Here is a 72,089-nt window from a genome sequence, read left to right on the forward strand (position 1 = left end):
AGGGAACAGACCCTGCTAAAGGAGGAACACATTAAGAGGCTTAGCCCAAAGGAACATATGTTTACTTTGTCAATGAATCAAATATATAAAAACTAATGTGACACATGGTCAAAATGCACAATTAATATTGTATTGTAGACATTTAGAATGGTGATTAATCAGTGACAATATATACATCATGAACACAATATTTTATGATTAACTTCTGTTTACATCAGCTCCTAGTATCTAATTTTAATATCAGTGTTCACTCTCTTCCTTAAAGTAATGTGTTATTTGGCTTATTTACACATACAGGATTCCAGATTCCATTCCCCATCAGGTAACCTTTCTTCTACTATCATTTTCTTCTATTCAAGACTCCCAGGTTTTTTCCCATTCCCCTCCCAAACTAGAGATTTTTGTTGTTTGTTTTTGTTTTGTTTTGTTTCCTAAAAAAGAAAAACAAGTAAAAAAAAATTATCTGCACGACCTCAGACTCAGGCCTTTCTGCTATTCAGTTAGAGAATATCAATTGAACAAAAACTGTTCAATATTACCCAGCTTTATTAGGACATGGGATTGGGGGAAGATCCAGCCAAATGGCGGAGGACACTCTGGACAGACGCTTTGGATCTCCTCAGTAAAAAAAAGAAGAGTGAGTTTTGTAAAGGGTGTTGATCCTGCTTATGGTCTTCCATATGAGGAGAAGTAAAGAGATATAGGTGGAACTCTGTGCAGGGTGCCAGCTGGTAGAAGTGGTGCATTTCAAGAAAATAGGCCTGGAGTTTTTCTGGGAGAAGCCACAGAAATTCAGGCAGTTTGTGACTTTCACAGTTTCTTGTAAGAAGAGAATTCCAAGGGAGATAAAGCAATATTTTATCAGGAAGAAGTGCCCAAGAAATGGAAGTCTTAGAACAATCCTTTCTGATACCCTGTAGGTATATATTTTAAGTTTCCTGCATATTATAATGTTTTGGCATCTTAAAAACCTTTCTAACTGCTGGAGGACTGTCCCTTCCAGGGCTAGCCAAATCTTGAGAGAGAGTGAACAGCTGAGTAGAGGCATGTTTTTGATACGAAAATTTACTAATCCAGACCCAGACCTCCTCTATCTGGCATGTGCACCTTAGAGAAAATATTTCTCTATCTTAATCATTTCAGCACTAGGTACCAAGCAATTAGAGACCACAGTAAAGCCAGACAAAATTATCTAAAGTAGCCAACTCTAACCTGTTTCCCCTACCTTGCCTTATCTTTCCAGCAGAAACCCCCCAAAAAGCTATGGCCTAATGCTTTCTCCTTACTCTTGCCATCTGCCTTCTGACTACCTTGGTAATTTTCCCATTTGGCCCTTGGTGTTGTGCCATGCTTTCTGTCTCTAAGACCTGTAAATAAAATACACTTTTTTTTTTAACTGAGCTTGGCCTCTGTCTCTTCTTGTGGCTTTTCCTGGCTGACATTTAACATATCTCAGTTTCCTCCCAAGCATGCAAAAAACCTTCAACCACATCTACCTACATATAAAGAGGGCAATCCTTGTCTTAAAAAATATTCAGAGGGAAATCCATGCTTCTCCCTGTGTAACTTATATTTGACACCTACCCATTAATGTCTAAAAATTCCTCATAATGAATACTAAGTACTCTCTTTCAACAAATCATCTCTTAAAAGCCCTTTTCCTCTTCAGTAAATCCACTCATGTTCTTCCAAACTATACCAGATTCCCCTTAGTTTCCCATATTTTAAGCTAGAATATCCCTTTCCCAATAATCTAGCTGCCAAAAAGTGAATGCATAAATGCATCATTTTTAATCTTGAAGAGACTTTCTAATAGTCACAGAGTGATTCCTAAAGAATACATCCCACTCTCTGCAGAATGTTTTATCTTGTTTCCATGAAAATCTAAGATCCTACCTCAGAGCAGCTGAGTCCAAGGCTGAGTAGGATGGCAGTGGAAGAGCAGACTTCTTAAATACTTGAATATGGAGGTGGGGCTAGTTCAAAATATTTTTCATTAATAATGGATTTCAGCATCTTGCAGGAGGAATCCCCAGGTTAGCAATTAATCTAAATTTATAAGGTTTACCTTGTGCATTATAGGAAAGTCAACCAAAGCCTGTCTCTCTTACTGGAGTGTACATTCTTTTCCAAATAAAAGTTTGTAAGTATTCCTTGAAATTTTCATCATTGAACTACTTACTTAATCCTGGCATCATTCTAGATTAATAAAAAAGGAAAGAAAGAAAAAGAAAGAAAGAAAGAAAGAAAGAAAGAAAGAAAGAAAGAAAGAAAGAAAGAAAAGAAAGAAAAAGTTAAATGTGGCCTAGGAGTAAAAGTAAGGCTCACCTAAATTTAAAATTAAAACTTAATATATCTAAAAGAAGCTGCACCAAACTAAAAATTTCTCTCTCCCATGGCACTAGCCTATTTTGTTGAATGCAATTATATTTAAAATATGTATTTGACACCAAGATTAAGTGTTTTTCATAATTAGTTATTTAGCGATTAGTGAAGAAGGAATTCAAATTCAGTATGAAATCAAGGAGACATGATAAAGAGAAAAGAAAATAGAAGAGAAGAATGTATTAAAGGAAGAAAAGAAGGAAGGGGAAGGAGAAAGAAAGAAAAATAAGAGATAAAGTAAAACAGAAGTCATACATTTTCTAAAAGTTACTTTGCATAAATATATTAATAGATTTAAACAGGATAAATTGAACTTTTAAAAAATGAAATTAATTTTATTTCTCTAGAGAGTAAATAAAAAGGAAGTGGTCTTGTTTGTGGAGGTGAACAATGTAAGTTCTACTAATAAAATAATAGCAATAATAATAATAATAATAAAACAGCATGATAAAATGTTTCTCATACACTATACCTGGTGATGGGTACGTTCTTTACATGATTTCTAATCTTCACAAATTTATTAGACCTAGAACTTAAATCCCACACCCTCTACATTACAGATGAAAACACACACATGTTTCCAACCATTTAGGATACTATTTAAAAACTAATTATTCCTGAAGAATACTTTATATGTCTCAAATAAATATAAAATTTCCTCAATTAGGTGCACAATTGATTTGAATAGAATCTTCCCTTCATTCTGATGTGGCTTACTACAGAGCCACCAATGGGTTACAGCTACATATTGACCCTCTCAGTTCTGGATTGGTCTGTAGCACCCAAGCTGACTACAGCCATCAGGGAGTTGATCTGGTTGTTAACAGCCACCTCAGTTTACCCAGTTTGCCATATGACTAGCATTTGTTTATTTATTTATTTACTTACTTACTTATTTTTGAAGATTTATTTATTTATAGGGGGAGGGGCAGAGGGAGAGAGAGAGAGAAAATCTCAAGCAAACTCCCCACTGACTGTAGAGCCCAATGAGGGGCTCCATCTCAAGACCCCAAGATCATGACCTGAGCCAAAATCAAGAGTTGGACACTTAACCAACTGAGCCACCTAGGTGCCCCAATTATCATTTATTTTGATATCTATGTCATGATAATGATTGAGAAGTGCTAACATAACAATTAAGTCAGGCTTTTATTATTATTATCTAATTTGATAAGGAAAGTAGCACAGACAGTGAACATCACAACTTTTCACCTGGTGTTGAATTCAGTTATCTTGTAAAAATACAAGAGTCCAAATTATTTATATATGATAGATATTTTGTGACTTCTCAATCTTGCTTTTCATGTTTCTTGCTCATTTTTGTTTTTTTCTAGCTCTCCTTCTCCTCCTCTTCCACACTTTCAGGCCTTTCCAGTAATATGCCTTGCACAGAGGTAGAAATAGACATGGTCCCTCTATTCCAAAACAGCAATTCTCAAAATCTGGATGTTTACATTTCCAGTGTTTGATTTGAGTTCAAATAATTTTGTCCACTCACACCATTACAAAGTGCTACCTGACATTTACAGTGAATTCTTTTTGATTAAAACTCTGCCATTTCTTATGATAAGACCTACATTAATATAGTTTTTAGAATATCCTTCCTAAATTTCTAAAGATTTTAGCTCTGTCCTTGTCCCTGAAAGACAAAGACACATATCAAAGTTCCCCTAAATGGAGATTCAGACAAGGAAGAATCAAGCAGACAGACACTCAGAAAACTGGAAGAAGGAAAATTTCACAGCTGGTAGGATATTAGATCTTAGCAATGACTCAGAAATTATATAAGTCAACCATATCCTCTGAGAAACGATTGAATTAAAAGGCTCAAAAGAAATGCTAATGATTCCTGGACTTGGGATAAGGATACTGGGGCTGCAGCTAAAGTTCTGTCATTTCCTGTGTGTAGTTTGTCATGGAATTCCATTCTCAGAAGTGTTTGGGGTTTTGTTGTTGTTGTTGACTTCTTTAAAAAAAAATGTTGGCACTTCTATCAGCAAGGTTACTTCAAAGTTCCAATGTTCCATGATACGGTATTTCAAGGATGTTTTCTTGTTTTGTTTTAACCCTTATTGTTTTATGATTTTTACTCCCTCTACAATAATCTTATAACTATCACCAAAGTCAAATTAATGTATTCATTTCCTACAAATAACTATGTGAAAACAATCATATTCAGAGCATTTCTTCTGAGATTATTGAAGGTACTCTGGGATATCTTTAAACCAAACTGGGAATCACTACTATTGAAGCCTACATTCTAAGCCAAAATATGTTGATGTAAACAGCAAAGAAGAAGTCATAAGCAGATGAAAGAGCCAAAGCAGAGCACTCATGAAGGATCTGACACCCAAGAAAAAGAGAATGCACAGTTGCGGGCTGAGAATCAGGATTCTTCCCAGAGTAGGGAACAAAATTCTCTATAGTTATCTCTTGCTATGGAGCAGTAGATTCTGCACTATTGGGGATTTTCATCTATTTTAGACTAAAAATTATTTATATGGACACATCAGAACCAAAGAAGACTACTGAGCATACTATAAAAGGAACAGATATAGAGTTGCTTATGTTTTATTTTATATAAGTCTCTGGCTACAAGTAAGTGCATCTAGCCAAGACAAGTGCATATGTGTTAAATATGTTTCCATTACAAATTTCTCTACATTAGCTACATCACCTTTCCCCTTCACATCATTGCCAATGCACTTTAGAAGCCCATTTCAAAAGACCATGAAATTTCCTTATCCCTGGATATCTTGCTAATCTAGGCTAATTAAAACCCCATCCACCACTACAAAAGTGCAATATCACTTCAGACAGCAGTGGGTGCCAGAGTATAGTCAAAATAGTGGGGAAAGTATTTTCCATAGTGGCTGTACCAACTTGCATTCCCACCAACAGTGTAAGAGGGATCCCCTTTCTCCACATCCTCTGCAACAATTTCTGTTTCCTGCCTTGTCAATTTTTGCCATTGTAACTGGTATCTCAGTGTGGTTTTGATTTGAATGTCCCTGATGGCTAATGATTTTGAACATTTTTTCATGTGTCTGTTAGCCATTTGTATGTCTTCATTGGAAAAGTGTCTGTTCATATCTTCTGCCCATTTTTTGATTTGTTTATTTGTTTCTTGTGTATTGAGTTTGAGAAGTTCTTTGTAGATCTTGGATACCAGTCTTTTGTCTGTAGTGTCATTTGAAAATATATATTCTCCCATTCCATGGGCTGCCTCTTAGTTTTTTTGACTATTTCCTTGGCTGTGCAGAAGATTTTATCTTGATGAAGTCCCACAAGTTCATTTTCTCTTTTGTTTCTTTTGCCTTTGGAGATGTGTCATGAAAAAAGTTGCTGTGACCGATATCAAAGAGGTTGCAGGCTATGTTCTCCTCTAGGATTTTGATGGATTCCTGACTCACATCTAGGTCTTTCATCCATTTGGATTTTATCTTTGTGTATGGTGTGAGAGAGTGGTCAAGTTTCATTCTTTTGCATATAACTGTCCAATTTTCCCAGCACCATTTGTTGAAGAGACTGTCTTTTTTCCACTGGATGTTTTTTCCTGCTTTGTCAAAGATTAGTTGACCAAAGAGCTGAGGGTCCATTTCTGGGTTCTCTATTCTGTTCCATTGATCTATGTGTCTGTTTTTGTTCCAGTACCATGCTGTCTTTGTGATCACAGCTTTGTAGTATAGCTTGAAATCCAGCAATGTGATGCCCCCAAACAGTGTGGAGGTCCCTTAAAAAGTTAAAAATTGAGCTACCCTATGACCCAGCCATTGCACTACTGGGTATTTACCTCAAAGATACAGAGGTAGTGAATAGAAGGGCCATATGCACCCCAATGTTCATAGCAGCATTGTCCACAATAGCTAAATTGTGGAAGGAGACAAGATGCCCTTCAACAGATGACTGGATTAAGAAGATATGGTCCATATATACAATGGAATATTACGCAGCCATCAGAAAGAACGATTACCCAACATTTGCAGCAACATGGACGGGACTGGAGGAGATTATGCTAAGTGAAATAATTCAAGCAGAGATACACAATTATCATATGGTTTCACTCATTTATGAAACATAAGAAATAGGAAGATTGGTAGGAGAAGGAAGGGAAGAAGGAAGGGGGGTAAACAGAGGATGGAATGAACCACAAGACACTGTGCACTCTGGGAAACAAACTGAAGGCTTCATAGGGGAGCGGGGTGGCAGATTGGGATAGGCCAGTGATGGGTATTAAGGAGGTCATGTATTGCATGGTGCACTGGGTGTTATATGCAAATAATGAATCATGGAACATTACATCAAAAACTAATGATGCACTGTATGGTGACTAACATAACATAATAAAAAATTATTATTAAAAATAGTGGAAAAAGTAGAAATGGACAAAGTGCAAGAGTAAAAGTAAGAAAAAGAAAAGTGAAATAAAAAGTTAGGAGGTAGGGTGTGTGATGAGCACTGGGTGTTATACACAACTAATGAATCATTGAACACTACATCAAAAACTAATGATGTACTATATATTGGCTAACTGAACATAATAATTTTTTTTAAAGAGAAGTCTCAGAGTTACCTCTGGAAAACAGTATGGAGGTTCCTCAAAAAGTTAAAAACAGGACTACCCTACAATCCCCAATTGCCCTACTGGGTAGTTACCCAAAGAAAACAAAACTACTAATTCAAAGGGATACATGCACTCTGATGTTTATAGCAGCATTATATACAACAGCTAAATTATGGAAAAAGCCCAAATGTCTGTTGTCTGATGAATGGATCTAGAAGATGTGGTGTGTATATGGATATTACTTAGCCATAAAAAGAATGAAATCTTTCCATTTACAATGACATGGATGGAGCTAGAGAGTATTATGGTAAGCAAAATAAGAGAAAAACAAGCACCATATAATTTCACTCACTTGTGGAATTTAAAAAACAAATCAGAGGGTCATAGGGGAATAAAAGAGAGAGACAAACCAAGAAACAGACTCTTAATTGTAGAGAACAAACTGATGGTTACCAGAGGGAGGTGGGTGGGGGGATGGGTTAAATAGATGATGTAGATTAAGGAGTGCACTTCTCCTGATGAGCACTGGGGTGTTGTGTCTAAGTGCTGAATCACTTAAATGTACACCTGCAACTAATATTACACTGTATGTTAACTACATGGAATTTAAATAATTTAAGTGGAATTTAAATAAAAGCTTTAAAAAAAGAAAAAAAGGAGGTAGTGCATGTTAGGAATGGAAGATAGAGGGATGTAAATCAGGGAAGAGAAGAATCGGTATAAGAAAGAGGGAGGGGAAAAAAGACTTCAATTGGGGGAAAGGCAGAGCCCTCTAATGACAAATATGCTATGAATGTGCTCATACTACTCTAGAAAGGAGAGAATGGACTGATGTTGGAAAGGAACTGTATTATAGAACATTTGACATTTATTTCATTCATTCTTTTTTTTTGCATTTTTATCATGTTCAGTTAGCCAACATATACTACATCAGAAACTAATGACATACTATATTTCATTCAATTTATATAATTTGAGTGCCAACTTTATGTCCAAAACTAAATTGGAAAAACAAAAAACAAACAAACAAAAAAAAACACAAAACGAACAAACATACATGAGAGATAAGCCTGGAAGCATGCAGCCATTTTGATTCACTAGGTTGAGAAAGTAAGGAGTCAAGTTGGTTGAGTGGGAGGTGGGGGGGGGGGAAGAAACTATCTTCATTTTGAGGAGTTTTGCCTATATTTTTTAATTTCTGAGGTTAGGTGAAAATCAATGTGAAGGGACCTTATGACACTCAGCCCCTCAAGATATATTAGAGACAATCACTTATTCTACCAGAAGTATGTGTGATGGCCAGTCAGACTAATAGCAGTCCTTAAAACATTTACTGTATGTTTTATTAAAGGTCTTATGTTGGAGTTAGAGGCATTGATCACCTCTGTAACCTCATCTCTGCAAGAAAGAATTTTGCTTTAAATGCAGTGTCCAGAGACAAGACTGGAATAGAAGTGGATGCGAGAAGCAGGTTTCACTATTTCTGCTCTATAGTGATGAGTTAATCATAATAATACATCATAGCATATAGCACCTTCCAAAGCTAAAATCGCTTTGCACCGGTAATCACATATTCTCTTAGAATTATTGTTCTGAGGTAAGAAATAGGTTAGAATATCCTAATTTAATAATTCAGAAGTAGGAGTTCAAGAAATTAATTTGTTCAATTTTACATAGTAAACATATCTATACTTAGAATTTTACAAGAGTTACAATGGCAAAATTTGTCTATAATGAGATTATAATTTTACTAATCTCTCTATATCTTTCCTACAAGAATCCACTTATAAATCATATGCACTATTTCCAAGTCAGAAAATGCACTAAGTTGGCTAGTCCTGGTCTAAGTCATTCTCTGCATGACACAAGTATTAGAAAATGAAGTTCAGGGGCGCCTGGGTGGCACAGCGGTTAAGCGTCTGCCTTCGGCTCAGGGCGTGATCCCGGCGTTATGGGATCGAGCCCCACATCAGGCTCCTCCGCTATGAGCCTGCTTCTTCCTCTCCCACTCCCCCTGCTTGTGTTCCCTCTCTCGCTGGCTGTCTTTCTCTGTCAAATAAATAAATAAAATCTTTAAAAAATAAAAAAAAAAAAAAATAAAATAAAAAAAAAAAAAAAGAAAATGAAGTTCAAAGAGAGTGAAGGGTTGGAGTGAGGAATCCTAGGATATCAAAATATAGTGGCAAAATCTAAAGGGTAACTCCAGATTCTGTTTCCAATTTGAGTGTTATTAATGAAAATATAAGACAGATGCCCACATTTAAGGGTAAGAAACAATACCACCACCCAACTGTCATCTGTGGAAATGCAAGACAGAAAAATAAGTTGTCTTTTAAAGCTCTATAATGAGATGTTTCTCCTTTTCTTTTTCATAGTATAAAAGCACTGGATTTTTGGAAACATGTCAACTCCCTGTGGACTAGTCTATACACATTTAAACCACCCTAATGCTTTCAGATTTTTTAAATGAGCTTTTATATAATCACAAGTTGTTCTTTGTGTTGCAAAATATTTTCTTTATAGATAATGAAATATAAGATAAGTAAACTCTAAGATATGAAAGCAGGAAGTTGGAAAGGCAGATAACTTAGAATGAGATTTGTCAAGTAAGGAAAAGAATGAAAAAGAGATACAAATAATTTTCTCTACCTCAGAAGAATACTGGTTAATGTACAATTATTAAAATAATTAAATAAGTTAGACTAAATTTAAAAAAAATATAAAAATGCAAAAAGTGAGTAACAATAATTGAATAATAAGTATATTAATTTCCAAAAGAATAAATCAACCTTTAGCTCTCAAGAGAAACTCATTCTTTTGTATAAGAATTGTTAAAAATAAAATGTTAGGCCATCACACAACTTAAATACAGTAAGAAAGATGGTATTTCCAACTGCCCTGGTTATTCCTTTTAAATGATATCATTAAGAGTTTGAGGTAAGGGGGCACCTGGGTGGTTCAGTCATTAGGTTGCTACCTCAGGCTCAGGTCATGATCACAGGCTTCCTGGATTGAGTCCCACATCTGGTGGAGCTCCCTGCCACTCCCCCTGGCTCATGCTCTCTCCCTCCTTCCCTCTCTCTCTCTCTCTGTCATATAAATAGATACAATCTTAAAACAAAAAAAGAGTTTGGGGTAAGGAGGGATAGAAAATGTAGGAGCAATCCATGTTTGCCAACGTCTCAAAACCACACTTTTTTTTAACATTTAATTCATTGTTCTGGGATGATTTTAATAAAACTTTAAGGGGAGGAAAATAAAGTTTCTGGCCTCCTCTAAAATTCGATTTGTGCCATTGTGTTTATAAGGCATTTTGATGAGATTCAGTTGAGAAAATTAATTACATAAAGTCAAGCCATTTTTTTCCGACAATGATGCAAATATTGGTTTCATTGAATTAAATATGGAGTAACAAAAACATGATTTGTAGAGATTGAAATAACATTTGAAATACAATCAAAACAATATTTGGACAGTTGGTTTCTTTGAAGTGGTCAATTTGTAAAGTTTCTAAGAGACAAACTGTGGTGGAGAAGTCAGAGGAATAGCTGAAGATGAGCATTTCCTTTGCCACAACTGACCATTGCAAGAAATGGACAAATGCATGGTTTCCAATGGCATCCATGCTTCGTGGAAAGCAGAGAAGTGACTACTGAAAATCCAACTTTATTCCCACTCCATCTCAAACCATCCACTGTTCAGAATAATTATACTTTTCAAAAAAATGGCCAAGTTCTCAAAATCCCACAGTCAGCTTTCTAAATCCCAAAAGTACCCCACCTTTGTTTGCTAGCATGTGAATGACTTGTTAAGTTTCCAATATGTAAATCCTAAGGTAATGATAAAGTTTTTTATTCTTTTCTTCAAATCTCAAGAGGTAAATGCAGTTTCTTTAGAAAGTGGATACACTTCCTGAGGACAAACACATGCCCAGAGCTTTCTTTAGAGCCCCCGTAACATCTTTGTTCCTGAGGCTATAGATGAGTGGGTTGAGCAAGGGAGTGAGGATAGTATAGAAGGCAGACACAGCCTTGTCCTTCTCAGGGGTATGGTAAGAATGAGGCAGCACATAGGAGTACATGGCAGCACCATAGAAGAGGCTGACAACCATCATATGTGAAGAACAAGTGGCCACTGCCTTTCGCCTCCCCTCTGCTTCACTCATCCTATAAACAGTGATGAGAATCCTTGTGTAAGAGGCTGAGATGACAGAGAAAGGGATGAGGAGCATCATGATGCAGCAGACATACATGGCTGTCTCATAGGCTGATGTGTCAGTACAGGAGAGCTTCAAAAGGGCAGGGACCTCACAGAAGAAGTGGTTTATTTCTCGAGAGGCACAGAAAGGGAACTGCATGGTCACTGGAGTAAGCAGGAAGCCATCTATGGACCCTCCCAGCCAGGCTGCCACCACAATCAACAACCAGACTTTTCGGCTCATGAGGACAGGATAGCGCAAGGGGTTGCAGATGGCTACATAGCGGTCATAGGACATGAGTCCTAGGAGGAAAAACTCAGCCCCTGCCAAGGTCAAGTAAATGAAGTGCTGGGCAGTGCATCCTGCAAATGATATGGCCCTCTGGCCCACCATCTGGTCAACCAGCATCTTTGGCACAATGGTAGAAATGTACAGGATATCCATGAGGGAGAGTTGGCTGAGCAAGTAGTACATGGGGGTGTGGAGGCGGGAGTCCATGTGGATGAGAATGATCATGATGGTGTTGCTGGCTATGGAGATGACAAAGACCAAAAGGATGAGGGCAAAGAGAAGCCAGGGAAAACGGGTGTTGCTGAACAAGCCCAGGAGAACAAAGTCGGCATACATGGAATAATTGCCCCACTCCATAGCTCTGTAGGTTACGCTAAAAATACATAGATATGAGAGGGAAATTTGGACACAAAACATAAATAGTTGGTTTGCTTAAAACATTATGATGCAGCCATGGACAAAATCAAGACAAATGAATCTCATCTCATGATGTAATTTCCCCCTTTTTCTAATGTTTCCTAGGATTATAAGTTGCTTTGAGAAATTAGTCTTTACCTTTGGGCCCTAAGGATGACCCACCTCCTTCATGAATCTCAAAAATTTCAACTTCCTGGAAGGACATCCTTAGAAGATTTATGTATGCCACACCATACAGTCACTCACTGAAGGATGACATACTTGATTTGCTATTACTTTTAAACTTAGAGGTCATAGTGAAAACATTTTATGTCATTTGCTCAACAATATTTATTTTATTTATTTATTTATTCATTCATTTATTTAAGAAAAATAATTTTGTCTTTACTTAAAATTACAAAAAATAATTTTGTCCTTACTACAGTGAGGAAAATACACATAAAAGAGAAAAATTAAAACTTGTCTGATTTAATAGGGATAGAACAGTCGGTAAAGAAGGAGCAAAATACCCACTTTATATTTCTCCCCTACAAGGGGCTCTAGTTCTTTTTGAAAACCATTGATAAAGAGAATGTATTTTGCCTATGAAAGGATAACTACTTTTATTTACACTACTCTTTTTTTTTTATTCTAATTCCAATATAATGACTATATAGTGTTATATTACTTTCAGGTGTACAATATAGTAATTCAATAATTCCATATATCACTCAGTACTTGTCACAACAAGTTCACTTCTTAATCCACGTCATCTATTTAACCATCCCCCACCAACTTCCCCTTTGGTAGCCATCAGTTTGTTCTCCATAGTTAAGAGTCTGTTTCTAGGTTTGTCTCCCCTTTTCTCTCTCTCTCTTTTATTTTTCTTTGTTCTCTTTTTTTTCTTTGCTCATTTTTCCCTTAAATTCCACATATGAGTGAAATTATATTGTATTTGTCTTTCTCTGACTGACTTATTTTGCTTAGTATTATACTCTGTAGCCCCAACCATGTCATTACAAATGACAAGATTTCATTCTTTTTTATGGCTGAAACTATTCCAGTGTGTGTGTGTGTGTGTGTGTGTGTGTGTGTGTTTGTCTGTGTGTGTGTGTGTATCTCACATCTTCTTTATCCATTCATTTATGGATAGATACTTGGGCTGGTTTCATAATTTGACTATTATAAATAATGTTGTTATAAACACTATACTACACTTGACACATTTGTACATTGCAAATTTAGGGGCTTAGCTGATATTTATTAGGGTTTGGATATATACAAATAATGAATCTATGTTGAAATAAAAAAAATGCTCTGAGAAACAATCTAAGAATTTTTAGAAAAAGAGATAATCAAGGAGAAAATGTTTAGGGTCAAGTGGTGTTCATTTTCCTTCTTTTAACAGAAAACCACTGATTAATATCCCACAACTCATTAGCATGATTAGTGAGATGGTAGCAATAATTACTGAACAACTTTTTAATAGAAAAAAAGAAGAAAAAAAACCTGTTTTAAGTAATACTGGAGATCATTGTCTTCCAAAGAGTGACTTTTCTGCTCAACCCTGAAGTTTAATTATGTGTATATAGTTATTTCAGTTAAATAATAGTTTACCACATTTATGAACAGGTAGACTGTTTGGACATTTTCTATCAGCAGCATATAAATCTTCCCTGTCCAGGATGGTAGTCACAAGCAGCATGATGCTGTTGAGGACCTGCAACATGGGTGTTCTGGATGGAGATGTTCCAAGAGCAAAAATTACATTAAGAATTTGACTCATATTAAAAAAAAAAAGATATGCAATGTATCTCATTTTTTTTTACTGGTTATGTGCTGAAATGACAATATTTTGGATAAATTTAGTTAAATAGCATAGACTAAAATTTAATATCACCTGTTTCTTTTTACATTTTTGATGTGGCTACTAGAGAATTTAAAATTACCTCTGTGCTAGAAAGTATTTTTTATTTAATTTTTTATTATATGTTTGTCACCATATAATACATCATTAGCTTTTGAAGTAAGTGAGATAAGTCAGTCCGAGAAAGACAAATACCATTTGATTTCTCTCATACATGGAATTTAAGAAAGAAAACAAATGGAGGCGCCTGGGTGGCACAGCGGTTAAGCGTCTGCCTTCGGCTCAGGGCGTGACCCTGGCGTTATGGGATTGAGCCCCACATCAGGATCCTCCACTATGAGCCTGCTTCTTCCTCTCCCACTCCCCCTGCTTGTGTTCCCTCTCTCGCTGGCTGTCTCTCTCCTTGTCAAATAAATAAATAAAATCTTAAAAAAAAAAAGAAAGAAAGAAAACAAATGAGCAGAGGGGAAAAAAGAGAGAGAGGCAAATAAAGAAACAGACTCTTAACTGATGGTTATCAGAGGGAAGGAGGGTGGGGAAGATGGGTGAAATAGGTGATGGGGACTAATCTGATGAGCATCAGGTTTTGTATGGAAGTATTGAATCAGTAAACTCTACACCTGAAACTAATATTTCACAGTATGTTAACTAATGAACTTAATTTTTTTTTAAATTACCGATGGCTACTGTTAGATATCTACTGGAGAGTACTTCCCTTTTCCTGGAATATGGTGGCTCTAAATATCTTCATCTAATTGAGTCACCCAGAATTGAATACACCCCAAATTATAAACAGCTGAACAAAACATTAAATGTAAGAGTAAATTAGATTTTTTAAAAAAAGTGATGTTATCTCTATATTCATTCATCTGTAAATAGCAGTAAGAACACATTAACAGTGTTTTCTGCTTAGAGATTCATATATATTGTTTAACTAATGTATTCAACAACCCTATGAAACTCTACTGATGAAAAAAGAGTGAGACTTGAGGTTAAGAGACCTTCTCAGGAACACATGACTCTAGTTTACCAGTGGCAGAATAATTGCTTTATGCTGGTTTTCAATAAGCCTAAGTAGAGATCAACTTTTTCATTTAAAAAAAAATATTTCTTCTGAAGCACACTGGGTGAGTAAAAGTTTTAAATTCTGAAAGGACCTAAAGGTTGTGCAAGTCTCCTGCCTTCAAGGAGACTAGAACTGAAGCATAGTAAGAACCCTTACAATATGTATGACTGTAGGTGCACTTTAAGAATGGTTTTGATTAAAGCCTCTGGGGTTTTGACTTCTCCCTGCCTGGTGTATATTGGAAATTATGAAAAAAGCAGGGAAGAGGACAATGGGACCTAAAGTCTACTGGCTGATTGATGAGAAATTCATATCAGGTCTCTATGTATATTTCACCAAAACTGTCACAACAGATAGATCTGTAACTATGAAAAGTAAATTTTTGGCTAGACTTTTACTAATGAGGTTCACATTATATCCTTACAGATTTTTGCTTTCTCATTCTTGAAATATTGCTAGCTTTACATCAAGGCTTTCACCAATTGTTTCCTAATGTGAGTCCTTGTTCTGTTTCTGTCTTTATTTTTGTTTCCACTGTGTTAAAACACTAGGGAAATTAAAAGAAAATATTCAGAGGCAATCCAGAAGATGGAGAGAGAAGGAAATGCCCACTCAGCCCTACCCATCAGTTCAATAAGAACAAGCTCCTTAGAGGGCTCTGCTCATTATTTCAACATAAATTCAGAGGTTGGTAGATGGTTAATAGAAACCAAGAACAGTGACTAGTATTGTTCCAAGGGGAACATCAAAGCCCAAGGGAGACCAATTGTCCCAAAAATCTCCCTTTCATGACACAGGTGTCCCCCACCCTGACCATGAATATTCCTGGTGCTGAAACCCACTAACAAGGCCCTAGAGAACTCCCAGCACTCCACACAAAGGGAAAGGGAGATTTCAGCAGCCCTATAGATCTTCAGATCTTAAAAGCATCTTACTCTCATTCTGTCAGTGTTGACTCATGACCTGAATTTTAAAAATTATAAAACAGTTAAACAACATTAAAGAATACTGGGAAAATAAGAAGACGGAAAGGAGTTATCTGGAATACTCCATCTCCCCAGATAATAACTATTTATACGTCTATGCATTTTTTTTATCTTAGTATACTTTCAATTTTGTTTATATATGTAATAGCGTTAAATGCCTCTTACACATAAAAGTGTGCCTTTTCTATGTAAATGTGCAGTCTTTACACAGAATATCATTATGGTTGAATGATGTAACATGAATTTACTTATTCATTACTTGGTTGACATTCACATTGCATCTAAGTTTGCTTACAGTGTATAATCCTGTGGTTAATTTTATGGGAGAGACTACTGAAGATGGCTTATAAGGCTTTTGAAGTCCAATGCCACATTGACATACAAAGTTGGTGACTAGTGATGCTAAAAGAACAAAAACCGAACACCCTTGGGGTATGGTTCTCTAGCATTTGCTTTAATGAGACTTTCTTTGAATAGTAAGAAATCTGAAAAAAATATACATATAATTTTGGGATTTCATTGTCATGATCCTTGCCCTTTTCTATTTTGGGGATTTTTCATGAATTAGCGTTTTTCACTATAGGATAAGGACATTGTTTTATGTATAATATTCATTGCAATGATTTTACCTGAGGTATTACTTGCAATTATAACTTTATTTTATATTCAGGCAAACAGTTTACACTATTATGTGTTACAATACTTATTTTGTCCCTTTGAACTCTGAATTTGATTTGGAAATTATTCCTCATACAGGTCTGTGATTAATGTGTAATTCTATTTTAATCCAGCTATCATAATTTTAAATGTGTCATAATTAAATAAGTATAAAATATATTTTGCTTTTTGTTGAAAACTTTCTATGATTTCTATTTATTCAAATAAACAAATCCAAAGGTGAATAAATAATAGGGATGACCTCCCTGAGGTCCACTACTTCTTTCTGTTGAAACAGACAGAGAACACATCATCATAGGTGAAATGAAATTTCACACATGTTGCATGTGGAAATAATGGTATGAAAAATGGATACTGAAAAACAGAGGGTTTTATGTTAGTCCTGAGTCCTCCAATAGCAGTGACAATTAAATTTTTGAATCTTAGCCTGTGCTTTCCATATCTATTCTTCCCAAGAATAGCAGATCCAATAGAGGGTAGCTAGCTTTTTTTCCTTTTTTTTTTTTTTTTTGTCACTCTGCTTTCAAATGCAACTCTGTATCAAAGGCTGGCACAATGCTTACTTACCACCTAATTCAGTTGTTTGAGAATGCAAAAAGGATTGGCCAGACAGGATGTAGGATAAGTGGCATAAATGGGAAGTGACCTAGATAAACAGGGAAAAAGATGACCCTTACTATGTAAGTCATTTATTTTTTATTAATATTTTAATTTTAATTCCAGTATAGTTAATATACAATGTTATTTTAGTTTCAAGTGTACAGTATATTGATTCAATAATTCCATACATTACTCAGTGTTCATAATAATAAGTGTACTCTTAATCCCCTTCATGTATTTTGCCCATTTCCCTACCCATCTCCTTGTCTGGTCATCATCAGCCTTTTCTTTTTTTTTTTTTTAATAATAATTTTTATTTTGTTATGTTAGTCACCATACAGTATATCCTTAGTTTTTGATGTAATGTTCCATGATTCATTATTTGCGTATAACACCCAGTGCACCATGCAATACGTGCCCTCCTTACTACCCATCACCAGCCTATCCCAATCCCCCACCCTCCTCCCCTCTGAAGCCCTGAGTTTGTTTCCCAGAGTCCATTCTCATGGTTCTCTCATGGTTCATTCCCCCTTCTGTTTACCCCCCTTCATAGGATTAAATGTAAGTCATTTAATCCTATGTTTAATCTAGTCCATTATGTTTCTTCCCCAGCAGGCTTTTCTTATAAAGCCTCACTTCTAATTTTGGAATAAAATATTTTTTCTAAATAAGTGATGGGGATTAAGGATTATACTTGTTGTGATGAATATTGGGGACTATATATAAGTGTTGAATCACTAAATTGTACACCTGAAACTAATATTACACTAATGTTAAGTAAATGGAATTTAAATAAAAACTTAAAAAATAAATAATTTGGGGAATCTTTATTCAGAAGGGTAAAAAACATATATATTGGCAAAATCAAAGGTCCAGCCTTCCTTCTAAAAACAGACTAAAGGCATGATAACCTTCTCAGCTAAATCTCAAGAACAGTTCCACTGAGGTCTTCTCCTATTTCCACTCTTGAAACCCATTTTCCTTAGCATTTGGGATGGAATGCTGGAACACTAAACAATATTTGGAATCAGAAACCAGTTTTCACATTCTATCTTCATCATTTATGAGCTTCTGGATATCTGGCAAGCCACTCATATTTTCTGTCTTATCTGCCTTCTACAATTTCTAAATATAAAATAAGAAAGTGTGGTGGACTAACATAACATAATAAAAAAAAAATTATTTGAGGGGCGCCTGGGTGGCTCAGTCGTTAAGCATCTGCCTTTGGCTCAGGGCGTGATCCCAGGGTCCCGGGATCGAGCCCTGCATAGGGCTCCCTGCTCTTCCTCTTCCCACTTCCCCTGCTGTGTTCTCTCTCTTGCTGGCTGTCTCTCTCTCTCTCTCTCTGTCAAATAAATTAATAAAATCTTTAAAAAAATTATTATTTGAAAAAAAAGGTGGTGGAGCAGTTTTTTAGAGCAGGATATGTAGGATCTTCCTAGCTAAATCTTCTTTAAAGAAATTCATGAATTACTTGAGGAGATGGAATCCTATAAACAAATTAGATAAATTCCTACCCCTATAAACACTTCAAAATTATATAAATGAATGCACTTTTTCAATAGTGAAAACTTTGTTGAATATTGACATTGAAATAAATCCATAAAGAAATGTTCTGGTCAGAAAAATCACGAACATTCTGATATACATAATAGAAAACTGAATTTATTATATTGGTTAAGAGAATAAATGAAATCAAAGGTTATAAAATTTACATGAATAACATGTGAACATGATCCATAATACCTATATTTAGAATGCTGAGGGTTCTAAACCTCAATATTCCTTAATATATCCCTGGTTAGAACTAGCTTTCCAAAAACTAAGTCCAGAATCAAATATTTCAAACATCCAACAATTGATTGACAAGAAAGTCCTCAAAATTACTTACCTGACACAGTAGTCTCCCCTAAATTGTATGGTTTAAACTGAAGGTCAGATATCTACTGGCCAAAGAAAAATCTTACTGAACTGAAACAAAAACAAAAACAACAAATGGAATTTCTCATTTTTTTTTTCTGTTAAGTGTGGGTAATGAAGAGGCATGAATCAGATCTTTCAAACTGAGAATTTGTAAAGGAAAACAAAGCAAAGAGGACAGAAGAGAAGCAGAAAAAAGGAATGAAGGCAGGGAATGGTTATGGATTCAAAGAATGAAATATTTCTGTGTCTTGAGCATGGAATTACATTTTGTTGACTTAAAGATAAGGGTCAGTCTCCAACCATTGTGAAAGGCTTTAAAACAGGAAAGAATAGGCAAATAGATTGAAGACATAGAGATGGATCAGCCTGTGTCCTTAAATGCTTAATAAAGATGTGCAAGGAGAGTTGTCACTAGCTACATTATGTAGGCTGCTAAAAACAGAGGTCATCAACTTAAATAAGAAAGGTTGAATCATCAGTGTAGACCAATACTTTGATCTGGAAGAGTAATTGACATCAGAATATTAGTCCCTGTGGTACATCGTCCCTAGCTTACAATTACACAGTTAATATAGATGTGATAATCTCATTCACCTTTTTTTTTAATTCTTGAAAATGTAACCTTTCAATCTACAAAGAATTACAATAATTAAACTCCCCATATAAATCGAGTTGTGAGACACTACACTAAAATTAATTATTATGATGATTATTTCACTTTTTTTTTCATGGAATTATTTGGAAGTTTCTTTCACTTTTAACATTTCCCACAAAGATTTTATTTATTTATTTGACAGAGAGAGACAGGCAGTGAGAGAAGAAATAAGCAGGGGGAAAGGGAAAGGAAGAAGCTGCCTCCCAGTGGAGGAACCTGATGCGGGGCTCGATCCCAGAACACTGGGATCGCACCCTGAGCTGAAGGCAGACGCTTAATGACTGAGCCACCCAGGCGCCCCCGTAATATATATTTTTTGCACACTGTCACTAAAGTATCCACTTAATGTGTAACGATTTTGTGTTTCTAATAACTTCTAATGAGTTGTAAGGAGTTATAACAAAACTATCAGCATTGGAAAACATTTGAAATATATGTTGTGATGAGCACTGGGTATTATACACAACTAATGAATCATTTAACATGACATCAAAAACTAATGATGTACTATATGTTGGCTAACTGAACATAATAAAAAAAAGAAAAAAAGGAAAAATATATAGTGAAATAATGAAAAGAAATAAAAAATTGAAATCTTTGAGTTATCTGAAGAGCAATAAAATCATTTTTCATCTATTTTCCAGTATTCTGACAAGTGCTCACTCTACTCTGGGGTGGGGGGACTCCTAGGTCATAGGGCTTTGTGGTGCTGCTATCTCCTTCTTGTCTCTTTATCATACAACTCACATTTACCTCTCCCTGTTGTGTGCATAAATGAGGGTTGAATTTTAAGTTTTCTTTTTTTTTTTAAAGAATTTATTTATTTATTTGACAGAGATAGAGACAGCCAGTGAGAGAGGGAACACAAGCAGGGGGAGTGGGAGAGGAAGAAGCAGGCTCATAGTGGAGGAGCCTGATGTGGGGCTCGATCCCATAACGCCAGGATCACGCCCTGAGCCGAAGGCAGATGCTTAGCTTAACCGCTGTGCCACCCAGGCGCCCCAAATTTTAAGTTTTCTGATCCTAAAGTTTACATGATTTGGAAGTCTTCCTTAAGAAAAAGTTTACAAAATCACTCTTACATTACTAGATACAGATAAATATTTTCTTCAGGTGAAAAAAGAAATCCCTTCAGATTGCACATTTAAAACACAGATAAATATCTAAAAGGAATCCAGAAAAACACTAACTTAATTTTGTTATCATTTAACTGCTTAACACACCACTTTAACTGGTTTTTTTTTCAAAAATTTTGAGCTTCATATTCTGTAATTGACCTTTATAAGACAATGCCATTTTCTATAGAAAGAAAAGAAAAATAATACAATTTTCCTAGTATGGTCATCTGAGGATTTTTTTTTAATTACTATTCTGATACTTTAGAAAAGTTTCTTTCAGTGTCTCCTACTTGTTAAGAATTGGGGTTCAATTTTGATAATTGTTATTAAATTACTTTCATATATGACATGCCTAGCCTAAGCTTCCCAGAAAAATTGATCTTGGGAAATAAATACAGAATTGCAAGTATTTTCCTGAGGAATGTGATCCAGGAAACCAAAGAGAAAGCCAGGGAAGAGTGGAGGTTGAAACAGGGGGGAAAAAAAAGAGAGAGAGAGTCTCTGACAAGATAATGTTTTGTGAAAGCAGCCACCAAGGCTGTCGACATTATGAGTTTTATCTTATCTACTTACATATCAGTATTATGTGTCAGATAGATAGGTAGAGATTTTTTTTCTCAAAAAATGTATTGCTAATATATTCATGTGTGTATGTGTGTGTGTGTAGTCATGTTGGTATATTTTATGATCACTCGATGAATCCATATCAATATATCCTATCCAATTACTTCTCTAAATGAATTGTAAAACTCCAAAATGTTATTTTTACTAAAATATGTCTTTTCCAATTATGACATGTTGTAAATATATTTTATTATTATTTCTCTAATAGCAGAATACTTTATATAGATACTTAGTAACTCATAATTACTTTTAATTAATAATCCATTAGTTTGTGCTTAAATGTCCTTTTTGTTATTAAATAATTTAAAATATTTTTATTGTGATAAAATATACAGAACATAAAATTTATCATTTTAATGATTTTTGGGTGTACAATGTAGAAGTATTAAATACATTCCCAATGTTTTGTAATTATCACAACCATCAACGTCAAGAACTTTTTCATCATCCCAAATAAAACTTCTATATCCATTAGAAAATAACTCATCATCCCCTTGCTCCAAGACCCTGTTAATGTTTAGTTTCTGTCTCTCTGAATTTGTCTATTCTAGGTACCTCATAAGAATTGAATCATGCCATATATTTAAGCTTATTTCACTTAGCACAATGTTTTCAATGTTCACCCATATTGTGGCCTATATCAGAAATGTATTCATTTTTAAGGCTGAATAACATCACATTGTTTTAAATATCACATTTTAAAAAATCTATTCATCTGTTGATGGATGTTTGGGTTGTTTCCACCTTTTAGTTATTGTTAATAATGCTATGAACATTGGTTGACTGAGTCCTTGCTTTTATTTTCTTTGGATGTATAACTAGAAGTGGAATTGCTGGATCACAGATTAATTCTATGTTTAACTTTTTGAGGAACTGCCAAGCTATTCTCAAAAGTGGTTGCAGCTCTATAAATAACAACCACAATGAGATACCACCTCACACCCATCAGAATGGCTGAAATTAACAACTCAGAAAACAACAGATGTTGGCGAGGATGCTGAGAAAGTGGAACACTGTTACACTGTTGGTGGGAATGCAAACTGGTGCAGCTACTCTGAATAGCAGTAGGGAGGCTCCTCAAAACGTTAAAAATAGAACTACCCTATGACCCAGCAATAACACTACTATGTATTTACCCAAAGGATGCAAACATAGCGATTTGAAGGGGCACATGCATCCCGATATTTACAGCAGCAATGTCCACAATAGCCAAAATATTGAAAGAGCCCAGATGTCCATCAACAGATGAATGGATAAAGAACTGGTAGATATATACAGTGGAATAATACTCAGCCATCAAAAAGAATGAAAACTTGCCATTTACCACAATGTGGATGGAACTAGAGGATATTATGCTAAGCAAAATAAGTAAGTCAGAGAAAGACAAATGCCATATGATTTCACTCATATGTTGAATTTAAGAAACAAAACAGATGAACACAGGGGAAGGGAAAGAATAACAAAATAAGATGAAAATTGAGAAGGAAGCAAACCATAAGCAAACCCTGGGAAACAAACAGGGTTGCTGGAGGCAAGGTGGGTGTGGGAAAGGGACAATTGGGTGATAAGCATTAAGGACACTTGATGTAATGAGCACTGGGTGTTATATTCAACTGAAGAATCATTAAATTCTACTTCTGAAGTTTAAAAAAAAAATAAAAAGAGCAGCTGCAGTATTTTATATTCCCACCAGCAAAGCACAAGGGTTCCAATTTTTCCACATTTTTGCCAACATTTATTCTCTTTTTTTCCATTTCAATGAATACAAATTAGTATCTAATTGTGGTAACAATGTACATTTTGTTAAAAGCTAATAATGTTACACGTCTTTTCATACGCTTATTGGCCATCTGTATATATTCTTTGGAGAAATCTCTTTCTTTTTAATTGAGTTATTATATTTATTTGTCTTGTAGTTGTTGAGTTTTAGGAGATCTTTATGTATTCTAGATATTAATCCTTTATCAGATGTATGATTTGCTTATATTTTCTCCCATTTTGTGAGTTAGCTCTATCTTCTTGATAGTGTCCTTTGACAAACACAAATTTTTAAATTTGATTTAGCCCAACTTACCTATTTTTTTTTCTTTTGCTGTGTTTGAAGTTGGTGTCATATTCAAGAAAACATTGCCAAAACCAATATAATAACAATTTCCTCCAGTTTTCTTAAGTTTTAAAGTTTCAGCTCTTACATTTATACCTTTGATTGATTTTGAGTTAAAATGAAGAGTGTGTGTTCTCTAAATTTGATTTTAATTTTCAAAAATTTTTAGGCTATTTGGGTTCCCTTGAGATTAGAAATAAATTTTAAGGTGCTCCATATATGCAATGGAATATTACTCAGCTATCAAAACGAACGATTTCTCAACATTTGCTGCAACATGGATGGCACTGGAGGAGATAATGCTAAGTGAAATAAGTCAAGCAGAGAAATACAATTATCATATGGTTTCTCTCATCTATGGAACATAAGAACTAGGAAGATCAGTAGGAGAAGAAAGGGATAAAGAAAGGGGGGGTGATCAGAAGGGGGAGTGAAGCATGAAAGACTATGGACTCTGAGAAACAAACTGAGGGCTTCAGAGGGGAGGGTGGGGGGGGAATGAGATAGACTGGTGATGGGTAGTAAGGAGGGCACGTATTGCATGGTGCACTGAGTGTTATATGCAACTAATGAATCATCGAACTTTACATCAAAAACCAGGGATGTACTGTATGGTGACTAACATAATATAATAAAAATATTATTATAATAAAAAATTTTTAAAGTGCTTGAAATATCAGATCTACAAAATAGTCTATGAGTCACTATTCCAGTGATCAGATATGCAAAATACAAATGGAGTTAGTCTATGGTAAAAATATCTTCCTTTGAGAAAATTTGCAAAAGAAAGCATGTCATATGTTGCAAAAACAAATGTCACTTGAACACATTTCCAGGGCTCCTCACAATGGTCTCTAAGTGATAATTGCAGGTACCTTTCCAACACTGGTAAAAGACAGCAGTATAAAAGATACCTAATAACTCCCTAGCAGGAAAAAAAAAAAAAAAGATAACCAGAAGTAGATTTCACAATGAAATTACAGAACAGCAAAGATAAACAAAAAAATTACAAAATGAGCTGCAGAATAAAGTGATTAAAGTAATGACAGTTAAATTAACTACTGGATTCTCAACATCAAACAAGGACATCAAAAGATAGAGAAACACTACTTTCAATAAACTGAGACATAAATATTTACACTGTGAACCACTGAGATTTGGTGTGTTGTATATGACAGTGCTTAGTGTAAGCAATGGTGAATGAACTATCCTTACTGTTTATGGAAGCATAATAATATATTGAGGAATACAATACAAAAAAAGTTGGTAATTTACCATAAGATATTTCAACATAATATGAATTGAGTTACAAATGAAATTGGTTAATTGAGATATTGATTAGATATAGATAGATATAGAGATTGGTGGAGTTAGATACATAGAAATAGAGGAAGAGATAAAGGCAGAAATAGAAATATAGATTCATTGCAGTCTCAAAAAATAATAACTATATATTTAATTTGAAAAACTGTTCTTTTAAAGATTAAAGGGCCAACAGCAGCAGGCAAGACAATGTTAAATAACAAGAACTCAGTTAAAATTGTCATACCAGAAATCCAGATTTATTTTAAACCTATCTGAGTAAAACAGTGTGAAATGGAAACCTTGTGAGAATAAAGAATTCAGAAGTGGGTCCATACATATGTGGACATTTTATGAGGCATTTATTTATGTGATAAATATTTACTGAGTTTTTACCATGCACAATCATTTCTTGAGACTATTGGGATATATTAGTGTGCAAAATAGGCAAAAGACCCTGCTCCCTTGGATCCCCCATTTTAGCAGAGAGGCAAACATTAGAATTGACTAGCATAACAAAGTTGACTACATAATCCAGCAAACACAGTCAATTTTTAAAGAAAAAGAGAAAAATATAGTAAAGATAGGAATTGATGAAGATGAGGTAGTGTTTGTTACTTTTTACAATATCATTAACAGCACAGATCATTTGCGAAGGATGACGTGAGCAAATTCTTAAAGAGAAAAAGAATTTAGCATGAAGAAAGCTGGAGGAAAAGGAATCCCAAACAGGAAAAAAGAAATCCAGTAGGATGATTCTTAGGTGTGTTAATTTTAAAACTTCCAGATACCAGCAAACCCAACAAAAATGGGTTTATTTGGGAAGGGCAGAGAATTGTTATTTGGGATTTCTGAGCCAAGGTAAAACCATGGCAAGTTTGGAAAACAAAAGAGAGAAAAGTTAATTTATATAGGAAAAGGCACAGTTGTCAGAAGCTTTTATAAACAAAAAGCTGGCGTGCCTGTGTGACTCAGTTGGTTAAGCATCTACCTCTGGCTCAGGTCATGATCTCAGGGTTCTGGAATCAGCCCAGCATTGGGCTCCATGCTCTGCAAGGAACCTGCTTCTCCCTCTCTCTGCCTGCCACTCCCCCTGCTTGTTCTAGCTCCCTCTGTTTCTCTCTCAAATAAATAAATTTAAAAAAAAAGTCTATTGGAGTAAACTAGAAATGTGAAGTATAGTGAGTTTTCAGTGGCTGAGTTGTAAATGTTTTTCATGGGCTGGGCTGTTGCAAGTGGACAAGAAAAGCTTTCCACATTATTCTGGGGTACTAAAGTAGTATCCACTTGCAAGAGATGTCTCTTACTGTTGGGTCTGCAATTGACAACAAATGGTAGGACATGAGAGCTCCCACTTTTGTCTCCTGAGCCCATTTTAATTTTTAAAATTTTATTATTTTTACATTTTTGTGGAAGTACATTTATCAGTGTTATATTAATTTCAGGTGTACAATATAATAATCCAATAAATCTATATATTTCTCAGTGTTTATCAAATAAGTGTACTCTTATTTATCCACTTTATTTATTTTACCTATCCTTCCACCTGTGTCCCCTCTGACAACCAACAGTTTGTTCTCTGTATTTTAGAGTCTTTTTTTTGTTGTTATTCGTGACTCTTTTTTCCTTTATTTGTTTGTTTCTTTCTTAAATTCCACATGAGTGAAATCATATGGCATTTGTCTTTTTCGTTACTTGTCTTTTTCAGACATTTAAATTAACATATACCCTCTAGGTCCATCCATATTGTTGTAAATGGCAAGTTTTTATTCATTTATGGCTGAATAATATTCCATACTATATATGTACCACATCTTCTTTACCATTTATCTATGGATGGACACTTAGGTTGCTTCTCTATTTGGGTATTGTAAATAATGCTTCAATGATCAGGGGTGGATATATCTCTTTGAATTAGTGTTTCCATTTCCTTTAGGTTAATACCCTGTAGTGTAACTACTGGATCATATGGTAATTGAATTTTTAATTTTTTGAGGTTATCCATAATGTGGATAACCTGTGTCCACAGTGGCTGCACTAATTTGCATTTCCACCAGCAGTGCACAAGGGTTCTTTTTTCTTCACATACTCACCAATACTTGTTATTTCTTGTGTTTTTTATTTAGCCATTGTGACAAGTGTAAAGTGATATCTCATTATGGTCTTAATTTACATTTCTCTGATTACAGTAGTCTGATGTTGAGTATCTTTTCACATGTTTATAAAACATCTATGTTCTCTGTCAATTTTTAAATCAAACTATTTGTGTGTGTTTCGTGTTGACTTGTATAAGTTCTCCATATATTTTGGATATGTTTTCTTCTAGGAATTTGATTGTTTCATATGTTGCACTTAGGTCTTTAACACAATTTCAGTTTATTTTTATGCATGGCACAATTAAGTGATCCAGCTTCATTCTTTTGTATGTAGTTGTTCAGTTTTCCCATCAATATTTGTTGAAGAGATTGTCTTTTCCTCCATTGTATACTTTTGGCTCTTTTGTCATAGATTAATTGACCATAAAAGTGTGTGTTTATTTCTGGAAGATGTATTCTGTTTCATTGATCTATGTGTTTATTTTTGTGCCTGTACCACACTGTTTTATTATAGCTTTGTAGCCTATCTTGGAATCTGGGATTGTGACATCTTCAGCTTTGTTCTTTTTCAAGAGTCAGCATATTTTGTGATTCCACAAAAACTTTAAGATTATTTGTTCTAGTTACATGAAAATGTTGGTATTTTGATAAGGATTGCATTGAATACATAGATTGCTTTGGATAGTTAAGACATTTTAACAATATTAGTTCTTCCAATCTATAAGCATAAAATACATTTCCATTTGTTTGTGTAATCCTCAACTTATTTTTATCAATGTTTTATAGTTTTTGGAGTGCAGATCTTTTACCGTTTTGGTTAAGTTTATTCTTAGGTATTTTATTCCTTTTGATACAACTGTAAAAGAGTTGTTCTCTTAATTCTTTTTTTGCTATTTTATTATCAGTGTATAGAAATGCAATAGATGTCTATATATTAATTTGTATCAAGTGACTTTATTGAATTCATTTATTAGGTCTAGTACTTTTTGATGGAGACTTTAAGGTTTTCTAAAGATAAAATCATGTCATCTGCAAAAAGTAAAAGTTCTACTTCTTACTTACAAATGTGGATGCCTTTTATTTCTTTTTCGTCTTTGATTGGTGTGGCTAGGACTTCCAGAACTATATTGAATGAAAGTGGTGAGTGGACATCCTAGTCTTATTCATGATATTAGAGGAAAGACTCTATTTCACCACTGAGTATGATGATTGTTGTGGAGTTTTCATATAGGGCCTTTATTATGTTGAGGTATGTTCCCTTCAAACCCTTTTGCTGAGAGTTTTATTATGAATTCATGTCACGCTTCACCAAATATGGTTTTGTTTTGCATCTATTGAGATGATCATATGTTGTTTTTAAAAATCTTTATCTTATTATTTTTTATTATAATAATGTTTTTTATTATATTATGTTAGTCACCATACAGTACATCCCTGGTTTTTGATGTAAAGTTCGATGATTCATTGTTTGTGATTTTTTAAATTAAATAAGTCAATGAAAGACACATAACATAAAATTTCACTCGTATGCAGAATGTGAGAAACAAAACAAGTGAACATGGTGGGAGGGGAGAGAGGCAACCAAGAAACAGACTCTTAACTATAGAGAACAAACAGGGTTACTGGAGGGGACTGTGGGGCAATGGATTAAATAGGTGATGGGTATTAATAAGGGTGCTCTGATGAGCACTGAATGTTGTATATAAGTGATTAATCTCTTAATTCTACACCTGAAACTAATATTACACTGTATGTTAACTAACTAGAATTTAAACGTTTGGAGAAGGAAAAAAAAAACTAGTAATAAGATGACAACATATACATATCTATCAATAATTATTTTTAGTGTAAGTCAACTAAGCATTCCAATCAAAAGATTGGGTGACACAGTGAAAAGAAAAAAAATCCATACGCTGCCAACAAGAAAACTCATGTTAGATCTAAAGACACCTGAAGATCGAAAGTGAGGGAATGGAGACACATTTATCATGCAAAAGGATTTTAAAGGAAAGCTGGAGTAACAATACTTATATCCACCCAAATAGAGTTTAAAACAAAGACTGTAACAAGATATAAAGAAGGACACTGTATACTAATAAAGGGGAAAATCAAACAGGAAGAGTTAATGATTGTAAATATTTATACAACCAAAATAGATGCACACAAATACATAAAACAGTTGATACCAAACTTAAAGGAACTAATTGATAATAATACAATAATGCCAGGGAACTTTAACACCTCCCTTACATCAATGGACAAGTCACCTAAACAGAGCATCAACAAGGAAACTGTGGCTTTGAATGACACAATGAAGCAAATGGATTTATAGATATATTTAGAACATTCCATTCTTTCTTTTCAAATGTCATGAAACAGTCTCCAGAATAGATCATATACTGGGTCACAAGTCAGCCCTCAACAACTATAAAAAGATCAAGATCATACCATACATATTTTCAGACCACAACACTATGAAACAAGAAATCAACGACAAGATAAAATTTGGAAAGACCACAAATATATGGAAAGTAAATAACATGCTACTAAATAGTGAGTGGAGAAACCAAGAAATCAAAGAAATCAGAAAATATACGGAAACAAATGAAAAATAAAACACAATGTTTCAAAATCTTCGGGATGCAGCAAAAGCTCTTTGAAGAAGGAAGGTAATAGCAATACAAGACTATCTCAAGAAGCAATAAAAGTCTCATAAAACAACCTAACATTACACCTAAAGGAGATAGAAAAAGAACAACAAACAAAACCCCAAACAGCAGAAGGAAAACAAAATTAAAGAATAGAATTGAAATAAATGATCTAGAAACTAAAAAAAAACAAAACAAACAAAAAACAATAGGACAGATCAAAGAAAACAGGAGCTGTTTCTTTCAAAAGATAAAATTGATAAATCTCTAGCAAAACACTTAAAAAAAGAAAGGATTCAAATAAATAAAATCAAGGAAAAGAGAAGAAATAACAATGAGCACTGCAAAAATACAAACCATTGTAAGAGAATATTATGAAATACTATACACCAGCAAATTGGACAACCTAGAAGAAATGGGTAAATTCCTGGAAACATATAACCTACCAAAACTGAAGCAGGAAGAAATACAAAATTTGAACAAATTAATTACCAGCAAGGAAATTGAATCACTATTCAAAAAAGAATAGAAGAAGAAAGGGAAGAAGAAAGGGGGGGTAAGCAGAAGGGGGAATGAACCATGAGAGACTATGGACTCTGGGAAACAAACTGAGAGCTGTAGAGAGGAGGGGTGTGGGGTATTGGGATAAGCTGGTGACGGGTATTAAGGAAGGCATGTATTGCATGGTGCACTGGGTGTTATACGCAAATAATGAATCATGAAACTTTACATCAAAAACTTGGGATGTACTGTATGGTGACAAACATAACATAATAACAATTATTATAAAAAAAGAAATTGTGCAAAATAGATATAAACATAATGACAAAATAAAAATTATTCAAAAAAAAAAAAGAATAGAAGGCTTCACAGGTGAATTCTACCAAACATTTAAGGAAGAGTTAATATTAATTCTTCTCAAACTATTCCGAAAATTGAAGAAGGAAAACTTCCAAATTCATTCAGTGAGGCCAGTATCACCAAGATACCAAACCAGGTAAAGACACAACAAAAAAAGAAGAACTACAATCCAAATATCTGATGAATATAGAGGCACAAATCCTCAACAAAATACTAGCAAACTGAATCCAACAATACTTAAACAAAATCATACACACTGATCAAGTTTAATTCATTCTTGGAATTCAAGGTGCTTCGATATTCACAAATCAATTTATATGATATATTTCATTAATAAAAGAAAGTATAAGGACCATATGATCCTTTCAATAGATGAAGAGAAAGAGTTGAAAACTACAAATTCCATTCATGATAAAAACCCTCAACCAAGTAGGGATAGAGGGAACAGACTTCAACATACTAAAAGCCATATATGAAAAACCCACAGGTAATATCTCAATAGACAAAAACTGATACTTTTATTCTATGGTAAGGAATAAAACAGGGATGTCCACTCTCACTGTCATTTAACAGTACTGGAAGTCTCAGCCACAGAAAAAATCAACAAAAAGAAATAAATTGTGTCCAAATTGGTAAAGAAGAGGTAAAATTTTCACTATTTTCAGATGACATGACACTATATATAGAAATCTCTGAAAATTCCAACATTCAGTAAAATTTCAGGTTGCAAATCAATGTGCAGAAATCTTTTGCATTTTCATACACTAATAACAAAGCAGAAGGTAGAGAAATAAAGAAAATAATCTCATTTACAATTGCACAAAAAATAATTATAAGAATTGGAATAATCCTAACCAGAGAGGTGAACGACTTGTACTCTGAAAACTATAAAACATTGGTGAAAGAAATTGTAAAATCCCAAATGCACAACTAACCTTACACCTAAAGGACCTGGAAAAAGAACAGCAAATAAAGCCTAAGCCAAGCAGGAGAAAATAAATAATAAAGATTAGAGCAGAAATCAATGAAATAGAAACCAGCAATACAGTATAACAGATCAACAAAACTATAAGCTGGTTCTTTTAAAGAATTAATAAGATCAATGAACCTCTGGACAGACTTATCCAAAAGGAAAGAGAAAGGACCCAAATCAATAAAATCATGAATGAAAAGGGGAGATCACAGCTAATACCAAGGGAATAGAAATAATTATTAGAAATTATCACCAGCAACTCTATGCCAACAAACAAGGCAACCTGGAAGAAATGGATGCATTCCTGGAAACTTATAAACTATGAAAACTGAAACAGGGAGAAATAGACAATATGAACAGAACAATAACCAGAGAGGAAATTGAAGCAGTTCTCAAAATCTCCCAGCAAACCAAGAGTCCAGGACCAGATGGCTTCCCAGGGGAATTCTACCATACATTTAAAGAAGTAATAATACATATTCCTCTGAGCTGTTTCAAAAAAATAGGAATGGAAGGAAAACTTCCAAACTTGTTCTATGAGGCCAGCATTACCCTGATCCCAAAGCAAGACAAACACCCATCAAAAAGGAGAATTATGGACCAATATCCATGATGAACATGGATGCCCAAATACTCACCAAGATCCTAGCCAATAGGATCCAACAGTACATTAAAAGTATTATCCATCATGACCAAATGGGACTAATTCCTGGGTTACAAGGGTGGTTCAAAATCCACTAATCAATCAAAGTGGTAGATCACATTAATAAAGAAAAACAAGAAACATATGATCATCTCAATTAATGCAGAAAAAGCATTCAGCAAAATACAGCATCCTTTCTTGATTAAGACTACTCAAAGTATAGGGATAGAGGATACATTCCTCAATATCATAAAAACCATCTATGAAAAGCCCATGGCAAATATCATCTCAATGGGGAAAAACAGAGATTTTACTTTAAGTTCAGGAACAGGACAGGGATGCCCACTCTCACCATTATTGTTCAACATATTACTAGAATTCCTAGCCTCAGCAATCAGACAAAAAAAGAAATAAAAGCCATTCATATTGGCAAAGAAGAAGTCAAACTCTTTCTTTGCAGACGACATGATACTTTATATGGAAAACCCAAAAGATGCCACCTCCAAATGACTAGAACTAATACAGCAATTCAGCAATGTGGCAGGATGCAAAATCAATGCGCAGAAATCATTTGCATTTCTATACACTAACAATATAACTGAAGAAAGAGAAATTAAGGAATCAGTTTCATTTACAATAGCACCCAAAACCATAAGATACCTAGGAATAAACCTAACCAAATAAGTAAAGAATCTATACTCTAGAAACACTTATGAAAGAAATTGAGGAAGATACAAATAGATGGAAAAACATCCCATTCTCATGGATTGGAAAAACAAACATTGTGCAAATGTCTATGCTGCTCAGAGCAATCTACAGTTTCAATGCAATTTCTATCAAAATACCATTGACATTTTTCAAGGGGCTGGAACAAACAATGCTAAAATTTTTATGGAACTTGAAAGACCCTGAATCACAAGGTGAATGTAGAAAAAGAAAACCAAACCTGGGGGTATCACAATCCCTGACTTCAAGCTATATGACAAAGCTATGATCACCAAAAAAGCATGGTACTGGCATAACAATAGACACATAGATCAGTTGAACAGAATAGACAGCCCCAGAATGGACCTTCAACTCTATGGCCAACCAATCTTTGACAAATCAAGAAAGAATATCCAATGGAAAAAAGTCTGTTCAATAAATGGTGTTCAGAAAATTGGACAGTCACATGCAGAAGAATGAAACTGGACCATTCTCTCACAACATACACAAAGATAGACTCAGAATGGAAGAAAGACTTCAATGGGAGACAGGAATCCATCAAAATCCTAGAGGAGAACATAAGCAGTAACCTGTTCAACCTCGGCCACAACTTCTTTAAAGACACATCTCTAATGGCAAGTGAAGCAAAAGCAAAAAATGAACTACTGGAACTTCAACAAAAAGCTTCTGCACAGTAAAGGAAACAGTCAACAGAAATAAGAGGTGGCCCTGGAATGGAATAAGATATTTGCAAACAATACTATGAATAAAGGGCTGGTATCCAAGATCTATAAAGAACTTCTCACATTCAACACCCAAAAAAACCAAATAATCCAATCAAGCAATGGGCAGAAGACATGAACAGAAACTTCTCCAAAGAAGACATACATATTGCTAACAGACACATGGAAAAACATTCCACATCACTTGCCATCAGGGAAATACAAATCAAAACCACAATGAGATACCACCTTACACCAGTTAGAATGGCAAAAATTAACAAGACAAGAAGCAACAAATGTTGGATAGGATATGGAGAAAAGGGAAACCTCTTACACTGCTGGTGGGAATGCAAGCTGGGACAGACACTCTGGAAAACAGTATGCAGGTTCCTCAAGATGTTAAAAATAGAGCTACTCTAAAACCTAGCAATCGCACTATTAGGAATTTACCCCAAAGATACAGATGGAAAGAAAAGAAGGAGCACATGCACCCCAACATTCATAGCAACAATGTCTACAATAGCCAAACTGTGGAAGGATCCAAGATGCCCTTCAACATGAATGGATAATGATGTGGTTCATATATACAATGGAATATTACTCAGCCATCAGAAAGGAAAAAATACCCACCATTTGCCTCGACATAGATGGAACTGGAGGGGATTGTGCTAGGTGATGATATAAGTCAAGCCTAGAAAGACAATTATTATATGGTTTCACTCATATGTGGAACATAAGGAATAGCACAGAGGACAAAAGGGGGAGGGAAGGAAACCTGAATGTGAAGATACCAGAGATGGAGATCAACCATGAGAGACTCTGGACTCCAGGAAAGAAACTGTAAGTTACAGAAGGGAGGGATTTGGGGGCATGGTGAAACCGGGTGATGGGTATTAAGGAGGGCATGTGTTGTGATGAGCACTTGGTGTTATATGCAACTAATGAGTCATTGAACACTACATCAAAAACTAATGACGTCCTATATGTTTGGCTAGCTGAGCATAATAAAATAATTAATTAATTAATTAATTAAAAAATAAACATATATAAAAATAAAAATGGGCAGAATAAATGGACAGATATTTCTCCAAAGAAGACATCCATATAGCCAACAGACTCATGAAAAAATGTTCAACATCACACATCATCAGGGAAATGCAAATCAAAACTACAATGAGATCTTACCTCATACCTGTCAGAATGCGAAAATCAAAATCTCTAGAAACAACAAGTTTTGACTAGGCTGTTCAGAAAGGGAACCCTCTTGCACTGTTGTTGGGATTGCAAACTGGTGCAGACATTGTGGAAAACCAGATGGAGGTTCCTCAAAAAGTTCAAAATAGAACACCTTGTGATCCAGCAATAACACTACTGGGTATTTACTCAAGGAATATAAGAACATTACTTCATAGGGATTCCTGAATCCTGATGTTCATAGCAGCAATACTTTCGATAGTTAAGATATGGAAGCAGCCCAAGGGTCCATTGACTGATCAATGGATAAAGAAGATGTAGAATATTATTCAGCCATTAAAAAGGATGAAATCATGTCATTTGTAACATGGATGGAATTAGAGAGTATAATCCTAAATGAAATAACCAGTCAGAGAAAGACAAACACCATCTGATTTCATTCATAGGTGGAATTTAAGAAAACAAATGAGCAAGGTAAAAAAAGATAAAAAGAGAGAGAGAGAGGAAGAAACAAACCAAGAAACAGACATTTAACTATAGAGAACAAACCTATTTACCAGAGGTGAGGTGAATAGGGGGATGGATGTAATAAGTGATGGTGATATTAAAGAGTGAACTTATGATGAGCCCTGGGTAAAGTACAGAATTGTTGAATAATTATATTGTAATCCTGAACGTAATATAATACTGTATGTTAACTATACTGGAATTAAAATAGCAAAATGAAACAAAACAAAACAGCATAAAATAAAATAAAATAATAAAATAAAAAATAAAATAAAATAAATGAACTGAGTGTCTTGTAGCCAGTTTATAGATGGATCTTGCTTTTTTATTCATGTAGTCACCCTATGTTTTTTGATGGGAGCTCTTATCCCATTTACATTCTACATAATTTTTGATAGATGTACTTATTGTCATTTTGTTACTTGCCTTCCAGTTGTTTTTTGTAGTTCTATGTTCATTTTTTTCCCTTGCTCTCTTCCCTTGTGGTTTTATGACTTTGTTTAATGATACACTTGCATCATTACTCTTTATCTTTTGTGTATGTATTACCAGTTTTTGATATTTGGTTGTCATCAGCCTCATATATCTCATCTTATGCATGTAGTAGTCTATATTATGTTGATGGTTGCTTAAGTTTGAATCCATTTTATTTATTTTTTAATTTTTGAAAGATTTTGTATATTTATTTGTCAAAGAGAGAGGGGGGGAGGGAGCACAAGCAGGGGGCATAGCAGAGGCAGAGGGAGAAGCATACTCCTCCCTGGGCAAGGAGCCCAATGAGGGACTTGATCCTAGGACCCTGGGATCATGACTTGAGCCAAAGGCAGATGCTTAACCAACTGATCCACCCAGGCATCCCAGTTTGAATTCATTTTAAAAGAACTAAGCTTTTTCTCTTCCCCTACAGTTTATGTACATGATGACCTACTTTGCGTCTCTTTATTTTGTGAAGACAAATGTGGCTACTTTTTATAGATATTAGTAGTAGTAGTAATTTTGTGTTTTAAACCCCACACTGGTTTTATAAATGATTAAACTACTGATTTAATTATATTTGTATTTGACTATGAAAAATTTTCCTTTCATATTTTTCTTACTCCTGATTATGGCATATTCTTTCCACTCAGATAATTTCCTTTAACATTTATTTTTTTCTTTTTACTTAAATTTTAGTTAGTTAACATACAGTTCAATATTGGTTTCTGGAGTAGAATTCAGTGATTCATCACTTACATACGATACCCAATATTCATCATCAAGTGCCCTCTTTAATACCCATCACCCAATTAGCCCATATCCCGCCCATCTCCCTCCATAAATCCTCAGTTTGTTCTCTGTTGTTAAGAGTCTGTTATGGCTTTGTTCTGCTTCTTTCTTTTTCTTGTTTTTCGCCCCTTCCCACTGATCCGTTTGTTTTGTTTCTTAAATTCCACATATGAGTGAGATTACATGGCATTTGTCTTTCTATGGCTGAATTATTTCACTTAGCATAAGAACACTCTGGCTCCGTCCATGTCATTGTAAATGGCAAGATTCCATTCTTTTTGATGGCTAATAGTCCATTGTATATATACATCATGTCTTCTTTGTCCATTGATATATCCAGTTGATATACTTTGGGGTTTTCTCTATAGTTTGGCTTTATTGATAATGCTGCTATAAATAACATGGTGCATGAAACCCTTTGAATCTGTATTTTTGCATCCTTTGGGTAAATACCTAGCAATGCAATTGCTGGGTTGTAGTACCCTACAAGTACCCTGCTTACCAAAGACTTGTTGACCATATAGCCGTGGGTCCATTTCAGGATATTCTATTCTGTTCCATTGACCCACATGTTTGCTTTTGTGCCAGCACCATTCTGTCTTGATGACTCCAGCATTGTAATATAGCTTTAAAACCAGAATTATGATGCCTCCAGTTTTCTTTTTCATTTTCAGAATTGTTTCACTATTTGGGGTCTTTTGTGGTTCTGTACAAATTTTAAGATTGTTTTTTCTAGCTCTGTGAAAAATGCTGGTGGTAATTTGATAGGGATTGTATTAAATGTGTAGGTTGTGTTGGGTAGTATAGATATTAACAATGTTTGGTCTTCCAATCCATGAGCATGGAATGGTTTTCCATTTCTTTGTGTCTTCTTCAATTTCTTTTATAAGTTTCCTATCATATTCAGAGTACAGATTTTTTTACCTCCTTAGTTAGATCTATTCCTATGTATCTTGTGTTTTGATGCAATTTCAAATGGGATTGATTCCTTGATTTCTTTTTCTGCTGCTTCATTATTGGTGTACAGAAAGTTAATAGATTTTTGCACATTGATTTTATATCCTGAAACTTTGCTGAATACATGTATTAGTTCTAACATTATTTTTTTCTTCTTGGTGAAGTCTTTCAGGTTTTCTACATAGAATATATCACCTGCAAAGAGTGAAAGTTTGACTTCTTCCTTCCCAATTTGGATGCCTTTAATTTCTCTTCGTTGTGTGATTGCTGAGGCTAAGACTTCCAGTACTATGTTACATAGTACTGGTGAGCGTGAACATCCTTGTCTTGTTCCTAACTTTCTAGGAAAGGCTCTCAGGTTTCCCCCATTGAAGTTGATATCAGCTGTGGTTCTTACATATGTGGCCTTTTATGATGTTGAGGTATGTTCCTTTTATCCATAATTTGTTGAAGGTTTTTATCAAAAATAGATACTGTATTTTGTCAAATGCTTTTTCTGCATCAATTGAGTGCATCATATGGTTCATATCTTTCCTTTATTAATGTGGTGTAACATACTGATTGATTTGCAAATGTTGAACCACCCCTGCAGCCCAGGAATAAATCCCACTTGATTGTGGTGAATAATCCTTTTAATGTAATTTTGGATTTGATTTGCTAGTATCTAGTTGAGAATCTTTGCATCCATGTTCATCATGGATTTGGCCTGTAATTCTCCTTTTTAGGGTGGTTTTTGGTTTTAGAATCAAGGTAATGCTGGGGCACCTGGGTGGCTCAGTCAGTTAAGGATCTGCCTTCAGCTCAGGTCATGATCCCAGGGTCCTGGGATCCAGTCCAGCATTGGATTCCTTGCTTAGCAAGGAGCCTGCTTCTCCCTCTACCTCTGCTGCTCCCCCTGCTTGTGTTCTCTCTCTCTCTGTCAAATAAGTAAATAAAATATTAGAATCAAGGTAATTCTGCCTTCATAGAATGAGTTTGGAGGTTTTGCTTCCACTTCCATTCTTTGAAACACTTTGAGAAGAGTAGGTATTAACTCTTCTTTAAATGTTTGGTAGAATTCCCCTGGGAAGCCAATGGCCCAGAACTTTTGTTTGTTGGGAGATTGATTAGTGATTCAATTTCTTTGCACATTATGGGTCTGTTCAAATTTTCTATTTCTTCCTGTTTTCTTTTTTTTCATATTTTTTAATGTTTTTAATTATATTGTGCTAGTCACCATACAGTACATCCCTGTTTTTTGATGTAAAGTTCGATGATTCATTAGTTGCGTATAACACCCAGTGCACCATGCAATACGTGCCCTCCTTACTACCCATCACCAGCTTATCCTATTCCCCCACCACCTTCCCCTCTGAAGCCCTCAGTTTGTTCCTCAGAGTCCATAGTTTCTCATGCTTCATTCCCCCTTCTGATTACCCCCCTTTTCTTTATCCCTTTCTTCCCCTACCAATCTTCCTAGTTCTTATGTTCCATAGATGAAAGAAATCATATGATAATTGTCTTTCTCTGCATGACTTATTTCACTTAACATTATCTCCTCCAGTGCCATCCACATTGCTGCAAATGTTGTGAAATTGTTCTTTTGGATGGCTGAGTAATATTCCATTGTATATATGGACCACATCTTCTTAATCCAGTCATCTGTTGAAGGGCATCTTGGCTCCTTCCACAATTTAGCTCTTGTGCACAATGCTCCTATGATCATTGGGGTGCCCTTCTCTTCACTATGTCTGTATCTTTGGGGTAAATACCTAGTAGTGCAATGGCTGGATCATACGGTAGCTCAATTTTTAATTTTTAAAGGGAACTCCACACTGTTTTCCAGAGTGGCTGTAACAACTTGCATTCCCACCAAAAATGTAAGAGGGATCCCCTTTCTCCACATCCTCTCCAACATATGTTGTTTCCTGCCTTGTCAATTTTTGCCATTCTAACTGGCATAAGGTGGTATCTCAATGTGGTTTTGATTTGAATTTCCCTGATGGCTAATTATTTTGAACACTTTTTCATGTGTCTGATAGACATTTGACAAAGACAGCATGGAACTGGCACAAAAACAGATGCATAGAACAATGGGACAGAATAGAGAACCCAGAAATGGACCCTCGGCTCTTTGGGCAACTAATCTTTGACAAAGCAGAAAAAAATATCCAGTGGAAAAAAAAGACAGTCTCTTCAATAAATGGTGCTGGGAAAATTGAACAGCTTCATGCAAAAGAATGAAACGTGACCACTCTTTCACACCATACACAAAGATAAACTCCAAATGGATGAAAGACCTCGATGTGAGATAGGAATCCATCAAAATCCTAGAGGAAAGCATAGGCCACAACCTCTTTGACATTGGCCACAGCAACTTTTTTCACGACACATCTCCAAAGGCAAGAGAAACAAAAGATAAAATGAACTTGTGGGACTTCATCAAGATAAAAAGCTTCTGCACAGCCAAGGAAATAGTCAAAAAAACTAAAAGGCAGCCCACGGAATGGGAGAAGATATTTGCAAATGACACTACAGATAAAAGATTAGTATTCAAGATCTACAAAGAACTTCTCAAACTCAATACATGTGAAACAAATATTCAAATCCAAAAATGGGCAGAAGATATGAACAGACACTTTTCCAATGAAGACATATCTTTAAATATTTTTTAAACATTTTTATCTTTGTCGTTATGGTAATACTGATGGCTTCCATTCTTTTCTCAAACCCAGTGAATACCTTTATCATTGTTGCTCTTAATTTTCCATCAGGCATGTTAGCTATTCCTGTTTTGCTTAGATCTCTGACTGTGGTTTTATCTTCTTCTTTCATTTGGGATAAATCCTGTCTTCTCATTTTGTCTCTTCTCTACCTTCTTCTTCCGCCTGATAGAAAAGCCAGTTATGTTTCTTACTCATGAAAGTAATGGCTTTATGAAGAAGATATCATGTCATTCCAAGGGCCTGGAGCTTAAGGGAGTGCTTCCATTGTGTGTTGTGTCTGCTCTGCCATTGTGTTTTGCCGGCACTATTCTTCAAGCCAGTCATCTTCAGAGGTTCTCGTTGCATGAAGTGGTCAGTGTTTGATCTCTGGCCTGAACGTGGCAAGTTTTACCTAGTGTGCTTCTGTATGCTTGTGAAATGTGTCCTGTTACCACCTCCACCACTACTGAGGCCCTGAAAAACTTGGAGGTGTATTGCGGGCAGGAGTTTTTGCTGGTCTTTGGATGAGTGACCTGCCTCCTAGGGACTGTGGCAAGATTGAGTGAGAAGGTGTGAAGCTTAGTGTAAGCAAGTTAAGCATTCAAAGTATCCACTGCACTGCTTCCCACAGGTGGCTCTGTGTTTATGCTGAGGGCTGGAGGTGGAAAATGGTGCTAACCAGCTCTGCTTTTCCTGGAGAGGCACCACTGTCTCTCAGGCAGACATTTCAAGAAGAGTAAGTAATCTCCCTGCCATATGTCTTAGGATTTTTTGTTTTGCTTTGTTTTGCTTTGTTTTGTTTTTCAGATTGCTCTTTCCACACTGTCAGCCTCCAGGTTGTTTGCCTGTTTTCTTCCCAGAAACAGCACAGAGCCCTGTGGGGTCTATCCTAGCCAAGCCTGCTAAGTTTTAAAACTCCAGGCTTTAGGGTCATGGTGTGGGCAGGGACCTGCACTGGTCTTCTGTGGAAGGGGCCCATTATGCTGGGACTGAGATGAACTTGACCAAGAAGGGCAGTCATGTCAAAGCTCAATGCTTTGGGACATGGTATAAGTGAGTTAGGCAGCCAGTGTTGGACCTGAATTACTTTCTGCAGGTTGCTATGTGTTTTTCCTGAGAGATGGGGAAGTGGAAATAGTACCTGCTGGTACCTCCTTTGTCCCCTTAGTGGTTTCTCCCTGAATCTTGCCTCTCAGTGACATGTTCTAAGAAGAGCAAATAATCTCCCCCTGTATGTGCCGAGTATTATTCAGATCACCGTTTCCACACTGTCTCCCAGGTTTGTTTGCCTGCCTTCCCTACAAGAGTGGGGCAACACCCTAACAGCTCTATCCCAGACAAGCCAAAGAAGCCTTAAAACCCCAGTCTCTAAGCTCCACTGGTTGCAAAAACTCATGAAAATTAGTCCCTATTATTTCCCAGCTAATGGCTTTGGGAAAATGTTCTTGTGTGTTTTCCTGTGTGCTCCTCTCTCTTCCCTTCCTCTGCAACTATGGCTCCCCCCTCCAGCATCTGTGATCTCTTTCTCCCCCAAAATATGTCTCTGTACTTCTTTCCTTCTTCGTTGTGGCTTCTTCTTTCCCTTAAGTTGTGGAGTTTGTTCTTTCAGGTTGATTTCTGGGGTATTTAGGTTGACTTGATAATTATCTAGTTATGTTCAGGGGCTGACACAAACCTAAGTCCTCCTACTCAGCCACCATCTTAGCTCATTGAAACCTCTCTGTCAAGGACATAAAATGATTATTAGTTTCCATATTTAGGTGACAAACTTTTTGTTTCTAATTTACTTAAATTATGTCCAGTATTTCACATTGTAGACTCCTCCTTTCTATGAGAAAGAATGTCTCTTCTAGGTTTCTATCACACCATGCTTTCCTGGGTGTTCTACATCATTTCCATCCCTTTATTGTCACCTACTTCTTTCATGGCTTGGCATTTATACATTGAAATATTTTGACCTATTTTTCAGTTTTTTTCTTCTTTATATATGCAGTCTCTCAACTAGGTTTGATCTCCTAATGTAATCTCCTGTGGTTACATACAGTATGTTTATCAGTGACTCTTAAAATCTATCTTCACACTTAACAACTGAAATGATATACAAGCTGAAATATCTGACATTTCAACATATATTCAATAGACATTTCAAACCTAGCATTTCATTTTCACTGCCCCATCTTCTGAACACACCTTCCCCATTTCAGGACAATGACACCTACTATTCTTCCTACCTGGAAGCCTGTCAATTTGGATTTTCCCTTGCCTGGCTCCTTTCTTGCACAACTAGAGTCTCCTTGGAAAGTACTTCCTTGAACATGGTAGCTTGAGTAGCCCTTCACTGATCTCCATTATCCCACTGTGTTAATGTATTTCTTGTATGCACTTCATTATATTGTAAGTTATATTTTCCCAGTTTTAAGATAAAATTGACACATAACATTGCATTAGTTTAAACTGTACAACACAATGAGCTAGAAACTTACACCTGTTAGAACGGCTGTCATCAAAAAGATGGGAGATAACAAGTGTTGTCAAGGGGACACTTGTGCACTGTTTGTGAGAATGTAAATTAGTGCAGCCATTGTGGAATACAGTATGAAAGTTCCTCCAAAAATAAAAACAATAGTGCTACCATATAATTCAGCAATTCCACTTCTGGAAATATATCTGAAGGAAACAAAACTACTATGTGGAGGCATATCTTCATACCCATGTTTATTGCAGCATTGGTCGCAATAGCCAAGACGTCGAAGCAACTTAAGCAGCTACTGATGAATGAATAGATAAAGAAAATGTGATATATATCTAATATGAGTTATATTTTAATTTTATTGAAGCAAAATAAACATACAAAAATATTAAACATACAAAAAGTTGAACTTGGTAAGTTTTCTCAAACTGAACACTGGATGTGTAATCAGAATCCACATGAAGAAACAGAAAATTACCAGCACCTCAGAACACACCCACATACCCTTTCAGCCACTAATCTTCCAAGCATAGACTAGAATCTGTACTTTATATAAATGTACTCCTTTGTAACTTTCTTCTTCAATTCAACATGTTTCTGAGATTAATCTATATTATTGTAAGTAGCATTAGTAGAATGTCTATCTTTATTGTATGACATGTCACAATTTATGTCACCACCAGTGAGATTTTGGGTAGCTTCTTTTTTTTTTTTCCATCTGTTACTACATATCTTTTGGTTAAGATTATGGATACATATTTGTTAGAAATTCCTGAGTGTGTTTCTTCTGGGGCACAGAGAACAGATATGTTCAGCTTTAGTCACTGTTGCTACGTACAATGTTGTGGGGATATAAATTGTTTTCTTGACTGCTGTTTTTTTTTTTTTATTATTTTTCTTTTCATTGCCTTTCCCTCATTAGAATGTAAACTTTTTAACTGTAGGTGCTTTTCCCATCTTGCTAACAGCTATGATGAATAAATGTATACATGGATAAATGAATGAGGAAGCTGTATCAGAAAGATATAGTGTTCAATCAATCACATTCCTTGAAATTTTGTAGCTTAATGCACTAATTAAAAAAAAATCCTACAGAAGTCCCTTACTTCATTGAACCCCACTGTTTTCATCTGTAATTAAAGCTGTTAATATGTGGTTTATTTGTTATGAGGTTGTTAGGGGTGATGAACCTTACAAAATATGTGAATTGTTAAGTTTTAGACAGATTGACTAATATGATTGATTATGATTATTAATAATTTAATCAAGTGATCCCTATGATACCTGAGTAAACTCCTTATATAATCAAATGCAATATTGAACATGATTTGCCACATGTTTATTGTCCCCAATTCCTGGATCAGTGGGGAGTATGAATATGGAATATGAATAAACTCTTATTATTTGGCTTGTATATGATAAATCCTGATGACCTTGTCACATATTTTAATAATTATTTTAGTATCCTCTCAGGCCGTATCCTTTTGTGTTTCTCTGACATTAAGTAAACTTTTAACCATATGATACCCTCACATTGTCTTTTCTGGGCAGTGTGTTTTTTTCTCACCCGTCAATTTTAACTTATCTGACAAAACTTTCACTTCTGTGTTACAAGCAAACAAAACTTAAATACTGTATTGTTACTTAAAGTAAAACACACATAATTATTTCAGGGAATACAATGACTATTTGAGAAAATTATATTCAGTGACTCTTCTGACCAACTGACAAATTGAAACACATAGGTAGTTACACAACTGTCTTCCTAAAAGGCTGGGTCAGGTATTAGTCTTCAAAATAGAGAAGATTATATTTTTTTCTTATTTTTAGATGGTACATAGAGTTATACAGCAGTATCATATATATTAAAAGTACCACCTTCCCTCCTGCACCCTTCAACATAGTTCATGCCATTTAAAATTGCAAGCAACTTATGTCATCTCCAAAAGGTGAAGCTGTGGAGCAAGAAATTTTATTTTCAATTCCTGACAAACACTGAGCATTTATTTTGAATACATGTAAACAGAACAGAATAAAGGGAAGTCATAAGAAAGGAAAGAAGAGATGAAGAAATGAAGATCAAAAGGATGAATTTTTATATTGATTTTTTTTTCCTTTTTTTTTTTTTCCCTTCACAATTGAACCTACCCTCCAGTTTAATCTTTCGTTGAAAGCATGGCCACACTGTTCACAAAGGGTGTCATTTGTTACTCACGTGAGAAGAAGCCACTATCAAAACACTTCTCCTGACACTCTTTGTGTACCCTTAAACCTGCCTAGTGCCCTCTTAAGAGCTCCAGTCACATCCTTGTTCCTCAGACTGTATATGAGTGGATTTAGCATTGGTGTAAGGATTGTGTAGAACACAGAAAAGACTTTGTCCTGGGCTGGCCTGTGGTAAGAGTGTGGAAGCATGTAGGTGTACATGGCAGCCCCATAGAACAAGGTCACCACTGTCATGTGAGACGAGCAGGTGGCAAATGCCTTCTTCCTCCCCTCCACTGAACTCATGTGGTGGACTGTGGTCAGGATTCGGGCATAAGAAGCAATCACTACAGAGAAAGGAATTAGCAGCATCAGAACACAGCACACATACATTACTGTCTCATAGAGGGCTGTGTCTGCACATGCCAATCGCAGGACTGCAGGTGCCTCGCAGAAGAAATGGTTAATTTCCCGGGAGTTGCAGAAAGGAAAGCTCATGGTGATGGGAGTTAGAAGGAAACCATCCAGAGAGCCCCCAAACCAGGAACCTGCTATGATCATCCAACAGACCCGGCGGCTCATAAGAACAGGATAGCGAAGGGGGTTGCAGATGGCCACATAGCGGTCATAGGCCATGAGGCCCAACAGGAAGAACTCGGCTCCCACGAGGGTGAGGTAGAGGAAATGCTGAGCTGTGCACCCCATAAAGGAGATGGTTCTTTGACCGAGCAGGTAATCAACCAGCATCTTGGGCACGATGGTGGAGATGTACATCATGTCAATGAAGGAGAGGTGGCTGAGCAGGAAGTACATGGGAGTGTGAAGTCGTGCATCAGTGCGGATCAGGAAGATCATGATCCCATTGGCCATCAATGCAATGAAAAAGATGACAGAGATAATGGCAAAAAGAAGGCCTGATATGTCCTTCCTGTTGAACAGTCCCATGAAGGTGAAGTCTGCAGAGGAAGAGGTTGTGTTGTACACTTCCATTGATCCCATGATGGTGCTGTTGTGACCTAAAATCTTCCAAATAAAATGACAATATTCTTAGAGAATTAACATAACAACATATGGGTTGTCTGTTAGTCAACGAACTTCTAAAAGTTGGAGGAAAACATTTAAAAATATTTTCTTACAACTTTGACACAAATATCTAGCAAATAATCTATTCTAAAATGTTTCTTTACATAAAACTGATCACCTTAATCAATAGTTCTTTAAATACATTGGACAAGATGATGTCAACAGATGCTGTTGTTCTACAGTAATACATATAACAACACATAAGGGTGTAAACCATGTTTTTCAGTTAAACATACCCTGGCCTGGTGTGTGTGTGTGTGTGTGTGTGTGTGTGTGTGTGTGTGTGTGTGTGTATGTGTACATACTACCTTAGATGTGTTTAAGTTGGTATCCTTATTAAATGAATCTTTGTTATAATCAACGTTATCACCATCTTAAAAACATCTCAGTACTGACTATGAGTAGTCTTTCTCTGCAATTTAGGTACAAATGAGTGATCTGATATATGGGCTGTGAGAATTATGAGTATTCTCTTGGCGTCTGTTCATCTGTGTTGCAGATGAAATTGTATGGGAGAAAATAAAGTGGGAAATGGGAAACCACTCTTGCAAACTCAGAAAAAAAGAGGCAAGTCACTTTTGTGGAATTACTTTTGTTTATTTTTAAGAAAGAAATTTAATTTTAGGATGAGGAAGAATTGGCATTAGGATCATGTATTAGCATCAGCATTAGTCAACTATTCGCATTTAGCATTAGCAATTAGGATTCAGAGGAAATAGCACAGGAACATACAGGGTAAGCTACAAACCACCTATTATTTTTGGAAATTAGAATTTTTTTATAGTGATTAGTAATTAAGAAAAACTGATTGACTATTTTATGTAATTTCAGTTTATGATACATCTACAGTTGTGAAACATCTACAACAAAGTTGTTTTCTTTTTTCTTTTGAAAGTTAAGGATTATTTTTCATGTACTTTAACATTAAATATGTCAAGATAAGATATATTTTACCAATATGTTTTTTAGGTAGATTGACCAAACTAATCTATGCTCCTATAAATATTCCAAAACTATGAGTATTTGAGTCAACTGCACAGAGAACAAAAAGCTATTAAGAATAATTGTGAAGGGACGTCTGGGTGGCTCAGTGGGTTAAGCATCTGCCTTTGGTTCAGGTCATGATCCCAGGGTCCTGGGATCGAGTCCTGCATTGGGCTCCTTGCTCAGCAGGGATCTGGCTTCTCCCTCTGCCTGCCACTCCTCTTGCTTGTACTCTCTCTCTCTCTTTGACAAATAAATAAATAAAATCTTTAAAAAAAAGAATAATTGTGAAGAGTTTACTTTGTGCCAATTGCTTCATATCTATTGACTTGTTGAGTTTCACAATAAACCTAAGAATTGAGGAACTATATTCCCCTTTCTCACTGATGACAGAATTATGAATAATGTTCTAATGGTCACATATGCTGTTAGTGGCAGAGATGTTTGGACCAGGCAGTCTCAAATCACTGTGTTCTTACCTACATTCCAAAAAACCTAGACATTACATTAGTTGTCAAATTAAATGTGCCAACAACGTGAATCTGTTAAATTTTAACTATATGTAATCATAAATGTGGCTAGTAAAAATGTCGTGATTGAAAATACATCACATACATAATACATAAACACGACTGCTGATTTTTAACAGAATAAACTCTGTTTTTCTTGTTTATCTTCTTCTTTTGGTGCTAATTTCAAAATCTTTGAGCCAAATTTTATAAATTTCCCTGACACCATGTACCATTTCCTCATTTCCAATCTGCCTCATTTTTCTTCTTTCTAATTTTCATTAATGGAGCCCATTGACATATGTATCTATAAGGAAATGTTGTCCAGTTTATAGAATAGCTTAAATATTAGTAGTATTCTGTTGTCACAACTCCCACATTTTGGATCTAACTTTTATCAAACCTCAAGATCCCAGTAACAGAGAGAATATTAGGTATTAGTTATTTTCCTGCCATTAATGAATTCTGTTACTTTGGATTCCATCCCCAAAGTCTGAGCTTCAGTTTCCATTTATATTAAATTAAGGTAATATACAGGGTTGCTATATGGATCAAATGAGAAATTCTTAGGTGAATATACTTTGTAAAATGCAAAGGAAAATGCCAATGTTTTAGTTATTTCAAAACTATTGATAAATATGTGAGAATCTCCAATTTCTTATTTAAGCAATCTGCATATTCAACTAAAATCCATGAATTTGAATTGTAAAATACTCGTGAACTTCAGTTCAATGGACTCTGGCAATCTTGGCAAAACTACTTCAGATGTTAAATTCTATATTTTTTCTCTAATTATCTCTTCACTTGAAGGAAATGGCCTTTAGCATAAATTTTCAGAAATATATGCATCACATTTAAGCCTGAAGAGAATCCAAATATCTATGAGAAGCATATATATATGCTTGGATTGGAAATTATAACACAAGAAAAATTATTAAATAAAATTGGGATGACTTTATTGGATGAAATTAACTTCAAAACTTACTTAAATTACCCATCACTGGCCTATCCCAATCCCTCACCCCCCTCGCCTCTGAACCCCTCAGTTTGTTTCCCAGAGTCCATAGGCCAGTGATGGGTATTAAGGAGGGCACATATTGCATGGAGCACTGGCTGTTTTATGCAAACAATGAATCAGGGAACACTACATCAAAAACTAAGGATGTACTGTATGGTGACTAACATAACATAATAAAAAATTAAAAAAAAAACTTACTTAAATTACTATCCATTACACTATATCACAAATTGAAAAAAATGCATTTATTCCATCCTGACATTTACAAATACTCTCTTTTTTTTTGTAAGGGGTGAACATTTGGTTGAGTAGAGCTATTTGAAGTTACTTCTCCCACCTAACTTGAAGTTAGGATATGATTCATGCTCAGGCCTGGGATGATCACTATGCCCATCTTTTGAATCAAGTTACAATAGAATCTTTCTGCCAAATGAAAGCACATACTCCATGTTTTTTCAGTGCAATATCTCCATTGCTAGGAAGCTCTATGCTCACTTGGATCAAAAATTGCCTCATGGACCTCCTTCTTGCCCTCTAGATCTGCTCAGAAGCAGCTTCCTCCCTTTTTAACTTTCAGCCTTTCACAATATGAATATGGTTAGGATTTCTTCATGTTTGTCTGTGCCAAGTTATGCTTCCTGATTCTTGTATGCATTCATGAAGACATTGCCAACATGCTCAAGTTCCAGGTAATGACTTGAGATGATCTTTGGTAATGTCCATTTTAAAATGTATTATCTCAATTTCAAGAATTACTTCAGGTGAAGTTTATTCAGTGCAGAATAAACTAGAAATATTACTTTTCTCTGTTTTTATATAGATACATCACACTTTTGGCACATTATGTACACATTACAACTCTTCTGTTGAATTTTTACATAAGAGCTTCTCAAGCCAGGACAATTCATAGTTGTGCAGTTTTGAAACTAAATAAAAAACCTTACATGTATCCCTAAATCTTCTTTGTATTCCTAAATTCTGCATAGTATCTCAAAAAGTTGCAATCATTAATAATAAAACCAAATTGAAATAAGAATCTTAGAATTATTAGACAATGAAATGTCATGTAATTAAATAATTTCACCAAATGTCTATTGCTTTTCAGAACATCACTCCAAGGAGTGATTTAGAACCACATTCCTTTGTCAAACATATACCCCTCCTGCCAGAACCCCTAAAGAGATCACATACCTGGATAACCACAATTACACTGTTTCTGATTGAAGTTTATTCCATGGGGTGGTGGGCATTAAAAAGAAAAAAAAATAAATGCTTGCATACCACTTCCAGAGTGGAATTGAAGAATATGGGCATCTATACAACCTTTAAAAGCATTATGGAAAAGTGATATGTAAGGTGTTTGCATCACTGACAGCAAGGCAAGAGCTCTCTGCTTGAAGTCAGAGGGCCTATGAGAGTCTGCCTATGTGTCATTAAGGCAAGCACCTCCACTTCCCAAACTTCAGTGTCCTTTTCTGTAAAAAGAGAGCAAGAATACAAAGACAATCATGCCAGTGGTGGTGGTTGTGGAGAACTCCAGCAGGGAAGTAGGGAGCCTTTTTGTAATTGGTGCCCTATTAACTAAGACCAAGAGGAAGTTCTTCATTTAACCTCTCTGTGTCTTTCAAGTAGTATTATCCCTATCCCATCTAATTCCCATGATCAATTTTTTAGAGAGAGAAGGAAAGATTTTGCTAAGATCATGTACACACAGATATAAAAAAGTATTTTATAGAAAAGATGATTCTTTGCACTATTCCACTCAGCACCATTACAACTAGATATTTGCAATGCATACTCTAGGTAATTTCCAGAAATAATAACAGGTAGTTTTCTTCTCAATGTAGTTGGGGTGGGGGATATGGAGCAGTCATTTCCTCACTAAGCTTGCACATGAGATTTGCAGCCCATGAGTTGTAGACAGCCCTGTCTCCATTTCCTTAGATTTACCTTGCATAAGTCTTATTTATATCATATAAAGAGAGTTGATTCATTCAAACCCCTAGGAAAAACTGGGGAAGTTCAATAATTTCTTTATTTACCAAATATTTAAACTCTCCTTTGAAGAGCCAGGCTAGTTACTCATCAGCATTTGATCTGTCACCTGTGATCTTCCTGGACAATTTCAACAGACCTGGGTTTTCATTAAGGTGGTAGGAAATGAAGAATAAACAGAGTTGGTCTAGATGATCTAGAATCCTAGATGATTCACTGAATTTCTTACATTTGATCAAGAATTTTGCATTGTTAGAAAAACTTCAAACTATTAAATCCAATAATTTAATTTACAGAAACCTTCAAAATGATTTATTCATTTGCCCAATATCCTCCCATGTTTAACCTCATCACCCCACATTCCTCAGTACTTTTCTCAGCCATGCAATCTGAATGCAATGTATTAAAAACAACTTGCTACACATTTCTTGGTATGCATAAATTAAGAAGATAATGCACATCATCATTATAAAAAAATCACCCTATGCCTAATTTTATACTAAAATTAGGTACAACTAAAGAAGATTGTCTCTGTCACTTACTCAGAGTTGAATCCTCTCCAGATAGCCATTCAGAGTAGAGTGCATTGTTCAAAGGTAGAGATGGTCATATAAACTTTAGTAAACAACAACAACAACAACAACAACAACAACGACAACTCACTAGGAAACTGTAAGAATTTTATGTAACTAAGAAAGCAATGAGGAATGAACAAAGACTTTTCAGAAAATAGAAGGTGATCTATTACTAGAAGAAAAATAAGATTAGTGGATTTAATTTATCCTCTAGTTTATGTTGACAAAAAAAAAAACAAACAGAAAGTTATTCAGTCATGAAAATCCACAATGGGAAAAGTTTCAAGATATGGCCAATCTGCACATCCAGGTGTCCTCTGCATGAAAATCCATCACATAGAGGTTTTTAATTTGGATTTATGAACTTGAATTTCCTGAACTATAGACTAGAAGTATCCTTAGCAACTGATGATGGAATTAGCACACAGAAAGATGTACAGCAATTTATTAACTCTTTCAATATAACTCTGCAGAAGGAAGTATCATTAAAAGAATGTCTTCCTAAAATCCCTGAAATATTTTGCATTGCCAGGAAAAATCATACAATTTCTCCAGCTTTCTACAAAAGTGTGTTAATTCTTGCTTCCTATCTTTACAAGAGAATATCTAGAAACCAAAGAAAGACAACTGTGAAACAGTAACAAGGCAGGAAGAAAGCTGCAGACCATTAGAGAATGCTGAATCCTCTCTGGGTGTTCTGTGTTTCAATTCCTGGGCGCAGAGGGGAGCGCCCAGGGTGAGAAAAGGCAGGAGCTTAAATAGTTTTGTAAGAAGGCCATGAAATGAAGTACTCTTGGAAAGAGCGGGTTTCTTCCCTGTGGATTGCAGCGGACATTAATGAGACAGATATGTCACAGCTAATTAGAAGTGTTTCATGGAATGGAAGAGGGTGAGCCCTAGAGTCATATGGGCTTTGAGAAAAGTGTTTCCAGCACTGGGTTCACAAGTGCAAGTCCCTGATTTTTTGAAGATTTCATCAGAAATTTTCTCCAGCAGCTTTTCCTCCTAGAGAAATGTGGGGACTAATGTGAAAAGACATAAAAAAGATGAAAAATAGCCCAATTCATGTTATTTATTTTAACATTTTATTGATAGTCTAACAATAATAATTACATCTGTGTATTAAGGCAATACATACACTGAGGAAAATAAGAAAGTGTTTAAAACTTTAGAAGGTTCCCCCCCAAAATTTACATGCTCCCTTAATATCCGAAGATAGTTGCCAAAAACATATCATATAGAAGGGCATCCTTAAAATATTGCATTTCCACTGTGTGTATGCATACATACATAAATATAATATTATATAGATAATATATATAACATTATGTTATAGTAGAACGTATTATATGATATAGTAGAACATATAATATATATATTATATATATATATAACATATATATAATTTTTTTAAAGATTTTATTTATTTATTTGACAGAGATAGAGACAGCCAGCGAGAGAGGGAACACAAGCAGGGGGAGTGGGAGAGGAAGAAGCAGGCTCATAGCAGAGGAGCCTGATGTGGGGCTCGATCCCATAACGCCGGGATCACGCCCTGAGCCGAAGGCAGACGCTTAACCGCTGTGCCACCCAGGCGCCCCAACATATATATAATTTGAGTGTGGATTTTTTTAAAATATTTTTTTATTATATTATGTTAGTCACCATACAGTACATCCCTGGTTTTTGATGTAAAGTTCGATGATTCATTAGTTGCGTATAACACCCAGTGCACCATGCAATACGTGCCCTCCTTACTACCCATCACCAGCCTATCCCATTCCCCCACCCCACCTCCCCTCTGAAGCCCTGAGTTGTGAGTGTGGATTTTTGAGTGTTTTTTTTCACATTTTCCTCATTCAGAATTATTTAGTCAATTTGTGTAAATATATTTAAAGTGTTGATTTCATTTTTATGTTGCATTTTACATTATCAGTTTACTTTCCTATAGGTTGATAGTTCCTATTTCCCTGATATCCTCACAATGGTCTCTAAAGAGAAATAAATAGGCCCACATATGTTTACATTTCTGGTAATATTGACCCAAGATGACTGAATTAATTATTATTAAAAAAAATAGGTTGATACTTCTTGAATGTGTTAATATTTAATATTTAAATATTATTTCTTCTATTTATTAGATTAAAAACTTATTTAACCTTCTCTTCGCATATTTAAGTATGAATATGTTTCTGCCAATACGTTTCAAATACTGTTTACATTTATTTTCTCTTTTTTTCCTATTTTCTTGTTATTGGTCATGGCTTTTCTGTTAAACAAGAATTTGTTTAAGTTATAAAGTAAAAATCATCAAAATTAATTCTGTAGTTTCTAATTCTATGATTAGAAAATACCTAAATAGCTTCAAACTTGAGAAGTGTTTTTTTTTTTAACTTTTATTAGTTTCCATTTGTCTGTATATGTGTGTTTGCTTTTTACACTTAACTCTTTGAAGTCTGAAATTTTGGGATATGATTATGAACCAGAGATTTACTGTATTCTCTCTGAATAACTATGAATTTATCCTAAAACCAATCACTGAGAAACTATTCCTTTATATGATGAGTGTCAGGGTCAGGTTTTTTTTTTTTTTTCATATACTACATTTTTACATTTTTCAGTGCCTAACTCTTCAAACTGTAACTCACCCTTTGGATTATTTTAAGGTGTTATTTGTTCTCTGCACTACATATATTAAATATAATTTTTTTCTTCCTTTTCCAAACAACTTTATAAATATTTGCCCATTTATTTAAGAAAGGAAAACAGCTCTAGGACTTCATTGCTATGTTTCAAAACAACACCAAAAACCTTTTATAGTTCTTACTGGAATAGAACTAGACTTACCATTCATTTGAAAAGTACTGACTTCTTTACAAAGTTACTCTTTTCAACTAGGAGTGCACTAGACTCTGTTTTAGTTAGGTATTCAGTTACCTTCCTTTGTGAAGAGTTATAACTTGTATGTGGTATGTGGATATTTGTGTGTTTGTGTGTGTGTGTGACTTCTGGTTTTTAAATATTAATGTTTATTTTTAAAATTTATTTATTTACTTTGAGAGAGAGTGAGAGTGCGTGTGAGTTGAGGAGGCAGAGGGAGAGAGAGAATTTAAATCATAGTCCCCATTGGGCATGGAGCTTAACATGGGGCTCCGTCTAACAACCCTGAGATCATGACCTGAGCTGACACTGAGAGTTGGATGCTTAGCTGACTGTGCCACCCAGATGCCCCAAATTTAATGTATTTTTTTAATCTTGCTTTCCCACATACAACATCTATTTAGTAAACAATTTTGCAGAGGGTCACATTGCGTTTATGTTGCACGGTCAACAAATGCAAAAAATTAAGATTTCGTTTTCTTTATTCTAAAACATAGAATTATTTTTTATCTTCATTATATTGTTTAGAATTTCCAAAACTATATCAACCAATCAATCAACACAGTGAAAATGGACTTTCTTGTATGTATGTATGTATTTATTTATTTTCAGAGGGAGGGAGAGGAGCAGACAGAGAGAGAGAAAGAGAATCCTAAGCAGTCTCCATGCTCAGCACAGAACCTACTGCAAGGCTTGATCTCACGACCTGAACTCATGACCTGAGCCAATGTCAACAGTTGCACATTTAACCAACTGAATGACACAGGTGCCCCTTCTTGTCTTTATTTTTAATTTAATAATAACGCATATATTATTTTACCATTATACCTGGGTCTTTTCTTAGTTTAAGGCAAATATAGCATATCATGGTAAGGAATTACACTTTCACATTTTTTTCCTTGATTTCTTCTCTCTTTCTCTCTGTCTCTCTCTTTCTGTCTCTCCTTTGTTCCCTTTTATTTGTTTTGTTTCTTAAATTCCACATAGGAGTGAAATGATATGGTTTTTTTATTCCTCTAACTCACTTATTTTGCCTTTTTATTTATCTAACTCACATATTTTGCTTAGTGTAATACCCTATAGCTCCATCCACATCTTTGAAAATGGCAAGATTTCATTTTTTTTAAGGCTGAGTAGTAGTCTATTGTATGAATATACACCACATCTTCTTTATCCATTCATCAATCAATGGACACTTAGGCTTGCTCCATAACTTGGCTATTGTGTATGTATGTCCTCATTGGAAAATTGTCTGTTCATATCTTCTACCCATTTTATGATTTGTTTATTTGTTTCTCGTGTATTGAGTTTGAGAAGTTCTTTGTAGATCTTGGATACCAGTCTTTTATCTGTAGCATCATTTGCAAATATATTCTCCCATTCCGTGGGCTGTCTCTTAGTTTTTTTTTTTTTTTATTGTTTCCTCAGCTGTGCAGAAGCTTTTTATCTTGATGAAGTCCCACATGTTCATTTTATCTTTTGTTTCTCTTGCCTTTGGAGATGTGTCATGAAAAAAGGTTGCTTTGGCCGATGTCAAAGAGGTTGTGGCCTATGCTCTCCTCTAAGATTTTGATGGATTCCTGTCTCACATTGAGGTCTTTCATCCATTTGGAGTTTATCTTTGTGTATGGTGTGAGAGAGTGGTCCAGTTTCATTCTTTTGCATGTAGCTGTCCAATTTTCCCAGCACCATTTATTGAAGAGACTGTCTATCTTCCACCGGATGTTTTTTCCTGCTTTATCAAAGATTAGTTGCCCAAAGAGCCGAGGGTCCATTTCTGGGTTCTCTATTCTGTTCCATTGCTCTATGTGTCTGTTTTTGTGCCAGTACCATGCTGTCTTTGTGATCACACCTTTGTAGTACAGCTTGAAATCTGGCATTCTGATGCCCCCAGCTTTGTTTTTCTATTCAACAGTTCCTTGGTGATTCGGGGCCTTTTCTGGTTCCATACAAATTTAAGGACTATTTGTTCCAGTTCCTTGAAAAATGTCATCGGGTATTTTGATCGGGATACCCAGAGCATGGACATTTTAACTATGTTAATTCTTCCGATCCATGAGCATGGAATATTTTTCCATCTTTTTGTGTCTTCCTCAATGTATTTCAAGAGTGATTTATAGTTTCTAGAATATAGGTCCTTTACATCTCTGGTTAACTTAATTCCAAGGTAACGTATGGTTTTTGGTGCTATTGTAAATGGCATGGATTCCCTAATTTCTCTTTCTTCAGGCTCATTATCCGTGTGTAGTAATACAACCAATTTCTGAGCATTGATTTGGTATCCCGCCACATTACTGAATTGCTTTATAACGTCTAATAGTTTGGGAGTGGATTCTTTTGGGTTTCCCATATGGAGTATCATATCATCTGTGAAGAGAGATGTCTTCTTCTTCTTTGCTGATTTGGATACCTTTTATACCTTTTTGTTGTTTGATTGCTGTTGCAAGGACTTCTAGTACTATGTTGAATAATAGTGGCAAGACTGGGCATTCTTGTCGTGTTCTTGATCTTAAGGGAAAGGCTTCCAGATTTTCCCCATTGAGAATAATATTTGCTGTAGGTTTTTCATAGATGGCTTTTATGATCTTGAGAAATGTACCCTCTATTCCTAAACTCTGAAGGGTTTTAATCAGGAAAGGATGCTGTATTTTGTCAAATGCTTTTTCTGCATCTATTGAGAGAATCATATGATTTCTGAATTTTTGTTTCTGTATAAAATCTAAGACACTGATAGATTTGCAAATGTTGTAACACCCTTGTATTCCAGGGATGAATCCCACTTGGTCATGATGGATAATCCTTTTAATGTACTGTTGGATTCTTTAGCCAGGATCTTGTTGAGGATTTTGGCATCCATAATCATTAGGGAAATAGGTCTATAATTCTCCTTTTTGTTGGAGTCTTTGCCTGGTTTGGAGATCAAGGTAATATTGGCCTCATAGAATGAATTTGGTAGCTTTCCTCCTGTTTCTATTTTTTGAAATAGCTTTAGGAGAATAGGTATTATTTCTTCTTTGCATGTTTGGTAGAATTTCCCAGGAAAACAGTCCAGGCCTAGAGTTTTATTTTTTGGAAGGTTGTTTATCACTGACTCGATCTCTTCATAATTAATTGGCCTGTTTAAAAAATCAATGTCTTCCTGTTTCAGTCTTGGTAGTTTATGGGTTTCCAGGAAAGCCTCTATCTCCCAGATTGCTTAATTTATTGGCATAAAGCTGTTGATAAAAGTTTCTAATAATCCTTCCAATTTCATTGGTGTTGGTTGTGACCTCTCCTTTTTCATTCATAATTTTATTAATTTGGGTCCTTTCTCTATTCTTTTGGATAAGTCTTGCCAGCAGTTTGTCAATTTTATTGATTCTCTCAAAGAACCAGCTTCTAGTCCTGTTGATCTGCTCTACTGTACTTCTGGTTTCTGCTTGATTGATTTCAGCTCTAATTTTGGTCAACTGCTTCCTCGTGCGTGGATTAGGCCTGTCCCTCTGTTGCTGTTCCAGCTTCTTGAGGTGAGAATATAAAAACTGCATTTTAGATTTTTCTATTCTTTTGAGTGAGGCTTGGATGGCTATGTATTTCCCCCTTAGGACTGCCTTTGCAGTATCCCATAGGTTTTGGACTGTTGTGTTTTCATTCTCATTGGTCTCCATAAATTGTTTAATTTGATTTTTGATTTCCTGGTTTATCGAGTCATTCCTGAGCAGGATGGTTCTTAGTCTCCAAGTGTTTGAGTTTCTTCCAAATTTTTCCTTGTGGTTGAGTTCCAATTTCAGAGCGTTGTGGTCTGAGAATATGCAGGGGATAATTTCAATCTTTTGGTATCGGTTGAGACCTGTTTTGTGTCCCAGAACATGGTCTATTCTTGAGAATGTTCCATGGGCATTAGAATAGAATGAGTATTCTTTGGTTCTGGGGTGTAGTGTTCTATATATATCTATGAGGTCCAACTCGTCGAGTATGGCATTCAAAGCCTTTGATTCTTTGCTTAGTTTTTGCCAGGGTGTTCTGTCTATTTCTGAGAGTGGAGTGTTGAGGTCCCCTACTATTAACGTATTTTTATCTATATGTCTCTTTATTGTGGTTAAGAGTTGGCTTGTGTATCTTGCTGCTCCCCTGTTGGGGGCATATATATTTATAATTGTCATCTCCACTTGTTGGATACATCCTTTAAGAATAATATAGTGCCCTTTTGTGTCTCTAACTATAGTCTTAATTTAAAATCCAATCTATCTGATATGAGAATTGATACCCCAGCTTTTGTGACTTTCTGTTCTGTTTCACTCTTGGGGCCTTTTTACCTTTATAGAACCCCCCCTTTATATCTCCTGTAGGGCTGGTTTCGTCGAAATGAAATTGGTCAATGGCTGGCAATTCTGGAAGGTCTTTATTGCTCCATCAATTCTGAATGTTTGCTGGATAGGATAAAGGATCCTTGGCTGCATGTTTTTCTCTGAAAGAGGTCTTTATTGCTCCATCAATTCTGAATGTCAGCCTTGCTGGATAAAGGATCCTTGGCTCCATGTTTTTCTCTTAAAGAGTTTTAAAAATGCCCCCCCCCAACCCTTTCTCTCATTCCAGGTCTGTGTAGACAGACCTGACGTATTTCTGATAACTTTGCCTTGGTACGTGAGAAATTTCTTTGCCCTGGCCACTTTTAATACTGTATCCTTGGATCTAATATTTGCGAATTGCACTATGACATGATGTGGCATAGATTTGTCGTGGTTGAGCTTGGGCGGGGTCCTCTCTGCCTCTCAGACACGAATGTTTGTTTCCCTTGCTAGATTAGGGAAGTTTTCAGCTACAATTTGTTCAAATATCTCTTCTAGGCCTCTGTTTTTCTCTACCCCCTTGGGGATGCTGATGCTTCTGACATTGGATCGTTTCAATGAGTCAGTAATCTCCGGTAACATACATTCATGTGCATGGATTTTTTTAAGTCCAGATTCTATTTTTGCTTTTTCTTCTACTAACCCATCCTCCAATTCGCTAATACGTTCTTCTGCCTCATTCACACTGGCCGTCAGAGCCTCTAGTTTTGACTGCATTTGGTTCACAGAATTTTTAATTTCTGCCAGATTCGCTCTCATTTCTGCCCTTAGAGATCCTATATTCTCATTAACATTTTTGTTAATACTTTTTTTCAAGTCTACACATCATCTTGATCATTGTTACTCTGAATTCCATTTCTTATAATTTGGTTATATCCATATCCATCAGTTCTGTGGCAGAGGCCACAGACTCATTGTCTTTTCTTTCCTGGGGGGGGGATTTCTCCTTCTCGTCATTCTGATGAGGAGAGGTTGCGGGGTTGTCCAGAGCCCAAATTATTGACCGGGACCCAGGCAGTGCGGACTTGTTATAGGGATCTTTGGGATGTGGGCTTCTTGATTTTTCAGCCTGCCTTATGGGGGAGGGGCCTGCTGCACCCATAATCAGGCAACCCTGTTTGGGTAGAGTCTCCGTGTCCCCTGCAAGGGGGATGGGGATGGGCACGCTATGAGAAGGTATTTCTAGGCTTTTGTTCTCTGGTGGCTTTCCCTGGCGGTTTGCTGTGCCTCTTCTGAGAGTCAGAGCAGCAGTGGCCAAATCTCAGCCTCTGTCTCAGAACAGAGGGATCGCGGACCATTCTCCAATGATGTTCTCGACACTTTAACTCTGTTTCTGCTCAACCCTGCAGCGTCCCGGGATGTGCACCCCACACCCGGTGTCCTAGCCCTTACTTCCAGGGCTGGCACATCTCCGTCCTTTGTGTTTCTAACACCACCAGCCGCCACCCACCGGCCACCCCCGTGTGCTCCCGGAGCTCCAGGCCTCAGTCTGGTTCCAGTGAGCACACTGGAGTTCCATGAGAAATCTGGTGGCACACTCCCCGCTCACGTTCACAGTCTGTTCTCTCGTGGGTGTCATCCGCAAGTCCGCCTGCTCCCCCGTGCAGGTGGCTACCACTTCCTGGCACCCGGATGTGGTGGCTACCTCCCCCTTCCATTTATTTTCTGATATCTGTGCGCAGTTTCATGGCTCCCCGCTTCGTACCTCAATACTCAGCGCTGGAGATGTTCATTTGTAGAGATCCAGATGTATCTTCCTGCATCTCAGGCTGATTCCGTGGATGTTCAGGCTGGTCTGGTACCCATTCAACTCGACTTAGGGGACCAGCTGGAAAAGGGTTCCCCTACTCCTCCGCCATCTTAATCCCCCTCCCAGTTCTTCTGCATGTTACTCTCCAGTTTTCCCAACACCATTTGTTGAAAACATGGTCTTTTCCCTATTAGTTAGTCTTTCCTGCTTTGTTGCAGATTAATTGACCATATAATTGTGGGTTCATTTCTGGGTTTTCTATTCTATTCCATTGATCTATTTGTCTATTTTTGTGCCCAAAACCATACCATCTTGAGGACCACAGCTTTGTAACATAACTTTAAGTCTGGAATTGTGATGATTCCAGCTTTTCTTTTCTTTTTCAGTATTGCTTTGGCTATTCAGGGTCTCTTGTGGTTCCATACAAATTTTAGGATTGCTATTCCAGCTCAGTGAAAATGTTGACAGTATTGTGATAAGGATTGCATTAAATGTGTATATTGCTTTGGGTAGTGTAGACACTTTATCAATATGTGTTCTTCCAATTCATGACCATGGAATGTCTTTCCATTTTTTTGTGTCATCTTCAATTTATTCCATCAGTGTTCTACAGATTTCAGAGAACAGGTGTTTTACCTCTTTGGCTAGGTTTATTTCTAGGTATCTTGTAGTCCTTGTTGTGATTGTAAATGGAATTGACTCCTTATTTCTCTTTCTGCAGCTTTACTTTTGGTGTATAGAAATGCAACAGATTTCTGTATGCTTATTTTGTATCCTGCAACTCTTCTAAATTTGTTTATTCTAGCATTTTTTGTGGCATGTTTTGGGTTTTCTATATAGAGTACACTGTCATCTGCAAATACTGAAAGTTTTACTTCTTCCTTGTCTTGGCAACCATTTCTTACAAACTGTGTGTGTGTGTGTGTGTGTGTGTGTGTGTGCGTGCACGCACCTGCATACTGCATTTGTGCTCCTTCATCTCATAGAACACATTACATTTTTTTCAACAGTTGTTCAGTTTGCTCATTAGCAAAAATAGATTTGCAGGTAAACACATTTGAAGCAAGAGACCTGAATTTTGTGCCAATACTGCTGTTGACAGCAGATTGTGTAACCCAATATAGCTTGCTGTAACTTTGCTTCCTTACCTCTGTGATGATCAATTTGAATAAGATCAGTAATCACACATACAGGGCATTTGTACTTGGCACCTAAACTGTGGGACTCATCCCCAGGATCTAGCCTATGTCCACCCTGGTTAATGAGATTGCATCACTCTTCTTACAAAGCTTAACTCTGGCCCTTGTTCTTGACAAAATCCTCAACACAGAAGTCTAGGAAGCCACTGGTGGTCATTGAAATTGGCACATGTCATAAACCCATTGATCAGTCATTGACAAGATTTCCTCTAGAATTACTTACTCCCTTGAATTTTCCTCTTGTATGAAGGATTCCCCACATTTCCTTTGGGCATCATTTACAGGGTGCTTATTGATTGTCAGGCCCTTGGGCAGATACTGGGCAACCACTGGCTCCCTTGTCCCACCATAGTGCTCAACCAGTTCACCCTAACTCCTTCCCATGAATGATCCTGTGCTTCTTAGAGACACTAATTAATGCCAAAAATCACTATATCTGCTATATATGAGTACATGTTTTTAGCAAAACATTCATGGCATTCTAAATATCAGAATAGAAACCAAAATTTAAAAACTTTGGTCATGTTTTTCATGTAGTTGTTGCCAGGGCCTGAGCACTACTTATTGTTGTCAAGGTTATTTCTTTCTGAAGGAATCAGGAATTATATCTGCAAGAATATTGCTCATTTCATTTATGGAGAAACTGAGGCTGAAGCAGCAGAATCATCTAAGTGACAGAGTGAATGACTGGCAGAGCTAAGAGCCACACTGATCACTCTTCTAGTCATTACTAATTATTTAATCAACACAAGTTACACCTTTTGCTCGTGGGTTTCTACCAGAGGAAGCACAAGGTCCTAAGACATTTTCCATAGGTTCCAGCACTGATGTTCAACCTGATTTTTCCTTTTTCTTTTTTTTAAATATTTTTTATTATATTATGTTAGTCACCATACAGTACATCCCTGGTTTTTGATGTAAAGTTCGATGATTCATTAGTTGCATATAACACCCAGTGCACCATGCAATACGTGTCCTCCTTACTACCCATCACCAGCCTATCCCATTCCCCCATGCCCCTCCCCTCTGAAGCCCTCAGTTTGTTTCCCAGAGTCCATAGTCTCTCAGGCTTCATTCTCCCTTCTGATTACCCCCCCTTTCTTTATCCCTTTCTTCTCCTATATCTCCTCCAGTGCCAGATTTTTCTGAACCTATGTCTGGATGGCTCACAAGTGGAGGAATGGCTTCACATTTCTTTAAAGGACTTCAAAATTTTCTACTATCTTTCACATAACTGAAATACCTAACACTTTTAGTGTTTGAGACTTACAATGAATGACAAAATATACTCTGAGAAGAAAACCATTCCACTTACTCTAATGAGGGCTTTCCCCTGCAGTAGCAGCCTTCTTTTGAAAGATTGTTTTCTCCTACTGTGGAGAATACAGAGCACAGGGAAATATAGACCATTTATTTCTCCTCTACACACAGATTGTGCATTACCAGTACCCTCTTACATATTCAGGAGGAGAAAGGATGCTGACTTGGATTGTGGAGTTCCAAAGAAATGCTACCATGAGCACAAGTGAAACAAAATAGAATTTAGTTCGTGTTATACTAATTAACTTATCTTCTCAAAATATATTAGTCTTGTTGTTCCCCATCCCCTAAATGTATGCAACCAAATCCTAAAAGTAAGACTAATAAAATTAATGAGATTTTATCATTTAATGCTCAACCTCACCCTAATTCTACAGGCTCTACTCTATTTTGGTGACAGCTTCTAAGGATTTCTTTTTTTTTTTAAGACTTTTTTTTTTTTTTTAATAAGCGGCAGGGGTGTTGCAAAGGGAGATGGACAAGCAGACTCCCCAGTGAGCAGGAAGTCTAATGTGATGTTGGATGCCAGGACCCTGAGATCATGACCTGAGCTGAAGGCAGATGCTTAACTGAGCCACCCAGGCGCCCCTGATTTCTTGAGTGAAATACAATAACAGAGGGTTATGTGATTTGTAAGAATTTTTTTATTAGTAAATTGATTTTCTAGTTTTGCATTTTGGTTTTGGTTTTGGTTTACTGAAAGTTTAGCAGATGGTACAGAGGATTGCCATATATTCTTTCTCTTTCCCCTATTATTAACAACTTGTATTAGTGTGGTATATTTGTTATAATTAATGAACTAATTTCATACATTACTAATAACTACAGTCTATGGTTTACATTAGTATTCACTCATTCTATTCTATGAATTTTGAAAGATGGATAAAGTCATGTAATTCCCACTATAACAGCATACAGAATACTTTCAGTGCCCTAAAACATTTTGTGTTCTGCCTATCATCCTTTCCTCTCCCTTAGCCCCTGGCAATCACAAATCTTTTTATTACTTCCATAGATTTCCCTTTTCTAGAATGCCATATAGCTGGAATCATATAGTATGTAGCTTTTTCAGACTATCTTCTTTCACTTAGTACTATACATTGAAGATTCCTTCCAGTTTTTCATGGCTTGATAGCTTAGTTTATTTTGTTTTTTATTGCTGTATAATATTCTATTATTTAAATGTACTGTAGTTTATCCATTCACCTACTAAAGATATTTTTATTAATTCTAAGTTTTTGGTGATTATGAAAAGAAAGCTGCTATAAATATTCACTTGCAGGTTTTTGTGTAAACTTGTTTCCAAATCAGTTGAGTACATCATGAGAAATACAATTGCCAGATTATATGATAAGAATGTGTTTAATTTTGTAACAAACCATCACACTGTCTTTTCAAGTAGATGTACTATTCTGCATTCCCACCAGCAGTGAATGCCAAGCTCCTGTATCTCACCAGCATTTGGTATTGGCAGTATTTTGAATTGTGGCCATTCTAATAGGCGTGTAGTGTTATATAATTGTTATTTTAATTGTTTCATTTTGAAAGTATGTCTATAACACCCTTAATGACTTAATTCTTTGAAGTTTGTCAATTTTCTATGATTACACTGTAGCAATAGTCCATGCTCAAACCAAGACAGTACCAGAAACTCAAGGCCACAAGCTTCCCAGTCAGTTCTCAAATAAAGAACTGTCACTGGAAGCCCTCAGTGGCAACGCATTCAGGACCACTCTCACTCTAGAGAGCGTCTTTCCTTTCTTCTCTCAGCTTCACTTAGTAAACTTTCACTTCACTTTAAAAAACATGGAGCTGAAATGAATGCCTAGTTTTCAGGATCAATTCTCACCTTCTTTTCTGTTTTATATATTGTGTTTCTTGTACTTCACCATCTTTTAGTTAGAAAGCAACTCACTATTATCTGACACATGGTGTTCCCCAAGCCAGTCTGACAAGATTGGAGAAAATGAGGTCTTTCAGAAAGAAAGCCTCAGAAAGGCTGATTCTGGTTTGCAACTGATAACCCTGCTGAACTAGATGGAAGCAAGTCTATTTTCTTCATTAACTAGTAGTCCAATGCAGGATGTATTGTCCCATTGGTTAAAGATTTTTGTGTACCACCCAATGGCTTTTGTAGAGCAATAGAAGTCTTGGCTGTGTTTACCTCACCCACCACAATCAGTGTGTCAGAAGTAGAACGATATTGAAATCAGTCAGGACTTTTTTCAGAATGATAAGAACAAAAAGACTGGGATAACACCATGCAAAGATGGTTCAAGGGTCCCAGGATATGGTTCAGGTTCTTACAACCGGGCCTACAATTTAGGCTGAATACATACATTCTCTGGATATCAGCTTCCTAAAGAAATTGTACTAAGTCATTTCCAAAGAACTTTCCAGCTCCAACTTTCAAATGAAAACTGTACCAAGGACTCCACATGTGATGAGCACTTGGTGTTGTATGTAAGTGTTGGATCATTAAATTGCACACCTGACATTAATATTAAACTGAATGCTAACTAACTGGAATTTAAATAAAAACTTAAAATTAAAAACAATAACTGAAAACTAGTTCTTTCCTTCCCATTTTAAGATGTTGTCCATGAGAGACCCTGGACTCCAGGAGAGAAACTGAGGGTTACAAAGGGGAGTGGTGTGGGTGTATGTAGTAACTAGGTGCTGGGTATTAAGGAGGGCACATGTTGTGATGGCTACTAGGTATTATATGTTACTAATGAATCATTGAACACTACACCAAAAACTAATGATGTACTATATGCTGGCTAACTGAACATAATAATTAAAAAAAGAATACCCTACTTAAAAAAGAGAGAAAAGAAAGGAAAGGAAAGAAAAGAAAAGAAAAGCTATCCAATGCAAAATCCAGTACTGCACAGAAGGAAAAATGTGCTATCCACTATTTCTTTGAAAGAAAAAGATTTATAGAAATATCCACACCATAACTAACATCTAGAAAGTGATTCCAAAAATCCAATAATCTTAATGAATTAAATATTGTTAAAATGTCTATGCTACCCAGAGCAATCTACGCTTTCAATGCCATCCCAATCAAAATACCAATGACTTTTTCACAGAGCTGGAACAAACAGTCTTAAAATTTGTGTGGAACCAGAAAAGACCCCAAACAGCCAAAGCAATGTGGAAAAAGAAAACCAAAGCTGGGGTCATCACAATGTCTGACTTCAAGCTATATTACAAAGCTGTGATCATCAAGACCATATGGTACTGGCCCCAAAAGACACATAGATCAAAGGCACAGAATAGAAAACCCAGAAATTGACCCTCGACTCTATGGTCACTTTATCTTCCGCAAAGCAGGAAAGGATATCCAATGGGGGGGGGGGAGACAGTCTCTTCAACAAATGGTGCTGGGGAAATTGGACAACCACAAGCAGAAGCATGAAACTGGACCACTTTCTGTGCCATACACAGAAATATACTCAAAATGGATGAAAGACCTTGATGTGAGACAGGAATCCATCAAAATTAATAAAAAAAAAAAAAACCCACAGGCAGCAAATTCTTCAGTCTCAGTTGCAGCACCTTCTTACAAGACACATCTCTAAAGGCAAGGAAAGCAAAAGCAAAACTGAACTATTGGGAATTCATCAAAATAAAAATATTCTGCACAGCAAGGGAAACAGTCAACAAAACTAAAAGGCAACCTATGGAATGGGAGATGATATTTGCCAAAGACATATCAGATAAAGGCCTGGTATCTAAGATCTATAAAAAACTTACGACAAAGACTATTGATGTACTGTATGGTGGCTAACATAATATAGTAAAAACAGAAAGCAAAACAAAACAACTTATGAAACTCAACACCCAAAAAAACAATGAAACCAGTCAATAAATGGGCAGAAGACATGAACAGACACTTCTTCAAAGAAGACATAAAAATGGCCACAGAGACATGATAAAATGCTCCACATCATTAGCCATCATGGAAATACAAATGAAAACCACAATGAGATACCACCTTATGCCAGTTAGAATGGCAAAAATTAACAAGACAGGGAACAACAAGTGTTGGCAAGGATGTGGAGAAAGGGGATCCCCCTACACTGTTGGTGGGAATGCAAGCTGGTACAGCCACTCTGAGAAACAGTATGCAGGTTCCTTAGGAAGTTAAAAATAGTTACCCTATGGCCCAGCAATTGCACTACTGGATATTTACCCCAAAGATAGAGATGTAGTGAAAAGAAGGGACACCTGCATCCCAGTGTTCATAGCAGCAATGTCCAGAATAGTCGAACTGTGAAAGGAGCCAAGATATCCTCCAAAGGAAGAATGGACAGAGAAGATGTGGTTTGTATATACAATGGAATATTACTCAGCCATCAGAAAGAATGAATACTTACCATATACATCATCATGGATGAAACTGGAGGGGATTTTGCTTAGTGAAATAAGTCAACCAGAGAAAGACAATTATTATCATATTATTTCACTCATAAGTGGAATACAAGAAATGTGCAGAGGATCATAGGGGAAGGGAGGGAAAACTGAATGGGAAGAAATCAGAGAGGGAGACAAACAATGAGAGTCTCTGGACTGTGGGAAACAAACTGAAGGTTGTGGAATGAGGGTGGATGGGGGATAGGGTAACTGGGTGATGGGCATTAAGGAGGATACTTGATGCAATGAACACTGGGTGTTACGTGCAACTGATGTATTATTGAACACTACATCTCAAACTAATGATGTACTATCTGTTGGCTAACTGAATTTAAATAAAAAAATTAAATGAGAAAAGTAGTATCAAAAATAATCAATGAATTGAAGAAGAAACTTAAAAGGGATTACTGAATTTATGAATTAATGGAGCACTTTTTTTCTCTCCCATCTTTCAGTGTCTTCTTATGTAATAATTATTTACCACTAAACAAATTTAACATCGTATAATTGACCTATAAAGGATTATTCTGCATTTCTGCAAAAGTACATGGTTCATTTTCTTCAGTTCCAAATTTACATAAAGGAAGAATGTTTTCAGTTGCTACTCAAAGAAAAGACATATGGATTTTCTAAATATTTATTTAAGCCTATTTAAGTATTCCCTTTGAAGTGTTTTGATATTTTAGTCTCTTTTAAATATCTCTCAAATGTATGCACACCTAACCCTTCTATAAACTCCACCAATGGAGCATTTAAACAATGTAATAAAAATCACCAATTCTTATGAGAACACTGAAAGTGAGCAGAGTATGTAATATTAACCAGACATTTGGGAGCATTTATATACATTAATTACAATCAGAGAAGTAGTATTATGAGATAATAGCTGGAATTGTAACCAGCATAGAGGGTCAGTCCAGGTGGTATGTAAAGTTATTCCTATAAGATGTTTTTCAGGAGCCCAAATCAGAAGAGCCACATGAAAAGACAAAGCACCAGCACCTTTAGAAGAGGACATAACATGTGCAGATATGAAATCTAACACAAAACCAGTTTGAAACAGATCGGAGTTGAAGCATGGGCAGAAGCCACCTGAAACTGCTCTACAATTAATTTTAGTGCATTATAATACTAAAATCTCCTCTCAGGGGTAGAACTTAGGTCATTTTTTGATCTTGTGATATATGCTAAGCATGCACAGTAAACCTAGAATGCCTAAGTAATAGGATATGTGTAAGTTCCCTAGTGTACATGCAAGCTTCTGGACCCTGACTTCTCTGCATACTGAATAAAGGCTAACTGCACTATCCCCAGGGGAGACACTGCTTTAGGAAATATCTCCAATGGTGTCCTTATTTACTGCAAGTAAATAAAAGCTTCCACACCAGACTGACTGTAAGCCTTGGATCTACTATTGGCTTATACTCACTGAGGAAAGGTACCCTTTGAGTCCAGTAACAGAATGGGTGGACACAAAGAAGGAATAAACATCAGTGGTATTTAGGCACTCTGGAAATATTCATGTGTGAATGCTACAATTGGTTTCACATTTTTGACAAAAGTAGTGCTGATGCACCTTTCAACATAACTGGCATTGGCAGCTGCTAAATGCATTATTCATATTACCCATGGTATAACCCCAAGTAACAGCACCCATGTACCCCTGAGCAGATGTGGATAATTTAGATGGTCAGAATCCTTCCCTTGACACACCAGGATCCCCTTGACATCTTGCCAAAATCCTCTTAAAGGCTCCGGTTACATCTGTGTTCCTCAAGCTGTAGATGAGAGGATTTAACAAAGGAGTGAGAATGGTGTAAAAGGCAGAGAAGACCTTGTCTTTGATCGGTGTGTGGTAGGATTGGGGAAGCATATATGTGTATAGGGCAGCCCCATAAAACAACGTCACCACCATTATGTGTGATGAGCAGGTGGCAAAGGCCTTCTTCTTCCCTTCTGCTGACTTCATCTGGTGTACTGTGATGAGAATCCGGGCATAGGAAGCAATCACCACAGAGAAGGGGATCAGCAACATCATGACACAGCAAATGTACATGACCATTTCATAGGCAGCTTTGTCACCACAGGCCAGCCTCAGCATGGTGGGAGCTTCACAGAAGAAGTGATTGATCTTGTGAGAACTGCAGAATGGGAGACTCATGGTGATAGGTGTGAGGAGAAAGCTGTCCAAAGCACCACCAAACCAAGAGCTGGCCAAGATCATCCAACAGACCCGGTGGTTCATAAGGACAGGATAGCGAAGAGGGTTGCAGATGGCCACATAGCGGTCATAAGCCATGAGTCCCAGCAGGAAAAATTCAGCCCCCACAAAGCCCATGTAGAGAAAGTACTGGGCTGTACAGGCAATGAAGGAAATGGTCCCCTTACCCACAAGATAATCAACCAACATCTTGGGCACAATGGTAGAGATGTACATCATGTCAATAAAGGAGAGGTGGCTGAGCAGGAAGTACATGGGGGTGTGGAGGTGAGAATCTATGTGAATCAGGAAGATCATGATCCCATTAGCTATCATGGCCATGAAGAAAATGGCAAAGATGATGCTGAAAAGGAAGCCTGAAGTTGCACTTTGAGTGAAGAGCCCTGTGAGGGTGAAATCACTGGACAAGGTTTTATTGTCTCTATCCATGGTGTTGACTTGGACCTGGGGGCATAAGGAAATAAGTGGGGAGATTAACGAAAATTCCAGTAGATAATACAAATCCTTTAAAGATGTCTGTAGAAACATTATTAAATTAAAATTATTTATATAACTAATATTAAGCATTTTATGTGTGTGTATATTGTGGGGTGGATTTGCAACTTTTTCTTTCTTGGATATTTCTTCTTGTTGAAGAAAAATTCCAAAGTCGAGTCTCCATGGCATGAAGATGAATGAACATTTGGCAACCGATGATTGGTTTAAGGGAGTTTAGTTACTGCAGAACATTTGGGCCCAAGACACTCTTCTTTATCTGGAGTTGACTTCCTTTATTTGAAACATGGATATCATTGCAAAACAATTTAGTTCAAATAACCAAACAATTTAGTAAGATGTTTCATTGAGCTGGGAATTTCTGTCACAAGTATAAAAGCAATCAGCCTGATCTGGAAATAATCATTAAGTTGTTGACACAGCTGAAAATTATGAGCTATAGTAAATTGGATCACAGCATTGTCCAACTGATCATTAATCAACCTTATTTGTTTCCTCACTCATTTGTTGATTTTTTAGTCATTCATTTACAAACCAACCTTTATTTATGGAGAGTTTCCTGTGTTCCACACACTATTGTAAACAAAAGAGGAGGTGTTTCATGTGACTTATGTCTCTAGTTGTGAGATAAAGAGAATAAGCAAATACAGGACAATGATGGTTCTAGATAATGCTGATAAATACTATGAGGGAAAGTTTAACATAGGCAATGAAGGATAGCAAAGGAGAATCCATGTGAATATTTGGGAGAAAGGTGTTCCTGCAGAATGAATATATAATTTAAAATCCCTAAGGCAGAAATGAGCTTACATTCAGGAAAGTTCAGGCAGAGCCTTGTGACTGAGAGGACAGTAAGTTGTCAGAGGTCAGATTTTAAGGCATGTAGGCCAAGGTAAGGAAGTCAAAATTATTTCCTAAATATTATCAGCAGAATTGAGATATTGTTGACAACTTGTAATGTTTTCTGAGAATTTAAACAAATGTTCACTCTGATTTTTTTTTTAGTGTTCCTTTTGTATATTTTAGCTAATGATTCTTTTTCCACTTGATTTTGCAGTTTTGTGGACTTTGAAAGATTTACAAGAGGGGAACTTCCATCCAGATAAATATGGGGTGGTCTAGGTTTTGCCTCCTGAACCAGGGTCCCAGTTGTTTTAGCATGTGTCCTTCCTCCTTTTGCTTTACTCTCAAGAGCATCCTGATATGGCCATAAGCCTTAGGCATGATACCCAAATAAAGTACATGAAAGAATATGTAGGCCCAAGGGCAACAGGATATCCTGCAAGATCTTGAGAGTATAAGGACATCCACCTACTGGTAGTATATTTGCATCTTTTATATAGAATGAAAATAAGAGAATACTCCCCCAAAATTCTTCACTAGTTTTGCCATTCTTCAAAGGCTAAACATAATTTTTGAATTATTGGAAAATAATATTACCCATTGCATGCACTGAGTTTTATACCATAGAAAGAGGCAGGTGATGCAGCCATGTGTGCATGGAATTAGTAGGCAGTGTCCTGGTCCAGGAACAGCGGTTTGGAGTAAGGGGTCTTTTTGAGGTCAGTTCCACTATCCTTATTAAAGGTTATCACAGAAACTCTGTGTTGATGCAATGTTTAAATATCACATTATTTATACAGAAGACCACTGTTAAATATATTTAGTTGCTACTCTAGTATAAGCTACTATGGTAGTGAGATAATTCTGGTGTTATGAATACTCAAAATTTGTTGCTGTGGGCAACATTTTGTTTTTTAGCTACTTATGTATATCTTACAAGCACAACCCATGGAACACATGATGAAAAGCACATATTACCCACTCCTACACTGTCTTCCAAATTACTTAAAATGATAGACTTTCAGAACATTCTTCTTGATCACACTAATAATGACTGTCACTTGTGGGAATTCTCAGCAAGAGGTTGGGCATTGTGTAAATTAGTTTCTGGAAAAACTCATTCCAGAAAGATTATCATTTCTAAATTTCACTTTCAGACTAATCACTGAGGAATAAGACACTAGGTAATAGTTAGCATTGCATGAACAACCAGAACATTAAAAAAAATCATTTGATGGTGTCTACAAACTCCCCACATAGCCTGGATCAAATTTCTTTTTTTATTATTTTTATTTACTTTTATTGAGTTTTTTTATTTTAATTCCAGTTAGTTAATATACTTTGAAGCTGCAAAAATAATTCCCTCTCAACAGTGTTGACAACTAAAAAGATAGACACTAGTCCTTGTCTGGTTGAGAACGGTCTGTCCAGTTTTGCCCACCAAATCATAGGAGGCCTGCAAGTAAGGATCCACTCAGCCAAAGGACTGTCTGCTTCTCTCTGAGTCATTGTCTACTCTGGGGTAGATTCTGCCTTCCCATCCTCATCCCCACAACTCAGAAATAATTTCCTCATGCAATTATGCAGAAGAGGAGTAGAGTTTTGCAAAAATACCAATAAGAGTGGTGCTTGGAGGAAGCCTTGACACAGTGAATTGGAGACCTGAAATATATTTTCTCTAACTTTTTCTTAATCTTTCAACAAAAATTAAAACATAGTTGTATAGTTTTGCTTGTCAATTTTAGAAAAGCTGAATGGATAGTGTTGAGAAGTGGGGAG

General features: G+C 36.0%; 3 protein-coding genes across 3 annotated transcripts; all 3 read right to left on the minus strand.

Annotated features, from left to right (window-relative positions):
• Positions 1 to 10,351: 10,351 nt before the first annotated feature.
• On the minus strand, positions 10,352 to 11,770 carry LOC103656331 (olfactory receptor 2T7-like). Its single transcript, XM_008683701.2, is given in 2 exon segments — positions 10,352 to 11,714; positions 11,717 to 11,770. Coding segments are annotated over 2 exon segments (927 nt in total). The 3' UTR covers positions 10,352 to 10,841.
• A 32,945-nt stretch (positions 11,771 to 44,715) lies between these two features.
• Positions 44,716 to 45,693, minus strand: LOC103656330 (olfactory receptor 2T1). The gene has a single exon (XM_008683700.2). The coding sequence runs from the start codon at positions 45,685 to 45,687 to the stop codon at positions 44,716 to 44,718; it is 972 nt and encodes a 323-aa protein (XP_008681922.1). The 5' UTR covers positions 45,688 to 45,693.
• A 22,748-nt stretch (positions 45,694 to 68,441) lies between these two features.
• Positions 68,442 to 69,401, minus strand: LOC103656363 (olfactory receptor 2T6). Its single transcript, XM_008683741.1, has one exon. It carries the CDS (start codon positions 69,399 to 69,401, stop codon positions 68,442 to 68,444), a length of 960 nt encoding a protein of 319 aa, XP_008681963.1.
• Positions 69,402 to 72,089: the final 2,688 nt, after the last annotated feature.

The sequence above is a fragment of the Ursus maritimus genome, unplaced genomic scaffold, assembly GCF_017311325.1.
Source record: "Ursus maritimus isolate PB19 unplaced genomic scaffold, ASM1731132v1 scaffold_5, whole genome shotgun sequence".
NCBI classification, from domain to species: Eukaryota; Metazoa; Chordata; class Mammalia; order Carnivora; family Ursidae; genus Ursus; species Ursus maritimus.

What these genes read in the sequence shown, in the direction of transcription:
- LOC103656330 (XM_008683700.2), bottom strand. Translation starts at nt 45,687, where the DNA reads ATGGGATCAATGGAAGTGTACAACACAACCTCTTCCTCTGCAGACTTC.
- LOC103656363 (XM_008683741.1), bottom strand. Translation starts at nt 69,401, where the DNA reads ATGGATAGAGACAATAAAACCTTGTCCAGTGATTTCACCCTCACAGGG.